Source organism: Rhinopithecus roxellana, chromosome 16 (genome assembly GCF_007565055.1).
Source record: "Rhinopithecus roxellana isolate Shanxi Qingling chromosome 16, ASM756505v1, whole genome shotgun sequence".
Classification (NCBI taxonomy): domain Eukaryota; kingdom Metazoa; phylum Chordata; class Mammalia; order Primates; family Cercopithecidae; genus Rhinopithecus; species Rhinopithecus roxellana.
The window spans coordinates 92,737,537-92,809,625 of record NC_044564.1 but is presented as its reverse complement, the minus strand read 5'-3'; positions in this window follow the sequence as shown (position 1 = coordinate 92,809,625).

The window sequence follows — 72,089 nt, the reverse complement described above, 5'->3', positions numbered from 1 at the left end:
TTTCTGAAGATATTTCCTTTTTCACAGTAGCCCTCAATGTGCTCCCAAATATCACTTTGCAAAATCCACGACAACGGTGTTAGCAAACTGTTCCAAGAAGGGAAGGGTGGAACTCTGGGTGATGAAGTCACACCTCAGAAAGCAATCTCTCCGAAACCTTCTATCTAGTTATCATCTGAGGATATTTCCTTTTTCACAATGGGACCCAATGTTCTCCCAAATATCAGCTTGCAGATTCCACGAAAGAGTGTTGGCCAACTGCTAACTGAGGTCTAAGCTGTAACTCTGTAAGAAGAATTCACAGATCACAAAGGAATCTCTCAAAAGCTTCTTTCACCTTTTGAACTGATGATATTCCCTTTATCAGCGTAGGCCTCCATGCGATCCAAAGTAGCCCTTCTCATGTTCCTCAAAGACAGTGATAATGGTCTTTTCCAGGAAACATAAGTGTAACACTGTGAGAGGAATTCACACATCACCAAGAAGTTTCTAACAAGCTTCTTTCTAGTTTTCATCTGAGGATATTTCCTTTGTCATCGTAAGTTTCACTGCACTAAGAAGTATCCCATTGCAGATTTCAAGAAAACTGTGATAGCAAACTGATCACTGAAGAGAAAGGTGTCACTCTGTGAGATGCATTCATACATCGAAGTGCATTTTCCCAGAAGGCTTCTTTCCAGTTTTTATCTGAACATATTTCCTTTTTCACCTTAGCAATCAATGAGCTCCCAAATATCACTTTGCAGAATGCACGACAAGTGTGTTAGCAATCTGTTCAAGAAGGGACGGGTGGAAATCTGTGAGATGAATTCACACCTCAGAAAGCAATCTCTCAGAAAGCTTCTCTCTAATTATTATCTGAGGATATTTCCTTTTTCACATTGGGCCCCAATGGGCTCCCAAATATATCTTTGCAGATTCCACGAAAATAGTGTTAGCAAACTGCTTCCTGAGGTCTAAGCTGTAACACTGTGAGATGAATTCACAGATCACAAAGATGTTTCTCAGAAAGATTCTTTCACGTTTTGAAATGATGATATTTCCTTTATCAGCGTCGGCCTCCATGAGATGGAAAGTAGCCCTTCACAGGTTCCTCAAAGACAGTGTTAGTGGACTGTTCCAGGAAACATAAGTGTACCTCTGTGAGATGAATTCAAACATCACCAAGAAGTTTCTAAAAAGCTTCCTTCTATTTTTCATCTGAGGATATTTCTTTCGTCACTGTAAGCTTCATTGCGCTAAGACGTATCCCATTGCAGATTTCAAGAAAACTGTGTTAGCAATCTGATCACTGAAGAGAAAGGTATCACTCTGTGAGTTGCATTCATATATCGAAATGCATTTTCCCAGAAGGCTTCTCTCCAGTTTCTATCTGAAGATATTTCCTTTTTCACCGTAGCCCTCAATGAGCTCCCAAATATCTCTTTGCAGACCCACGACAAGTGTGTTAGCAATCTGTTCAGGAAGGGAAGGGTGGAACTCTGTGTGATTAAGTCACACCTCAGAAAGCAATCTCTCAGAAAGCTTCTCTCTAGTTATTATCTGAAGATATTTCCTTTTTCACAATGGGCCGCAATGGGCTCCCAAATATCACTTTGCAGATTTCACGAAGAGAGGGTTAGCAAACTGCTTCCAGAGGTCTAAGCTGTAACTCTGTGAAATGAATTCACAGATCACAAAGAAGTTTCTCACAAAGCTTCTTTCACGTTTTGAACTGATGATATTTTCTTTATCAGCGTAGGCCTCGATGAGATGGAAAGTAGCCCTTCTCAGGTTCCTCAAAGACAGTGTTCGTGGACTGTTCCTGGAAACATAAGTGTAACTCTGTGAGTTGAATTCACACATCAAGAGGACGTTTCTGAAAAAGCTTCCCTCTAGTTTTCCTGTGAGGATATTTCCTTTGTCACCGTAAGCTTCATTGCGCTAAGAAGTATCCCATTGCAGTTTTCAAGAATACTGTGTTAGCAAACTGATTACTGAAGAGAAAGGTGTCACTCTGTGAGTTGCATTCATACATCGAAGTGCATTCTCTCAGAAGGCTTCTTTCCAGGTTTTATCTGAAGATAGTTCCTTTTTCACCATAGCACTCAATGGGCTCCCAAATATGACTTTGCAGAATCCCCGACAACTGTGTTAGCAAACTGTTCCAAGAAGGGAAGGGTGGAACTCTGGGTGATGAAGTCACACCTCAGAAAGCAATCTTTCAGAAAGCTTCTCTCTAGTTATTATCTCAGGATATTTCCATTTTCACAATGGGCCTCAAAAGCTCCCAAATATCATTTTACAGACTCCAAGAAAAGAGTGTTAGCAAACTGCTTCATGAGGACTAAGTTGTAACTCTGTGAGATGAACTCACAGATCACAAAGAAGATTCTCAGAAAGCTTCTCTCACTTTTTGAACTGATGATATTTCCTTTATCGGCTTAGGCTTCAATGCGATTCAAAGTAGCCCTTCTCAGGTTCCTCAAAGACAGTGTTAATGGACCTCTCTGTTAAACATAAGTGTAACTCTGTGAGATGAATTCACACATCACCAAGAAGTTTCTAAGCAAGTTTCTTTCTAGTTTTCATCTGAGGATAATTCCTTTGTCACAGTAAGCTTCATTGCACTAAGAAGTATCCCATTGCAGATTTCAAGAAAACTCTGTTGGCAAACTGATCAGTGAACAGAAACGTTTAACTCTGTGAGTTGCATTCATACATCGAAGTGCATTTTCCAAGAAGGCTTCTTTCCAGTTTTCATCTGAAGGTATTTCCTTTTTCACAGTAAACCTAATGGGCTCCCACAGTAGACCCAATGGGCTCCCAAATATCACTTTGCAGATTCCACAAAAAGAGTGTTAGCAAACTGCTTCATGAAGACTAATTTGTAACTCTGTGAGATGAATTCACAGAATACAAAGAAGTTTCTCAGAAAGTTTCTTTCACGTTTTGAACTGATGATATTTCCTTGATCAGCGTAGGCCTCAATGCGACCCAAAGTAGCCCTTCTCGGGTTCCTCAAAGACAGTGTTAATGGACTCTTCCAGGAAACATAACTGTAACTCTGTGAGATGAATTCACACATCACCAAGAAGTTTCTAGGAAAGCTTTTTTCTAGTTTTCTTCTCAGGATATTTTCTTTGTCTCCATAAGCTTCTCTGCGCTAAGAAGTATCCCATTGCAGATTGCAAGAAAACTGTGTTAGGAAACTGAACACCGAAGAGAAACGTGTAACTCTGTGAGTTGCATTCATACATCGAAGTGCATTTTCCTAGAAGGCTTGTTTCCAGGTTTTATCTGAAGATATTTCCTTTTTCACCATAGACCACAATGAGCTCCCAAATCTCACTTGACCGAATCCACGATAACTGTGTTAGCAAACTGTTCCAAGAAGGGAAGGTTGCAACTCTGAGTGATGAAGTCACATATCAGAAAGCAATCTCTCAGAAACCTTCTCTCTAGTTATTATCTGATGATATTTTCTTTTTCACCATGGGACCAAATGGGGTCTCAAATATCACTTTGCAGATTCCACGAAAAGAGTGTAAGCAAACTGCTTCCTGAGGTCTAAGCTGTAATTCTGTGAGATGAATTCAGAGATCACAAAGAAGATTCTCAGAAAGCTTCTTTCACGTTTTGAACTGATGATATTTCCTTCATATTCCTTCAATATGATCCAAAGTAGCCGTTCTCAGGATCCTCAACGACAGTGGTAATGGATTGTTCCAGGAAATATAAGTGTAAGTCTGTGAGATGAATTCACACTTCACCAAGAAGTTTCTAGGCAAGCTTCTTTCTAGTTTTCATCTGAGGATATTTCCTTTCTTACCATAATCTTTACTGAGCTACGAAGTATCCCATTGTAGATTTCAAGAAGCTGTTAGGAAACGGATCAATGAAGAGAAACATTTAACTCTGTGTGTTGCATTCGTACATGGAAGTGCATTTTCCCAGAAGGCTTCTTTCCAGGTTTTATCTGAAGGTATTTCATTTTTCAACATAGCCCTCAATGAGCTCCCAAATATCACTTGGCAGAATTCACGACGACAGTGTTAGCAAACTGTTCCAAGAAGGTAAAGTTGGAACTCTGTGTGATGAAGTCACACATCAGAAAGCAATCTCTCTGAAAGCTTCTCTCTAGTTATTATCTGAGGATATTTCCTTTTTCACAATGGGCCAAAATGGGATCCCAAATATCACTTTGCAGATTCCACGAAAAGAGTGTTAGCAAACTGCTTCATGAGGATTAAGTTGTAATTCTGTGAGATGAATTCACAGAACACAAAGAAGGCCATTACATAGTGGTAAAGGGATCAATTCAACAGGAAGAGCTAACTATCCTAAATATATATGCACCCAATACAGGAGCACCCAGATTCATAAAGCAAGTCCTTAGAGACTTACAAAGAGACTTAGACTCCCATACAATAATAATGGGAGACTTCAACACTCCACTGTCAACATTAGACAGATCAACGAGACAGAAAGTTAACAAGGATATGGAGGAATTGAACTCATCTCTGTACCAAGCGGACCTAATAGACATCTATAGATCTCTCCACCCCAAATCATCAGAATATACATTCTTCTCAGCACCACATCGCCCTTATTCCAAAATTGACCACATAATTGGAAGTAAAGCACTCCTCAGTAAATGTATAAGAACAGAAATTATCACAAACTGTCTCTCAGACCACAGTGCTATCAAACTAGAACTCAGGACTAAGAAACTCAGTCAAAACCCCTCAACTACATGGAAACTGAACAACCTGCTCCTGAATGACTACTGGGTACAAAACGAAATGAAAGCAGAAATAAAGATGCTCTTTGAAACCAATGAGATCAAAGATACAACGTATCAGAATCTCCGAGACACATTTAAAGCAGTGTGTAGAGGGAAATTTATAGCATTAAATGCCCACAAGAGAAAGCAGGAAAGATCTAAAATTGACACTAATATCACAATTAAAAGAACTAGAGAGGCAAGAGCAAACACATTCAAAAGCTAGCAGAAGGCAAGAAATAACTAAAATCAGAGCAGAACTGAAGGAGATAGAGACACAAGAAACCCTCCAAAAAATCAATGAATCCAGGAGTTGGTTTTTTGAAAAGATCAACAAAATTGACAGACCGCTAGCAAGGCTAATAAAGAAGAAAAGAGAGAGGAATCAAATAGATGCAATAAAAAATGATAAAGAGGATATCACCACTGACCACACAGAAATACAAACAACCATCAGAGAATACTATAAACGCCCCTACGCAAATCAACTAGAAAATCTAGAAGAAATGGATAATTTCCTGGACACTTACACTATCCCAAGACTAAACCAGGAACAAGTTGAATCCCTGAATAGACCAATAGCAGGCTCTGAAATTGAGGCAACAATTAATAGCCTACCCACCAAAAAAAGTCCAGGACCAGATGGATTCACAGCTGAATTCTACCAGAGGTACAAGGAGGAGCTGGTACCATTCCTTCTGAAACTATTCCAATCAATGGAAAAGGAGGGAATCCTCCCTAACTCATTTTATGAGGCCAACATCATCCTGATACCAAAGCCTGGCAGAGACACAACAAAAAAAGAGAATTTTAGACCAATATCCCTGATGAACATCGATGCAAAAATTCTCAATAAAATACTGGCAAACCGGACTCAGCAGCACATCAAAAAGCTTATCCACCATGATCAAGTGGGTTTCATCCCTGGGATGCAAGGCTGGTTCAACATTCGCAAATCAATAAACGTAATCCAGCATATAAACAGAACCAAAGACAAGAACCACATGATTATCTCAAGAGATGCAGAAAAGGCTTTTGACAAAATTCAACAGCCCTTCATGCTAAAAACGCTCAATAAATTCGGTATTGATGGAACGTACCTCAAAATAATAAGCGCTATTTATGACAAACCCACAGCTAATATCATACTTAATGGGCAAAAACTGGAAAAATTCCCTTTGAAAACTGGCACAAGACAGGGATGCCCTCTCTCACCACTCCTATTCAACATAGTCTTGGAAGTTCTGGCTAGGGCAATCAGGCAAGAGAAAGAAATCAAGGGTATCCAGTTAGGAAAAGAAGAAGTCAAATTGTCCCTGTTTGCAGATGACATGATTGTATATTTAGAAAACCCCATTGTCTCAGCCCAAAATCTCCTTAAGCTGATAAGCAACTTCAGCAAAGTCTCAGGATACAAAATTAATGTGCAAAAATCACAAGCATTCTTATACACCAGTAACAGACAAGCAGAGAGCCAAATCAGGAATGAACTTCCATTCACAATTGCTTCAAAGAGAATAAAATACCTAGGAATCCATCTTACAAGGGATGTAAAGGACCTTTTCAAGGAGAAATACAAACCACTGCTCAGTGAAATCAAAGAGGACACAAACAAATGGAAGAACATACCATGCTCATGGTTAGGAAGAATCAATATCGTGAAAATGGCCATACTGCCCAAGGTTATTTATAGATTCAATGCCATCCCCATCAAGCTACCAATGAGTTTCTTCACAGAATTGGAAAAAACTGCTTTAAAGTTCATATGGAACCAAAAAAGAGCCCGCATTGCCAAGACAATCCTAAGTCAAAAGGACAAAGCTGGAGGCGTCATGCAACCTGACTTCAAACTATACTACAAGGCTACAGTAACCAAAACAGCATGGTACTGGTACCAAAACAGAGATATAGACCAATGGAACAGAACAGAGTCCTCAGAAATAATGCCGCACATCTACAGCCATCTGATCTTTGGCAAACCTGAGAGAAACAAAAAATGGGGAAAGGATTTCCTATTTAATAAATGGTGCTGGGAAAATTGGCTAGCCATAAGTAGAAAGCTGAAACTGGATCCTTTTCTTACCCCTTATACGAAGATTAATTCAAGAGGGATTAGAGACTTCAATGTTAGACCTAATACTATAAAAACCCTAGAAGAAAATCTAGGTAGTACCACTCAGGACATAGGCATGGGCAAGGACTTCATGTCTAAAACACCAAAAGCAACGGCAGCAAAAGCCAAAATTGACAAATGGGATATGATTAAACTAAAGAGCTTCTGCACAGCAAAAGAAACTATCATCAGAGAGAACAGGCAACCTACAGAATTGGAGAAAATTTTTTCAACCTACTCATCTGACAAAGGGCTAATATCCAGAATCTACAAAGAACTCAACCAAATATACAAGAAAAAACCAAACAACCCCATCAAAAAGTGGGGAAAGGATATGAACAGACATTTCTCAAAAGAAGACATTCATACAGCCAACAGACACATGAAAAAAGGCTCATCATCACTCGCCATCAGAGAAATGCAAATCAAAATCACAATGAGATACCATCTCACAACACTTAGAATGGCAATCATTCAAAAGTCAGGAAACAACAGGTGTTGGAGAGGATGTGGAGAAATAGGAACAATTTTACACTGTTGGTGGGATTGTAAACTAGTTCAACCATTATGGAAAACAGTATGGCAATTCCTCAAGGATCTAGAACTAGATGTCCCATATGACCCAGCCATCCCACTACTGATTATATACCCAAAAGATTATAAATTATTCTACTAAAAAGACACATGCACACGTATGTTTATTGTGGCACTATTCACAATAGCAAAGACTTGGAATCAACCCAAATGTCCATCTGTGACAGACTGGATTAAGAAAATGTGGCACATATACACCATGGAATATTATGCAGCCATAAAAAACGATGAGTTTGTGTCCTTTGTAGGGACATGGATGCAGCTGGAAACCATCATTCTTAGCATACTATCACAAGAGGAGAAAACCAAACACCGCATGTTCTCACTCATAAGTGGGAACTGAACAATGAGATCACTTGGACTCGGGAAGGGGAACAACACATATTGGGGCCTATCATGGGGAGGGGGGAGGAGGGAGGGCTTGCATTGGGGAGTTATACATGATATAAATGATGAATTGATGGGTGCTGACGAGTTGATGGGTGCAGCACACCAACATGGCATAAGTATACATATGTAACAAACCTGCACGTTATGCACATGTACCCTAGAACTTAAAGTATAATAAAAAAAAAAAAAGAAGCTACTGTTATTGTCCATTTTATAGACAGGGAAACTGGGGTTTAGAGATTAAGCAATTTGCCCAAGGTCACAGTGTTTTTGGCCCAGATTTTAGAAGACTATCACTGGACTCTAAATAAAAGAAATAGAACTTAAAAAAAAAAAAAAGAAGTATCCCATTGCAGATTTCAAGAAAACAGTGTTAGGAAACTGATGACTGAAGAGAAGCTTGTAACTCTGTGAGTTACATTCATGCATCGAAGTGTATTTTCCCAGAAGGCTTCTTTCCAGTTTTTATCTGAAGATATTTCCTTTTTCACCATAGCCCTCAATGAGCTCCCAAATATCACTTTGCAGAATCCACGACAACAGTGTTAGCAAACTGTTCCAAGAAGGGAAGGGTGGAACTCTGTGTGATGAAGTCACACATCAGAAAGCAATCTCTCAGAAAGATTCTCTCTCGTTATTATCTGAGGACATTTCCGTTTTCACAATTGCCCCCATCGGGCTCCCAAATATCACTTTGCAGATTCCACGATAAGAGTGTTAGCAAACTGCTTCCTGAGGACTCAGCTGTAACTCTGTGAGATGAATTCACAGATCACAAAGAAGATTCTCAGAAAGCTTCTTTCATGTTGTTAACTGGTGATATTTCCTTTATCACCGTAGGCATCAATGCGATACAAATTAGCCCTTCTCAGATTCCTCAAAGACTGTGTTAATGGACTGTTCCAGGAAACATAAGTGTAACTCAGTGAGATGAAGTAACACATCACCAAGAAGTTTCTAGGAAAGCTTTTTTCTATTTTTCATCTGAGGATATTTCCCCTGTCACTGTAAGCTTCATTGAGATAAGAAGTATCCCACTGCAGATTTCAAGAAAACTGTGTAAGGAAACTGATCACTGCAGATAAACGTGTAACGCTGTGAGTTGCATTTATGCATCGAAATGCATTTTGCCAGAAGGCTTCTTTCCAGTTTTTTTCTGAAGATATTCCCTTTTTCACCATAGCCCTCAATGAGCTTCCAAACATCACTTGGAAGGATCCACGGCAACAGTGTTATCAAACTGTTCCAAGAAGGGAAGGGTGGAACTCTGTGTGATGAAGTCACACCTCAGAAAGCAATCTCCCAGAAAGCTCCATTCTAGTTATTATGTGAGGATATTTCCTTTTTCACAATGGGCCCCAATGGGTTCCCAAAAAACATTTTGCAGATTCCAAGAAAAGAGTGTTAGCAAACTGCTTCCTGAGGACTCAGCTGTAACACTCTGACATGAATGCACAGTTCACAAAGAGGATTCTCAGAAAGATTCTTTCACGTTTATAGCTGATGATATTTCCTTTATCAGTGTAGACGTCAATTGAAACCAAAGTAGCCCTTCTCAGGATCCTCAAAGACAGTGTTAATGGACTGTTCCAAGAAACATAAGTGTAACTCTGTGAGATGAATTCACACCTCACAAGAAGGTTCTAGGAAAGCTTCTTTCTAGTTTTCATCTGAGGATATTTCCTTTGTCACCGTAACCTTCATTGAGCTAAGAAGTATCCCATTGCAGATTTCAAGAAAACTGTGTTAGGAAACTGATCAATCAAGAGAAACGTGTAACTGCTCTGAGTTGCATTCATACATCGAAGTGCATTTTCCCAGAAGGCTTCTTTCCAGTTTTTATTTGAAGATATTTCCTTTTTCACCATAGCCCTCAATGATCTCCCAAATATCACATGGTGGAATCCACGACAACTGGGTTAGCAAACTGTTCCAAAAAGGAAAGGGTGGAACTCTGTGTGATGAAGTCACACAACAGAAAGCAATCTCTCAGAAAGCTTCTCTCTAGTTATTATCTGAGGATATTTCCTTTTTCACAGTGGGCCCCAATGGGCTCCCAAATATCACTTTGCAGATTCCACGAAAAGAGTGTTAGCAAACTGCTTCCTGAGGACCAGGCTGCAACACTGTGAGATGAATTCACAGATCACAAAGAAGATTCTCAGAAAGCTTCTTTCACGTTCTTATCTGGTGATATTTCCTTTATCATCGTAGGCATCAATGGGATCCAAAGTAGCCTTTCTCAGGTTCCTCAAATACTGTGCTAATGGACTGTTCCCGGAAAAATAAGTCTAACCATTTGAGATGAATTCACACATCACCAAGAATTTTCTGAGAAAGCTTCTTTCTAGTTTTCATCTGAGGATACTTCCTTTGTCACCGTAAGCTTCATTGCGCTAAGAAGTATCCCATTGCAGATTTCAAGGAAACTGTGTTAGCAAACTGATCACTGAAGAGAAAAGTCTATCTCTGTGAGTTGCATTCATACATCAAAGTGCATTTTCCCAGAAGCCTTCTTTCCAATTTTTATCTGAAGATATTCCCTTTTTCACCAAAGCCCTCAATGAGCTCCCAAATATCATTTGGCGGAATCCACTACAACAGTGTGAGCAAACTGTTCCAAAAAGGGAAGGGTGGTACTCAGTGAGATGAATTCACACATTACTAAGAAGTTTCTGTGAAAGGTTTTTTTAGTTTTCATCTGAGGATATATCGTTTGTCACCATAAGCTTCATTGTGCTAAGAAGTATCCAATTGCAGATTTCAAGAAAACTGTGTTAGCAAACTGATCACTGAAGAGAAGCATGTGAACTCTGTGAGTTGCATTCATACATCCAAGTGCATTTTCCCAGAAGGCTTCTTTCCAGTTTTCATCTGAAGATATTTCCTTTTTCACCATAGCCCTCAATGAGCCCCCAAATATCACTTTGCAGTATCCTCGACAACAGTGTTATCAAACATTTCCAAGAAGGGAAGGGTGGAAATCTGTGTGATGAAGTCACACCTCAGAAAGCAATCTCTCAGAAAGCTTCTCTCTAGTTATTATCTGAGGATATTTCCTTTTTCACAATGGGCCCCAATGGGTTCCCAAATATCACTTTGCAGATTCCACGAAAAGAGTGTTAGCAAACTGCTTCCTGAGATCTAAGCTGTAACTCTGTGAGAAGAATTCACAGATCACTAAGGAGTTTCTCAGAAAGCTTCCTTCACGTTTTGAACTGATGATATTTCCTTTATCAGCAAAAGCCTCAATGCGATCCAAAGTGGCCGTGCTCAGGTTCCTCAAAGATAGTGTTGATGGACTGTTGCAGGAAACATAAGTGTAACTCTGTGAGATGAATTCACACATCACCAAGAAGTTTCTGGGACAGCTTCTTTCTAGTTTTCATCTGAGGATATTTCCTTTCTCACTGTAAGCTTCATTGCACTAAGAAGCATCCCGTTGCAGATTTCAAGAAAACTGTGTTATGAAACTGATTACTGAAGAGAAACGTGTAACTCTGTGAGTTGCGTTCATACATAGAAGTGCATTTTCCCAGAACACTTCTTTCCAGTTTTTATCTGAAGATATTTCCTTTTTCACCATAGCCCTCAATGAGCTACCAAATATCACTTTGCAGAATCCACGACAACTGTGCTAGCAAAGTGTTCCAAGAAGGGAAGTGTGGAACTCTGTGTGATGAAGTCACACATCAGAAAGCAATCTCTCAGAAAGCTTCTCTCTAGTTATTATCTGAGGATACTTCCTTTTTCACTATGGGCCCCAATGCGCTCCCAAGTATCACCTTGCGGATTCCACGAAAAGAGTGTTAGCAAACTGCTGCCTGATGTCTAAGCTGTAACTGTGTGAGATGAATTCATAGATCACAAAGGAGTCTCTCAGACAGCTTCTTTCACGTTTTGAACTGATGATATTTCCTTTATCAGCGTAAGCCTCAATGCTATCCAAAGTAGACCTTCTCAGTTTCCTCAAAGACAGTGTTAATAGACTGTTCCAGGAAACATAAGTGTAACTCTGTAAGATGAATTCACACATCACCAAGAAGTGTCTAAGAAAGCTTCCTTCTACTTTTCATGTGAGGATATATCCTTTGTTACCATAAGCTTCTTTGCGCTAAGAGGTATCCCATTGTAGATTTCAAGAGAACTGTGTTAGCAAACTGATCAATGGAGTGAAAGGTGTAACTCTGTGAGTTGCATTCATACATCAAAGTGCATTTTCCCAGAAGACTTCTTTCCACTTTTTATCTGATGATATTTCCTTTTTCACCATAGCCCTGAATGAGCTCCCAAATATCACTAGGCAGAATCCTCGAAAACCGTGTTAGGAAACTGTACCAAGAAGGGAAGGGTGGAACTCTGTGTGATGAAGTCACACATCAGAAAGCAATCTCTCAGAACGCTACTCTCTAGTTATTATATGAGGATATTTCCTTTTTCACAATGGGCCCCAATGGTCTCGCAAATATCACTTCGTAGATTCCACGAAAAGTGTGTCAGCAAACTGCTTCCTGAGGTCTAAGTTGTAACACTGTGAGATGAATTCACAGATAACAAAGAAGTTTCTCAGAAAGCTTCTTTCACATTTTGAACTGATGATATTTCCTTTATCAGCATAGGCCTGTATGCGATCCACAGTAGTCCCTCTCAGTTTAATCAAAGACAGTGTTAATGGACTGTTCCAGGAAACATAAGTGTAACTCTGTGGGATGTATTCACACATCACCAAGAAATTTCTAGGAAAGCTTCTTTCTAGTATTCATCTGAGGATATTTCCTTTGTCACTGTAAGCTTCATTGCGCTAAGAATTATCCCATTGCAGATTCCAAAAACCTGTGTTAGTATACTGATCACTGAAGAGAAACATTTAACTGCGTTTGATGCTTTTACATATCAAAGTGCATGTTCCCAGAAGGCTTCCTTCCAGTTTTTATCTGAAGATATTTCCTTTTTTACCATACCCCTCAATGAGCTCCCAAATATCACTTTGCAGAATCCACGAAAACAGTATTAGCAAACTCTTCCAAGAAGGGAAGGGTGGAACTCTGTGTGATGAAGTCACACATCAGAAAGCAATCTCTCTGAAAGCTTCTCTCTAGTTATTATCTGAGGATATATCCTTTTTCACAATGGGCCCCAAAGGGCTCCCAAATATCACTTTGCAGATTCCACGAAAAGAGTGTTAGCAAACTGTTTCCTGAAGTCTAATCTGTAACTCTGTGAGATGAATTCAGAGATCACAAATAAGTTTCTCAGAAAGCTGCTTTCAGGTTGTGAACTGATGATATTTCCTTTATCAGCGTTGGTCTCAATGCGATCCAAAGTAGCTCTTCTCAGGTTCCTCAAAGACAGTGTAATGGACTGTTCCAGGAAACATAAGTGTAACTGTGTGAGATGAATTCACCCATCAAAAAGTAGTTTCTGGGAAAACTTCTTTCTAGTTTTCATCTGAGGATATTTCCTTTGTTACTGGAAGCTTCATTGCGCCAGGAATTATCCCATTGCAGATTTCAAGAAGACTGTGTTAGCAAACTGATCACTGAAGAGAAACGTGTAATTCTGTGAGTTGCATTCATGCATCCAAATGCATTTTCCCAGAAGTCTTCTTTCCAGTTTTTATCTGAAGATATTTTTTTTTCACCATAGCCCTCAATGAGCTCCCAAATATCACTTTGCAGAATCCACGACAACAGTGTTAGCAAACCGTTCCAAGAAGGGAAGTGTAGAACTCTGTGTGATGAAGTCACACATCAGAAAGCAATCTCCGAAAGCTTCTCTCTAGTTATTGTCTGAGGATATTTCCTTTTTCACAATGGGCCCCAATGGGCTCCCAAATATCACTTTGCAGATTCCACGAAAAGAGTGTTAGCAAACTGTTTCCTGAAGTCTAATGTGTAACTCTGTGAGATGAATTCAGAGATCACAAATAAGTTTCTCAGAAAGCTTCTTTCAGGTTGTGAACTGATGATATTTCCTTTATCAGCGTTGGTCTCAATGCGATCCAAAGTAGCTCTTCTCAGGTTCCTCAAAGACAGTGTAATGGACTGTTCCAGGAAACATAAGTGTAACTGTGTGAGATGAATTCACCCATCAAAAAGTAGTTTCTGGGAAAACTTCTTTCTAGTTTTCATCTGAGGATATTTCCTTTGTTACTGGAAGCTTCATTGCGCCAGGAACTATCCCATTGCAGATTTCAAGAAGACTGTGTTAGCAAACTGATCACTGAAGAGAAACGTGTAATTCTGTGAGTTGCATTCATGCATCCAAATGCATTTTCCCAGAAGTCTTCTTTCCAGTTTTTATCTGAAGATATTTTTTTTCACCATAGCCCTCAATGAGCTCCCAAATATCACTTTGCAGAATCCACGACAACAGTGTTAGCAAACCGTTCCAAGAAGGGAAGTGTAGAACTCTGTGTGATGAAGTCACACATCAGAAAGCAATCTCCGAAAGCTTCTCTCTAGTTATTGTCTGAGGATATTTCCTTTTTCACAATGGGCCCCAATGGGCTCCCAAATATCACTTTGCAGATTCCACGAAAAGAGTGTTAGCAAACTACTTCTTGAGGTGTAAGCTGTAACCCTGTGAGATGAATTCACAGATCACAAAGAATTTTCTCAGAAAGCTGCTTCCACGTTTTGAACTGATGATATTTCCTTTATCAGCGTAAGCCTCAATGCGTTCTAAAGTAGACCTTCTCAGTTTCCTGAAAGACAGTGTTAATGGACTGTGCCCGGAAGCATAAGTGTAACTCTGTGAGATGAATTCACACATCACCAAGAAGTCTCTAAAAAAGCTTCCTTCTAGTTTTCATCTGAGGATATTTCCTTTGTCAAATAAGCTTCATTGAGCTAACAAGTATCTCATTGCAGATTTCAAGAAAACTGTATTAGGAAACTGATCACTGAAGAGAAAGGTGTAACTCTGTGAGTTGCATTCATACATCGAAGTGCATTTTCCCAGAAGGCTTCTTCCCAGTTTTTATCTGAAGATATTTCCTTTTTCACCATAGCCCTCAATGAGCTCCCAAATATCACTTTGCAGAATCCACGACAACTGTGTTAGCAAACTGATCCAAGAAGGGAAGGATAGAACTCTGTGTGATGAAATCACACATCAGAGAGCAATCTCTCAGAAAGTTTCTATCTAGTTATTATCTGAGGATATTTCCTTTTTCACAGTGGGCCCCAATGGGCTCCCAAATATCACTTTGCAGATTCCACGAAATGAGTGTTAGCAAACTGCTTCCTGAGGTCTAAGCTGTAACTCTGTGAGATGAATTCACAGATCACAAGGAAGTTTCTCAGAAAGCTTCTTTCACGTTTTGAACTCATTATATTTCCTTCATCAGCGTAGGCCTCAATTCGATCCAAAGTAGCTCTTCTCAGGTTCCTCAAAGACAGTGTTAATGGACGGCTCCAGGAAACATAAGTGTACCTCTGTGAGATGAATTCACTTATTACCAAGATATTTCAAAGAAAGCTTCTTTCTAGTTTTCATCTGAGGATATTTCCTTTGTCACCATAAGCATCATTGCGCTAAGAAGTATCCCATTGCAGATTTCAAGATAACTGTGTTAGCAAACTGATCACTGAAGAGAAAAGTGTAACGCTGTGAGTTACATTCCTACATCGAAGTGCATTTTCACAGAATTCTTCTATCCAGTTTTTATCTGAGGATATTTCCTTTTTCACCATAGCCCTCAATGAGCTCCCAAATATCACTTTTCAGAAACCACGACAACAGTGTTACTAGACTGTTCCAAGAAGGGTAAGGTGGACCTCTGCGTGATGAAGTCACACATCAGAAAGCAGTCTCTCAGAAAGCTTCTCTCTAGTTATTACCTGAGGATATTTCCTTTTTCACTATGGGCCACAATGGGCTCCCAAATATGACTTTGCAGATTCCACGAAAAGAGTGTTAGCAAACTGATTCCTGAGGACTGAGCTGTAACCCTCTGAGATGAATTCAAAGATCACAAAGAAGTTTCTCAGAAAGCTTCTTTCACGTTTTGAACTGATGATATATCCTTTATCAGCATAGCCTGAAATGTGATCCAAAATAGCCCTTCTCAGGTTCCTCAAAGAGATTGTTAATGGACTGTTCCAGGAAACAAAAGTGTAACTCTGTGAGATGAATTCACACATCTCCAAGAAGTTTTTAGGTAAGCTTCATTTTAGTCTTCATCTAAGGATATTTCCTTTGTCACCCTCAGCTTCATTGCGCTAAGGAGTATTCCATTGCAGATTTCAAGAACACTGGGGTAGGCAACTGATCACTGAAAAGAAACGTGTAACTCTGTGAGTTGCATTCATATATCGAAGTGCATTTTCCCAGAAGGCTTCCGTCCAGTTTTTATCTGAAGTTATTTGCTTTTTCACCATAGCCCTCAATGAGCTCCCAAATATCACTTTGCAGAATCCATGACAACTGTGTTAGCAAAGTGTTCAAAGGAGGGAAGGGTGGAACTCTGTTTGATGAAGTCACACATCAGAAAGCCATCTCTCAGAAAGCTTCTTTGTAGTTATTATCTGAGGATATTTCCTTTTTCACCATGGGTCCCAGTGATCTCCCGTATATCACTTTGCATATTCCACGAAAAGAGTGTTAGCAAACTGCTTCATGAGGACTAAGTTGTAATTCTCTGAGATGGATTCACAGATCACAAACAAGTTTCCAGAAAGCTTCTTTCACGTCTTGAACTGGTAATATTTCCTTTCTCAGTGTAGGCCTCAATGGATCCAAAGTAGCTCTTCTCAGGTTCCTCAAAGACACTGTTAATGGACTGTTCCAGGAAACGTAAGTGTAACTCTCCGAGATGAATTCACACATCACGAAAAAGTTTCTAAGAAAGCTTCTTTCTGCTTTTCATCTGAGGATATTTCCGTTGTCACCGTAAGCTTCATTGCACTAAGAAGTATCCCTTTGCATATTTGAAGAAAACTGTGTTAGGCAACTGATCAATGTAGAGAAACGCGTAACTCTGTGAGTTGCATACATACATCGACGTGCATTTTCCCAGAAGGCTTCCTTCCAGTTTTTATCTGAAGATTTTTTCTTTTTCACCATAGCCCTCAATGAGCTCCCAAATATCACTTTACAAAATCCACGACAACAGTGTTTGCAAATGTTCCAAGAAGGGAAGGGTGGAGCTCTGTGTGATGAAGTCACACCTCAGAAAGCAATGTCTCCGAAAGCTTCTCTCTACTTATTATCTGAGGATACTACCTTTTTCACTATTGGCCCAAATGGGCTCCCAAATATCACTTTGCAGTTTGCACGAAAAGAGTGTTAGCAAACTGTTTCCTGAGGTCTAAGCTGTAACTGTGGGAGATGAATTCACAGATCGCAAAGCAGTTTCTCAGAAAGCTTCTTTTACGTTTTGAACTGATGATATTTCCTTTATCACCGTAGGGCTGAATGTGATCCAAAGACGCCCTTCTCAGGTACCTCAAAGTCAGTGTTAATGGACTGTTCCAGGTAACATAAGTGTAACTCTGTGAGATGAATTCACACATCACCAGGAAGTTTCTAGGAAAGCTTCTTTCTAGTTTTCATCTGAGGATATTTCCTTTGTCACCGTAAGCTTCATTGCGCTAAAAATATCTCATTGCAGATTTCAAGAACACTGTGCTAGCAAACTGATCACTGAAGAGAAACGTGTAACTCTGTGAGTTGCATTCATACATCGAAGTGCATTTTCCCAGTAGGCTTCGTTCCAGTTTTTATCTGAAGATATTTCCTTTTTCGCCATAGCCCTCAATGAGCTCTCAAATATCACTTTACAGATTCCACGACAACAGTGTTAGCAAACTGTTCCAAGAAGGGAAGGGTGGAACTCTGTGTTAGGAACTCACACATCAGAAAACAATCTGTCCCACATGTTGTCTCTAGTTATTATCTGGGAATATTTCCTTTTTCACAATGGGCCCCATTGGGCTTCGAAATATCACTTTGCAGATTCCACGAAAAGAGTGTTACCAAACTGCTTCCTGAGGTCCAAGCTGTAACTCTGTGAGATGAATTCACAGATCACAAAGAAGTTTCTCAGAAACATTCTTTCACTTTTTGAACTCATGATATTTCCTTTATCAGCGTAGGCCTCAATTTGATCCAAAGTAGCCCTTCTCAGGTTCCTCAAAGACAGTGTTAAAGGACTGTTCCAGGAAACATAAGTGTAACTCTGAGAAATGAATTCACACATCACCAAGAAGTTTCTAAGAAAGCTTCTTCCTAGTTTTCAACTGAGGATATTTCTTTTGTCTACGTAAGCTTCATTGTGCTAAGAAGTATCCCACTGCAGATTTCAAAAAAATTGTGTTGGCAAACTGATCACTGAAGAAAAAGGTGTAACTCTGTGAGTTGCATTCATACATCGAATTGCATTTTCCCAGAAGGCTTGTTTCCAGTTTTCATCTGAAGATACTTCCTTTTTCACAATAACCCTCAATGAGCTCCCAAATATCACTTTGCAGAATCCACGACAACTGTGTTACAAAACTGTTCCAAGAAAGGAAGTGTGGAACTCTGTGTGATGAAGTCACACATCAGAAAGCATTCTCTCAGAAAGCTTCTCTCTAGTATTATCTGAGGATATTCCTTTTTGACAAAGGGCCGCAACGGGCTCCCTAATATCTCTTTGCAGATTCCACGAATGTAGTGTTAGCAAACTGCTTCACGAGGACTAAGTTGTAACTCTGTGAGATGAATTCACAGATGACAAAGAAGTTTCTCAGAAAGCTTCTTTCACGTTTTGAAGTGATGATATTTCCTTTAACAGTGCAGGCCTCAATGGGATCCAAAGTAGCCCTTCTCAGGTTACTCAAAGATGGTGTTAATGGACTGTTCCAGGAAACATAAGTGTAACTCTGAGAGGTGAATTCACACATCACCAAGAAGTTTCTAAGAAAAGTTCTTTCTACTTTTCATCGAGGATACTTCCTTTGTCACTGTAAGCTTCATTGCGCTAAGAAGTATCCCAATGCAGATTTCAAAAAAAATGTGTTAGCAAACTGATCACTGAAGAGAAACGTGTAACTCTGTGCGTTGCATTCATACATCGAAATGCATTTTCCCAGAAGGCTTCGTTCCAGTTTTTATCTGAAGATATTTCCTTTTTACCGTAGGCTTCAATGAGCTCCCAACTATCACTTTGCAGAATCCACCACAACAGTGTTAGCAAACTGTTCTAAGAAAGGTAGGGTGGAACTCTGTGTGATGAAGTCACACATCAGAAAGCAATCTCTCCGAAAGCTTCTCTCTAGTTATTATCTGAGCATATTACCTTTTTCACAATGGGCCCCATTGGGCTAACAAATATCACTTTGCAGATTCCATGGAAAGAGTGTTAGCAAACTGCTTCATGAGGACTAAGTTGTAACTCTGTGAGATGAATTCACAGAACACAAAGAGGTTTCTCAGAAAGCTTCTTTCACGTTTTGAACTGATGATATTTCCTTTATCAGTGTAGGCCTCAATGGATCCAAAGTAGCTCTTCTCAGGTTCCTCAAAGACACTGTTAATGGACTGTTCCAGGAAACGTAAGTGTAACTCTGTGAGATGAATTCACACATCACGAAGAAGTTTCTACGAAAGCTTCTTTCTAGTTTTCATCTGAGGATATTTCCTTTGTCACCATAAGCTTCATTGGACTAAGAAGTATCCCTTTGCAGATTTCAAGAAAACTGTTTAGCCAACTGATCACTGTAGAGAAAGGTGTAACTATGTGAGTTGCACACATACATCGAAGTGCATTTTCCCAGAAGACTTCTTTCCAGTTTTTATCTGAATATATTTCCTTTTCCACCATAGCCCAAACGAGCTCCCAAATATCACTTTCCAGAATCCACGACAACTGTGTTAGGAAACTGTTTCAAGAAGGTAAGGGTGGAATATTGTGTGATGAAGTCACACATCAGAAAGCAGTCTCGCAGAAAGCTTCTCTCTAGTTATTATCTGAGGATATTTCCTTTTTCACAATGGGCCCCAATGGGCTGCCAAATATCACCTTGTAGTTTCCACGAAAAGAGTGTTAGCATACTGATTCCAGAGGTCTAAGCTGTAACTCTCGTGATGAATTCACAGATCACAAAGAAGTTTCTCAGAAAGCCTCTTTCGCTGTTGGAACTGATGATGTTTCCTTTATCAGCGTAGACCTCAATGTGATCCAAAGTAGCCCTTCTCAAGTTCTTCCAAGACAGTGTTAATGGACTGTTCCAGGAAATATAAGTGTAACTCGGTGAGATGAATTCACACATCGTCAAGAAGTTTCTAAGAAAGCTTCTTTCTAGCTTTCATCTGAGGATATTTCCGTTGTCACTGTAAGCTTCATCGCATTAAGAAGTATCCCATTGCAGATTTCAAGAAAACTGTGTTAGCAAACTGATCACTGAAGAGAAACGTGTAACTCCGTGAGTTGCATTCATTCATCGCAGTGCATTTTCCCAGAAGGCTTCTTTCCAGTTATTATCTGAAGATATTTCCTTTTTCACCATAGACCACAAAGAGCTCCCAAATATCACTTTGCAGAACCCAGGAAAACTGTGTTATCAAACTGTTCCACGAAGGGAAGGGTGGAACTCTGTGTGATGAAGTCATACATCAGAAAGCAATCTCTCAGAGAGCTTTTCTCTAGTTATTATATGAGGATATTTCCTTTTTCACAATGGGCCCCAAAGCGCTCCAATATATCACAATGTAGATTCCACGAAAAGAGTGTCAGCAAACTGCTTCATGAGGACTACGTTGTAACTCTGTGAGATGAACTCGCAGATCACAAAGAAGTTTCTCAGAAAGCTTCTTTCACGTTTTGCACTGATGATATCTCCCTTAACAGCGAAGGCCTCAATGCGATCCAAATTAGCCCTTCTCAGGGTCCTCAAAGACAGTGTTAATGGACTGTTCCAGGAAACATAAGTGTAACTCTGTGAGATGAATTCACAGATCACAAAGAAGTTTCTCAGAAAGCTTCTTTCACGTTTTGAACTGATGATATTTCCTTTATCAGCGTAGGCCTCAATGCGAAGGAAAGTAGCCCTTCTCAGGTTCCTCTAGGGAGTGGTAATGGACTGTTCCAGGAAACATAAGTGTAACTCTGTGAGATGAATTCACATCACCAAGAAGTTTCCAAGATAGCTTCTTTCTAGTTTTCATCTGAGGATATTTCGTTTGTCACTGTAAGCTTCATTGCGCTAAGAAGTATCCCCTTGCACATTTAACGACAACTGTATTAGCAAACTGATCGCAGAAGAAAACGTGCAACTTTGTGAGTTGCATTCATACATCAAAATGCATTTTCCCAGAAGACTTCTTTACAGTTTTTATCTGAAGATATTTCGTTTTTCAACATAGCCCTCAATGAGCCTCCAAATATCAATTTGCAGAATACACAACAACAGAGTTAGCAAACTGTTCCAAGAAGGGAAGGGTGGAACTCTGTGTGATGAAGTCACACATCAGAAAGCAATCTCTCAGAAAGCTTCTCTCTAGCTGTTTTCTGAGGCTATTTCCTTTTCACAATGAGCCCCAATGGGCTCCCAAATATCACTTTGCAGATTCCACGAAAAGAGTGTTAGCAAACTGCTTCCTGAGGTCTAAGCTGTAACTCTTTGAGATGAATTAACAGATCACAAAGAAGTCTCTCAGAAAGCTTCTTTCACGTTTGTACTGATTATATTTCCTTTATCAGCGTAGGCCTCAATGCGATCCAAAGTAGCCCTTCTCAGGTTCCTCAAAGACAGTGTTAATGGACTGTTCCAGGAAACATAAGTGTAACTCAGTGAGATGAATTCACACATCACCAAGAAGTTTCTAAGAAAGCTTCTCTCTAGTTTTCTTCGGAGGATATTTCCTTTATCACCGTAAGCTTCACTGTGCTAAGATGTATCCCATCGCAGATTTCAAGTAAACTGTGTTAAGAAACTGATCACTGAAGAGAACCGTGTAATTCTGTGAGTTGCATTCATATATCGAAGTGCATTTTCCCGGAAGGCTTCTTTCAAGTTTTTATCTGAAGATATTTCCTTTATCACCATAGCCCTCAATGAGCTCCCAAATATCACTTTGCAGAATTCACGACAACAGTGTCAGCAAACTGTTCCAAGAAGGGAAGGGTGGAACTCTGTGTGATGAATTCATATCTCAGAAAGCAATCTCCCAGAAAGCTTCTCTCTAGTTATTATCTGAGGATATTTCCTTTTTCACAATGGGCCCCAAAGGGCTCCCAAATATCACTTTGCAGATTCCACGAAAAGAGTGTTAGCAAACTGCTTCATGACGACTACGTTGTAACTCTGTGAGATGAATTCACAGATCACAAAGAAGTTTCTCAGAAAGCTATTCTCACGTTATGAACTGAGGATATTTGCTTTATCAGCGTAGGCCTCAATGTGATCCAAATTAGCCCTGCTCAGTTTCCTCAAAGACAGTGTTAATGGACTGCTGCAGGAAACATAAGTGTACCTCTGTGAGAGGAATTCACACATCACAAGAAGTTTCTGGGAAAGCTTCTTTCTAGCTTTCACCTGAGGATATTTCCTTTATCACCGTAAGCAGCATTGTGCTAAAAAGCATCCCATTGCAGATTTCAAGAAAACTGTGTTTGCAAACTGTTCACTGAAGAGAAACGTGTAACTCTGTCAGTTGCCTTCATACATAGAAGTGCCTATTACCAGAAGGCTTCTTTCCAGTTTTTATCTGAAGATATTTCCTTTCTCACCATAGCCCTCAATGAGCTTCCAAATATCTCTTTGCAGAATCCACGACAACAGTGTTAGCACACTGTTCCATGAAGGAAAGGGTGGAACTCTGGGTGATGATGTCATACACCAGAAAGCAATCTCTCAGAAAGCTTTTCTCTAGTTATTATCTGAGGATATTTCCTTTTTCACAATGGGCCCCAAAGGGCTCCCAAATATCACTCTGCATATTCCACGAAAAGAGGGTAAGCAAACTGCTTCATGAGGACTGGGTTGTAACTCTGTGAGATAAATTCACAGATCACAAGGAAGTTTCTCAGCATGCTTCTTTCACTTTTTGAACTGATGATATTTCCTTTATCAGAGTAGGCCTCAATGCGATCCAAAGTAGCCCTTCTCAGGTTCCTCAAAGACAGGGTTAATGGACTCTTCCGGGAAATATAAGTGGAACCCTGTGAGATGAATTCACACATCACCAAGAAGTTTCGATGAAACCTACCTTCTAGTATTCACCTGAGGATATTTCCTTTGTCACCATAAGCTTCATTGCACTAAGAAGTATCGCAATGCATATTTCAAGAAAACTGTGTTAGCAAACTCATCTCTGAAGAGAAAGGTGTAACTCTGTGAGTTGAATTCATACATCGAAGTGCATTTTCCGAGAAGGCGTCTTTCCAGTTTTTATCTGAAGAAAATTCTTTTTTCACTATAGCCCTCAATGCGCTCCCAAATATCTCTTTGCAGAATTCACGACAACAGTGTTAGCAAACTGTTCAAAGAAGGGAAGGGTGGAAATCTGTGTGATGAAGTCAGACCTCAGAAACCAATCTCCCAGAAAGCTTCTCTCTAGTCATTATCTCAGGATATTTACCTTTTCACAATGGTCCCCAATGGGCTCCCAAATATCACTTGCAGTTTCCACGAAAAGAGTGTTAGCAAATTGCTTCATGAAAACTAAGTTGTACCTCTGTGAGATGAATTCACAGATCACAAAGAAGTTTCTCAGAAAGCTTCTTTCACGTTTTGAAGTGATGATATTTCCTTTATCACCGTAGGTTCAATGCGATCCAAAATAGCCCTTCTCAGGATCCTCAAAAACAGTGTTAATGGACTGTTCCAGGAAACATAAGTGTAACTCTGTGAAATGAATTCACACTTCACCAAGAGTTTCTAAGAAAGCTACCTTCTAATTTACATCTGAGGATATTTCCTTTGTCACCGTAAGCTTCATCGCATTAAGAAGTATCCCACTGCAGTTTTCAAGAAAACTGTTAGGAAACTGATCACTGAAGAGAAAGTGTAACTCTGTGAGATGTATTCATACATGGAAGTGCATTTTCCCAGAAGGCTTCTTTCCAGTTTTTATCTGAAGATATTCCCTTTTTCACCATAGCCCTCAATGAGCTCCCAAATATCACTCTGCAGAATCCACGACAATAGTGTTAGCAAACTGTTCCAAGAAGGGAAGTGTGGAACTCTGTGTGATGAAGTCACACATCTGAAAGCAATCTCCCAGAAAGCTTCTCTCTACTTATTACCTGAGGATATTTCCTTTTTCACCATGGGCCACAATGGGCTCCCAAATATCACTTTGCAGATTCCACGAAAAGAGTGTTAGCAAACTGCTTCCTGAGGTCTAAGCTGTAACTCTGTTAGATGAATTCACAGATCACAAAGAAGATTCTCAGAAAGCTTCTTTCATATTTTGAACAGATGATATTTCCTTTATCAGCGTTGGTCTCAATGCGATCCAAAGTAGCCCCTCTCAGTTTCCTCACAGACAGTGTTAATGGACTGTTCCAGAAAACATAAATGAAACTCTGTGAGCTGAATTCACACATCACCAAGAAGTTTCCAGGAAAGCTTCTTTCTACTTTTCATCTGAGGATATTTCCTTTGTCACCGTTAGCTTCATTGCGCTAAGAAGTATCCTATTGCAGATTTCAAGAAAGCTGTGTTAGCAAACTGGTCAATGAAGAGCAAGGTACCACTCTGTCAGTTGCATTCATACATCGAAGTGCATTTTTCCAGAAGGCTTCTTTCCACTTTTTATCTGAAGATGTTTCCTTTTTCACCATAGCCCTCAATGTGCTCCCAAATATCACTTGGCAGAATCCACGACAACGGTGTTAGCAAACTGTTCCAAGAAGGGAAGGGTGGAACTCTGTGTGCTGAAGTCACATATCAAAAACAATCTCTCAGAAAGCTTCTCTCTACTTATTATCTGAGGATATTTCCTTTTTCACAATGGGCGCCAATGGGCTCCCAAATATCAGTTTGCAGCTTCCACGAAAAGAGTGTTAGAAAACTGCTTCCTGAGGTCTAAGCCGTAACTCTGTGAGATGAATTCACATATCACAAAGAAGTTTCTCAGAAAGATTCTTTCACGTTTTGAAATGACGATATTTCTTTATCAGCGTAGCCCTCAATGCGATCCAAAGTAACCCTTCACAGGTTCCTCAAAAATGGTGTTAATGGACTGTTCCAGGAAACATAAGTGTAACTCTGTGAGATGAATTCAAACATCTCCAAGAAGTTTCGAAGAAAGCTTCGTTCTACTTTTCATCTGGACATATTTCCTTTCTCCGTGTTAGCTTCATTGCGCTAAGACGTATCCCTTTGAAGATTTCAAGAAAACTCTGTTAGGAAACTGATCACTGAACAAAAATGTGTAACTCTGTGAGATGCATTCATACATCAAGTGCATTTTCCCAGAAGGCTTCTTTCCAGTTTTTTTCTGATGATATTTCCTCTTTCACTATAGCCCTCAAGGAGCTCCCAAATATCATCTTTCAGAAACCACGACAACTCTGTTAGCAAACTGTTCCAAGAAGGGAAGGGTGGACCTCTCTGTGCTGAAGTCACACAACAGAAAGCAATCTCTCAGAAAGCTTCTCTCTAGTTATTTTCTGAGGATACTTCCTTTTTCACGATATGCCCAAAGGGGCTCCCAAATATCACTTTGCAGATTCCACGAAAAGAGTGTTAGCAAACTGCTTCCTGATGTCTAAGCTGTAACTCTGTGAGACGAATTCACCGATCACAAAGAAGTTTCTCAGAAAGCTTCTTTCTCATGTTGAACTGATGGTAATTCCTTTATCAGCGTAGGCCTCAATGCGATCCAAAGTACCCTTTCTCAGGTTCCTCAAAGCTAGTGTTAACGGACTGTTCCAGGAAACATAAGTGTAACTCTGTGAGATGAATTCACACATCACCAAGAAGTTTCTAAGAAAGCTTGTTTCTAGTTTTCATCTGAGGGTATTTCGTTTGTCACCGTAAGCTTCATTGAGCTAAGAAGTATCCCATTGCAGAATTCAAGAAAACTGTGTTAGGAAACTGATCACTCAAGAGAAACGTGTAACTACTCTGAGTTGCATTCATACATCGAAGTGCATTTTCCCAGAGGACTTCTTTCCAGTTTTTATCTGAAGGTATTTCCTTTTTCACCATAGCCCTCAATGAGCTCCCAAATATCACTTGGCAGAATCCACGACAACAGTGTTAGCAAACTGTTCCAAGAAGGGAAGGGTGGAACTCTGTGTGATTAAGTCACACATCAAAAACAATCTCTCAGAAAGCTTCTCTCTAGTTATTATCGGAGGATATTTCCTTTTTCACAATGGGTGCCCAAAGGTCTCCCAAATATCACGTTGCATTCCACGAAAAGTGTGTTAACAAACTGCTTCCTGAGGTGTAAGCTGTAAATCTGTGAGATGAATTCACAGATCACAAAAAGTTTCTCAATGCTTCTTTCACGTTTTGAACTGATGACATTTCCTTTAACAGCTTAGGCCTCAATGCGATGCAAAGTATCCATTCTCAGTTCCTCAAAGACAGTGTTAATGGACTGTTCCAAGAAACATAAATGTAATTCCGTGAGATGAATTCACACATCACCAAGAAGTTTCTAGGAAAGCTTCTTTCTAGTTTGCATTTGAGGATATTTCCTTTGTCTTCTTAAGCTGCATTGTGCTAAGAATATCCCATTGCAGATTTCAAGAAAACTGTGTTAGGAAACTGATCACTGAACAGAAAGTGGTAACTCTGTGAGTTGCATTCATGCATCGAAGTGCATTTTCCCAGAAGGCTTCCTTCCAGTTTTTATCTGAAGATATTTCCTTTTTCACCATAGCCCTCAATGAGCTCCCAAATATCACGTTGCAGAATCCATGACAACAGTGTTACCAAACTGTTCCAAGAAGGCAAGGGTGGAACTCTGTTTGATGAAGTCACACATCAGAAAGCAATCTCTCAGAAAGCTTCTCTCTAGTTATTATCTGAGGATATTTCCTTTTTCACAATGGGCCCCAAAGGGCCCCCAAATATCACTTTGCAGATTCCACGAAAAGAGTGTGAGTAAACTGCTTCCTGAGGTCTAATATGTAACTCTGTGAGATGAATTCACAGACCAAAAAGAAGTTTCTCAGAAAGCTTCTTTCACATTTTGAACTGATGATAATTCCTTTATCAGCGTAGGCCTCAATGCGATCCAAAGTAGCCTTTCTCAGGTTCCTCAAAGACAGTGTTAATGGACTGTTCCAGGAAACATAAGTGTAACTCTGTGAGATGAATTCACACATCACCAAGAAGTTTCTAGGAAAGCTTCTTTCTAGTTTTCATCTGAGGATATTTCCTTTGTCACCATAAGCTTCATTGCGCTAAGAAGTATCCCATTGCAGATTTCAGGAAAACTGTGTTAGGAAAGTGATCACTGAAGAGAAAATTGTAAGTCTGTGAGTTGAATTCATACATCGAAGTGCATTTTCCCAGAAGGTTTCTTTCCAGTTTTTATCTGAAGATATTTCCTTTTTCACCATAGCCCTCAATGAGCTCCCAAATATCACTTTGCAGAATCCAGGACAACTGCGTTAGAAAAATGTTCAAGAAGGGAAGGGTGGAACTCTGTATGATGAAGTCACACATCAGAAAGCAATCTCTCAGATAACTTCTCGCTACTAATTATTTGAGGATATTTCCTTTTTCACAGTGGGCCTCAATGGGCTCCCAAATATCACTTTGCAGATTCACGAAAAGTGTGTTAGCAAACTGCTTCATGAGGACAAAGTTGTAACTCTGTGAAATGAATTCACAGATCACAAAGAAGTTTCTCAGAAAGCTTCTCTTACCTTTTGAATTGATTATATTTCCTTTATCAGCATAGGCTTCAATGAGACACAAAGTAGCCCTTCTCAGGTTCCTCAAAGACAGTGTTAATGGACTGTTCCAGGAAACATAAGTCTAACTCTGTGAGATGAATTCACACATCACCAAGACGTTTCTAAGAAAGCTTTTTTCTAGTTTTCATCTGAGGATATTTGCTTTGTCACCGTAAGCTTCATTGAGCTAAGAAATATCCCACTGCAGATTTCAAGAAAACTGTGTTAGCAAACTGATCACTGAAGAGAAAGGTGTAACTCTTTGAGTTGCATTCCTACATCGAAGTGTACTTTCTCAGAAGGCTTCTTTCCAGTTTTTATCTGAAGATATTTCCTTTTTCACCTTAGCCCTCAAAGAACTCCCAAATGTTACTTTGCAGAATCCACGACAACTGTGTTAGCAAACTGTTCCAAGAAGGTAAGGGTGGAACTCTGTGCGATGAAGTCACACCTCAGAAAGCAATCTCTCAAAAAGTTTCTCTCTAGGCATTATCTGAGAATATTTCCTTTTTCTCAGTCGGCCCCAATGGGCTCCCAAATATCAATTTGCAGATTCTGTGAAAAGAGTGTTAGCAAACTGCTTCCTGAGGTCTAACCTGTAACTCTGTTAGATGAATTCACAGATCACAAACAAGTTTCTCAAAAAGCTTCTCTCACTTTTTGAACTGATGATATTTCCTTTCTCAGCGCAGGCCTCAATGCGATCCAAGTAGCCCTTCTCAGTTTCCTCAAAGACAGTGTTAATGGACTGTTCCAGGAAACATAAGTATAACTCTGTGAGATGAAGTCACACATCACCAAGGAGTTTCTAGGAAAGCTTCTTTCTAGTTTTCATCTGAGGATACTTCCATTGTCACTGTAAGCTTCATTGAGCTAAGAAGTATCCCATTGCAGGTTTCAAGAAAACTGTGTTAGGAAAGTGATCACTGAAGAGAAAGGTGTAACTCTGTGAGGTGCATTCACACATCGAAGTGCATTTTCCCAGAAGGCTTCTTTCCAGTTTTTATCTGAAGATATTCACTTTCTCACCATAGCTCTCAATGAGCTCACAAACATCACTTTGCAGAATCCACAACAAGTGTTAGCAAAGTGTTCCAAGGAGGGGAGGGTGGAACTCTGTGTGATGCAGTCACACATCAGAAAGCAATCTCTCAGAAAGCTTCTCTGCATTTATTATCTGAGGATATTTCCTTTTTCACAATGGGCGCCATTGGGCTCCGAAATATCACTTTACAGATTCCACGAAAAGAATGTTAGCAAACTGCTTCCTGAGGACGCAGCTTTAACTCTGTGAGATGAATTCACAAATCACAAAGAAGATACTCAGAAAGCATCTTTCACGTTTTGAACTGCTGATATTTCCTTTACCAGCGTAGGCCTCAATGCAGTCCAAAGTAGCCCTTCTCAGGTTCCTCAAAGACAGTGTTAATGGACTGTTCCAGGAAACAAAAATGTAACTCGGTGAGATGAAGTCACACATCACCAAGAAGTTTCTATGAAGGCTTCCTTCTAGTTTTCATCTGAGGATATTTCCTTTGTCACCGTAAGCTTCATCGAGCTAAGAAGTATCCCATGGCAGTTTTCAAGAAAACTCTGTTAGGAAACTCATCACTGAAGAGAAACGTGTAACGCTGCGAGGTGCATTTATGCATCGAAATGCATTTTGCCAGACGGCTTCTTTCCAGTTTTTATCTGAAGATATTCCCTTTTTCACCATAGCCCTCAATGAGCTCCCAAATATGACTTGGAAGTATCCACGACAACAGTGTTATCAAACTGTTCCTAGAAGGGAAGGATGGAACTCTGTGTGATGAAGTCACACATCAGAAAGCAATCTCTCGGAAAGCTTCTCTCTAGTTATTATCTGAGGATATTTCCTTTTTCACAGTGGAACCCAATGGGCTCCCAAATATCACTTTACAGATTCCACGAAAAGAGTGTTAGCAAACTGCTTCCAGAGGACGCAGCTGTAACTCTGTGAGATGAGTTCACAGATCACAAAGAAGATTCTCAGAGAGCTTCTTTCACGTTTTTATCTGGTGATATTTCCTTTATCATCGTAGGCATCAATGCGATCCAAATTAGCCCTTCTCACGTTCCTCAAAGACAGTGTTAATGGATTGTTCCAGGAAACATAAGTGTAACTCGGTGAGATGAAGTCTCACATCACCAAGAAGTTTCTAGCAAAGCTTCTTTGTAGTTTTCATCTGAAGGTATTTCCTTTGTCACCATAAGCTTCACTGAGATAAGAAGTATCCCATTGCAGGGAGCAAGATGGCCGAATAGGAACAGCTCCAGTCTCCAACTCCCAGCGCGAGCGACACAGAAGACCGGTGATTTCTGCATTTTCAACTGAGGTACTGGGGTCATCTCACTAGGGAGTGCCGGACAATCGGTGCTGGTCAGCTGCTGCAGCCTGACCAGCGAGAGCTGAAGCAGGGCGAGGCATCGCCTCACCTGGAAGCGCAAGGGGGAAGGGGATCCGTTTTCCTAGCCAGGGGAACTGAGACACACAACACCTGGAAAAGCGGGTAACTCCCACCCCAATACTGCGCTGTAAGCATACAGGCACACCAGAAGAATATATCCCAATCCTGGCCGGGAGGGTCCCATGCCCACGAAGCCTCCCTCACTGCTAACACAGCAGTCTGCCGCGATATATCGGCAAGGCAGCAGCGAGGCTGGGGGAGGGGCGCCCGCCATTGCTGAGGCTTAAGTAGGTAAACAAAGCCGCTGGGAAGCTCGAACTGGGTGGAGCTCACAGCAGCTCAAGGAAGCCTGCCTGTCTCTGTAGTCTCCACCTCTGGGGACAGCGCACAGCTGAAGACCAACAGGGGAAGTAGCGGGAGCCGGTGCAGACGCGAACGACTCTGTCTGACAGCTTTGGGGAAAGCCGTGGATCTCCCAATGCGGAGGTTGAGATCTGAGAACGGACAGACTGCCTGCTCAGGTGTATCTCTGACCCCTGAGTAGCCTAGCTGGGAGAAATCCCCCACTAGGGGCAGTCTGACACCCCACACCTCACAGGGTGGAGTACACCCCTGAGAGGAAACTTCCAAAGGAAGAATCAGACAGGTACACTCGCTGTTCAGCAATATTCTATCTTCGGCAACCTCTGCTGCTGATACCCAGGCAAACAGGGTCTGAAGTGGACCTCAAGCAATCTCCAACAGACCAACAGACAGTCCTTCTGACTGTCAGAAGGAAAACTATCAAACAGGAAGGACACCTATACCAAAACCCCATCAGTACGTCACCACCATCAAAGACCAGAGACAGATAAAACCACAAAGATGGGGAAGAAGCAGGGCAGAAAAGCTGGAAATTCAAAAAATAAGAGCGCATCTCCCCCTGCTAAGGAGCGCAGCCCATCGCCAGCAACGGATCAAAGCTGGTCAGAGAATGACTTGGACGAGAGGAGAGAAGAAGGCTTCAGTCCATCAAACTTATCAGAGCTAAAGGAGGAATTACGTACCCAGCGCAAAGAAACTAAAAATCTTGAAAAAAGAGTGGAAGAATTGACAGCTAGACTAATTAATGCAGAGAAGATCATAAACGAAATGACAGAGATGAAAACCATGACACGAGAAATATGTGACAAATGCACAAGCTTCAGTAACTGACTCGATCAACTGGAAGAAAGAGTATCAGCGATTGAAGATCAAATGAATGAAATGAAGCGAGAAGAGAAACCAAAAGAAAAAAGAAGAAAAAGAAATGAGCAAAGCCTACAAGAAGTATGGGATTACGTAAAAAGACAAAATCTACGTCTGATTGGGGTGCCTGAAAGTGAGGGGGAAAATGGAACCAAGTTGGAAAACACTCTTCAGGATATCATCCAGGAGAACTTCCCCAACCTAGTAGGGCAGGACAACATTCAAATTCAGGAAATACAGAGAACGCCACAAAGATACTCCTCCAGAAGAGCAACTCCAAGACACATAATTGCCAGATTCACCAAAGTTGAAATGAAGGAAAAAATCTTAAGGGCAGCCAGAGAGAAAGGTCGGGTAACCCACAAAGGGAAGCCCATCAGACTAACAGCAGATCTCTCGGCAGAAACTCTACAAGCCAGAAGAGAGTGGTGGCCAATATTCAACGTTCTTAAAGAAAAGAAATTTAAACCCAGAATTTCATATCCAGCCAAACTAAGTTTCATAAGTGAAGGAGAAATAAAATCCTTTACAGATAAGCAAATGCTTAGAGATTTTGTCACCACCAGGCCTGCCTTACAAGAGACCGTGAAGGAAGCCCTAAACATGGAAAGGAACAACCGGTACCAGCCATCACAAAAACATGCCAAAATGTAAAGACCATCGAGGCTAGGAAGAAACTGCATCAACTAACGAGCAAAATAACCAGTTAATATCATAATGGCAGGATCAAGTTCACACATAACAATATTAACCTTAAATGTTAATGGACTAAATGCTCCAATAAAAAGACACAGACTGGCAAACTGGATAAAGAGTCAAGACCCATCAGTCTGCTGTATTCAGGAGACCCATCTCACATGCAGAGACATACATAGGCTCAAAATAAAGGGATGGAGGAAGATCTACCAAGCAAATGGAGAACAAAAAAAAAGCAGGGGTTGCAATCCTTGTCTCTGATAAAACAGACTTTAAACCATCAAAGATCAAAAGAGACAAAGAAGGCCATTACATAATGGTAAAGAGATCAATTCAACAGGAAGAGCTAACTCTCCTAAATATATATGCACCCAATACAGGAGCACCCAGATTCATAAAGCAAGTCCTTAGAGACTTTCAAAGAGACTTAGACTCCCATACAATAATAATGGGAGACTTCAACACTCCGCTGTCAACATTAGACAGATCAACGAGACAGAAAGTTAACAAGGATATCCAGGAATTGAACTCATCTCTGCACCAAGCGGACCTAATAGACATCTATAGAACTCTCCACCCCAAATCAACAGAATATACATTCTTCTCAGCACCACATCGCACTTATTCCAAAATTGACCACATAATTGGAAGTAAAGCACTCCTCAGCAAATGTAAAAGAACAGAAATTATCACAAACTGTCTCTCAGACCACAGTGCAATCAAACTAGAACTCAGGACTAAGAAACTCAATCAAAACCGCTCAACTATATGGAAACTGAACAACCTGCTCCTGAATGACTACTGGGTACATAACGAAATGAAAGCGGAAATAAAGATGTTCTTTGAAACCAATGAGAACAAAGATACAACATACCAGAATCTCTGGGACACATTTAAAGCAGTGTGTAGAGGGAAATTTATAGCACTAAACGCCAACAAGAGAAAGCAGGAAAGATCTAAAATTGACACTCTAACATCACAATTAAAAGAACTAGAGAGGCAAGAGCAAACACATTCAAAAGCTAGCAGAAGGCAAGAAATAACTAAGATCAGAGCCGAACTGAAGGAGATAGAGACACAAAAAACCCTCCAAAAAATCAATGAATCCAGGAGTTGGTTTTTTGAAAAGATCAACAAAATTGACAGACCGCTAGCAAGGCTAATAAAGAAGAAAAGAGAGAGGAATCAAATAGATGCAATAAAAAATGATAAAGGGGATATCACCACTGACCCCACAGAAATACAAACTACCATCAGAGAATACTATAAACGCCTCTACGCAAATCAACTAGAAAATCTAGAAGAAATGGATAAATTCCTGGACACTTACACTCTCCCAAGGCTAAACCAGGAAGAAGTTGAATCTCTGAATAGACCAATAGTAGGCTCTGAAATTGAGGTAACAATTAATAGCCTACCCACCAAAAAAAGTCCAGGACCAGATGGATTCACAGCTGAATTCTACCAGAGGTACAAGGAGGAGCTGGTACCATTCCTTCTGAAACTATTCCAATCAATAGAAAAAGAGGGAATCCTCCCTAACTCATTTTATGAGGCCAACATCATCCTGATACCAAAGCCTGGCAGAGACACATCAAAAAAAGAGAATTTTAGACCAATATCCCTGATGAACATTGATGCAAAAATTCTCAATAAAATACTGGCAAACCGGATTCAGCAGCACATCAAAAAGCTTATCCACTATGTTGAATAGGAGTGGTGAGAGAGGGCATCCCTGTCTTGTGCCAGTTTTCAAAGGGAATTTTTCCAGTTTTTGCCCATTCAGTATGATATTAGCTGTGGGTTTGTCATAAATAGCTCTTATGTTGGAAGTTCTGGCTAGGGCAATCAGGCAAGAGAAAGAAATCAAGGGTATCCAGTTAGGAAAAGAAGAAGTCAAATTGTCCCTGTTTGCAGATGACATGATTGTATATTTAGAAAACCCCATCGTCTCAGCCCAAAATCTCCTTAAGCTGATAAGCAACTTCAGCAAAGTCTCAGGATACAAAATTAATGTGCAAAAATCACAAGCATTCTTATACACCAGCAACAGACAAGCAGAGAGCCAAATCAGGAATGAACTTCCATTCACAATTGCTTCAAAGAGAATAAAATACCTAGGAATCCAGCTTACAAGGGATGTAAAGGACCTCTTCAAGGAGAACTACAAACCACTGCTCAGTGAAATCAAAGAGGACACAAACAAATGGAAGAACATACCATGCTCATGGATAGGAAGAATCAATATCGTGAAAATGGCCATACTCCCCAAGGTTATTTATAGATTCAATGCCATCCCCATCAAGCTACCAATGAGTTTCTTCACAGAATTGGAAAAAACTGCTTTAAAGTTCATATGGAACCAAAAAAGAGCCCGCATTGCCAAGACAATCCTAAGTCAAAAGGACAAAGCTGGAGGCGTCACGCTACCTGACTTCAAACTATACTACAAGGCTACAGTAACCAAAACAGCATGGTACTGGTACCAAAACAGAGATATAGACCAATGGAACAGAACAGAGTCCTCAGAAATAATACCGCACATCTACAGCCATCTGATCTTTGACAAACCTGAGAGAAACAAGAAATGGGGAAAGGATTCCCTATTTAATAAATGGTGCTGGGAAAATTGGCTAGCCATAAGTAGAAAGCTGAAACTGGATCCTTTCCTTACCCCTTATACGAAGATTAATTCAAGATGGATTAGAGACTTAAATGTTAGACCTAATACCATAAAAACCCTAGAAGAAAATCTAGGTAGTACCATTCAGGACATAGGCATGGGCAAGGACTTCATGTCTAAAACACCAAAAGCAATGGCAGCAAAAGCCAAAATTGACAAATGGGATCTAATTAAACTAAAGAGCTTTTGCACAGCAAAAGAAACTACCATCAGAGTGAACAGGCAACCTACAGAATGGGAGAAAATTTTTGCAACCTACTCATCTGACAAAGGGCTAATATCCAGAATCTACAAAGAACTCAAACAAATATACGAGAAAAAAACAAACAACCCCATCAAAAAGTGGGGAAAGGATATGAACAGACATTTCTCAAAAGAAGATATTCATACAGCCAACAGACACATGAAAAAATGCTCATCATCACTGGCCATCAGAGAAATGCAAATCAAAACCACAATGAGATACCATCTCACACCAGTTAGAATGGCAATCATTAAGAAGTCAGGAAACAACAGGTGTTGGAGAGGATGTGGAGAAATAGGAACACTTTTACACTGTTGGTGGGATTGTAAACTAGTTCAACCATTATGGAAAACAGTATGGCAATTCCTCAAGGATCTAGAACTAGATGTACCATATGACCCAGCCATCCCACTACTGGGTATATACCCAAAGGATTATAAATTAGTCTACTACAAAGACACATGCACACGTATGTTTATTGCGGCACTATTCACAATAGCAAAGACTTGGAATCAACCCAAATGTCCATCTGTGACAGACTGGATTAAGAAAATGTGGCACATATACACCATGGAATACTATGCAGCCATAAAAAAGGATGAGTTTGCGTCCTTTGTAGGGACATGGATGCAGCTGGAAACCATCATTCTTAGCAAACTATCACAAGAAGAGAAAACCAAACACCGCATGTTCTCACTCATAGGTGGGAACTGAACAATGAGATCACTTGGACTCGGGAAGGGGAACATCACACACTGGGGTCTATCATGGGGAGGGGGGAGGGGGGAGGAGGGAGGGATTGCATTGGGGAGTTATACATGATATAAATGATGAATTGATGGGTGCTGACGAGTTGATGGGTGCAGCACACCAACATGGCATAAGTATACATATGTAACAAACCTGCACGTTATGCACATGTACCCTAGAACTTAAAGTATAATAAAAAAAAAAATAAAAAAAAATAAAATAAAATAAGTCATTTAGCTTAATGGCCCCTGGCTGCCACTCAGGCCCAGGCTGCAGTGAAATTCATTCTGATTAAAACACAGCTGGAGTTGACTTCTCTGCAGCTCTAAATCTGATCATGCCATGGAAGGCCACAGACAGCGTCCTGCTCCCTCCTCTGCCTCGGGGACTGGACGCTCACAGCAGAGAGGGGCATTTTTCTCCTTAAAAAAATGGCAGCAGTCCTGGTCCTCACATCTAAGGGACATTTTCACAAATTTTACATGGGAGAAATAGCATTCCCATTTTATAGGCCAGGAAATTGAGGCCAAGTTTTGTCAAGGTCATGCTGGTAGCAGGTGGAATATCCAGTGACTCAAATATGGGTCTCTTATAAATGAGGCTCCTGCCCATCCTGCTCTATTATTTGTTGGGTTAAACATATTAATTTGCTATTTTTATAGTACAAAAATGGTTGCATAATGGCAGCATCATGTGGTTCAACTTAATAATAAAGTAGCTTTGCTGGATAAAAAAAAAAAAAAAAAAAAAAAAAGCTTATCCACCATGATCAAGTGGGCTTCATCCCTGGGATGCAAGGCTGGTTCAACATTCGCAAATCAATAAACGTAATCCAGCATATAAACAGAACCAAAGACAAGAACCACAGGATTGTCTCAATAGATGCAGAAAAGGCTTTTGACAAAATTCAATAGCCCTTCATGCTAAAAACGCTCAATAAATTCGGTATTGATGGAACGTACCTCAAAATAATAAGAGCTATTTATGACAAACCCACAGCTAATATCATACTGAATGGGCAAAAACTGGAAAAATTCCCTTTGAAAACTGGCACAAGACAGGGATGCCCTCTCTCACCACTCCTATTCAACATAGTCTTGGAAGTTCTCGCTAGGGCAATCAGGCAAGAGAAAGAAATCAAGGGTATCCAGTTAGGAAAAGAAGAAGTCATATTGTCCCTGTTTGCAGATGACATGATTGTATATTTAGAGAACCCCATCGTCTCAGCCCAAAATCTTCTTAAGCTGATAAGCAACTTCAGCAAAGTCTCAGGATACAAAATTAATGTGCAAAAATCACAAGCATTCTTATACACCAGTAACAGACAAGCAGAGAGCCAAATCAGGAATGAACTTCCATTCACAATTGCTTCAAAGAGAATAAAATACCTAGGAATCCATCTTACAAGGGATGTAAAGGACCTCTTCAAGGAGAACTACAAACCACTGCTCAGTGAAATCAAAGAGGACACAAACAAATGGAAGAACATACCATGCTCATGGATAGGAAGAATCAATATCGTGAAAATGGCCATACTCCCCAAGGTTATTTATAGATTCAATGCCATCCCCATCAAGCTACCAATGAGTTTCTTCACAGAATTGGAAAAAACTGCTTTAAAGTTCATATGGAACCAAAAAAGAGCCCGCATTGCCAAGACAATCCTAAGTCAAAAGGACAAAGCTGGAGGCGTCACGCTACCTGACTTCAAACTATACTACAAGGCTACAGTAACCAAAACAGCATGGTACTGTTACCAAAACAGAGATATAGGTCAATGGAACAGAACAGAGTCCTCAGAAATAATACCACACATCTACAGCCATCTGATCTTTGACAAACCTGAGAGAAACAAGAAATGGGGAAAGGATTTCCTATTTAATAAATGGTGCTGGGAAAATTGGCTAGCCATGAGTAGAAAGCTGAAACTGGATCCTTTCATAACCCCTTATACGAAGATTAATTCAAGATGGATTAGAGACTTAAATGTTAGACCTAATACCATAAAAACCCTAGAAGAAAATCTAGGTAGTACCATTCAGGACATAGGCATGGGCAAGGACTTCATGTCTAAAACACCAAAAGCAACGGCAGCAAAAGCAAAAATTGACAAATGGGATCTAATTAAACTAAAGAGCTTTTGCACAGCAAAAGAAACTACCATCAGAGTGAACAGGCAACCTACAGAATGGGAGAAAATTTTTGCAACCTACTCATCTGACAAATGGCTAATATCCAGAATCTACAAAGAACTCAAACAAATATACGAGAAAAAAACAAACAACCCCATCAAAAAGTGGGGAAAGGATATGAACAGACATTTCTCAAAAGAAGATATTCATACAGCCAACAGACACATGAAAAAATGCTCATCATTACTCGCCATCAGAGAAATGCAAATCAAAACCACAATGAGATACCATCTCACACCAGTTAGAATGGCAATCATTCAGAAGTCAGGAAACAACAGGTGTTGGAGAGGATGTGGAGAAATAGGAACACTTTTACACTGTTGGTGGGATTGTAAACTAGTTCAACCATTATGGAAAACAGTATGGCAATTCCTCAAGGATCTAGAACTAGATGTCCCATATGACCCAGCCATCCCACTACTGGGTATATACCCAAAGGATTACAAATTATTCTACTACAAAGACCCATGTACACGTATGTTTATTGCAGCACTATTCACAATAGCAAAGACTTGGAATCAACCCAAATGTCCATCTGTGACAGTCTGGATTGAGAAAATGTGGCACATATACACCATGGAATACTATGCAGCCATAAAAAAGGATGAGTTTGCGTCCTTTGTAGGGACATGGATGCAGCTGGAAACCATCATTCTTAGCAAACTATCACAAGAACAGAAAACCAAACACCGCATGTTCTCACTCATAGGTGGGAACTGAACAATGAGATCACTTGGACTCGGGAAGGGGAACATCACGCACTGGGGCCTATCATGTGGAGGGGGGAGGGGGGAGGAGGGAGGGCTTGCATTGGGGAGTTATACATGATATAAATGATGAATTGATGGGTGCTGAGGAGTTGATGGGTGCAGCACACCAACATGGCATAAGTATACATATGTAACAAACCTGCACGTTATGCACATGTACCCTAGAACTTAAAGTATAATAAAAAAAAAAAAAAGAAGCTACTGTTATTGTCCATTTTATAGACAGGGAAACTGGGGTTTAGAGATTAAGCAATTTGCCCAAGGTCACAGTGTTTTTGGCCCAGATTTTAGAAGACTATCACTGGACTCTAAATAAAAGAAATAGAACTTAAAAAAAAAAAAAGAAGTATCCCATTGCAGATTTCAAGAAAACAGTGTTAGGAAACTGATGACTGAAGAGAAGCTTGTAACTCTGTGAGTTACATTCATGCATCGAAGTGTATTTTCCCAGAAGGCTTCTTTCCAGTTTTTATCTGAAGATATTTCCTTTTTCACCATAGCCCTCAATGAGCTCCCAAATATCACTTTGCAGAATCCACGACAACAGTGTTAGCAAACTGTTCCAAGAAGGGAAGGGTGGAACTCTGTGTGATGAAGTCACACATCAGAAAGCAATCTCTCAGAAAGATTCTCTCTCGTTATTATCTGAGGACATTTCCGTTTTCACAATTGCCCCCATCGGGCTCCCAAATATCACTTTGCAGATTCCACGATAAGAGTGTTAGCAAACTGCTTCCTGAGGACTCAGCTGTAACTCTGTGAGATGAATTCACAGATCACAAAGAAGATTCTCAGAAAGCTTCTTTCATGTTGTTAACTGGTGATATTTCCTTTATCACCGTAGGCATCAATGCGATACAAATTAGCCCTTCTCAGATTCCTCAAAGACTGTGTTAATGGACTGTTCCAGGAAACATAAGTGTAACTCAGTGAGATGAAGTAACACATCACCAAGAAGTTTCTAGGAAAGCTTTTTTCTATTTTTCATCTGAGGATATTTCCCCTGTCACTGTAAGCTTCATTGAGATAAGAAGTATCCCACTGCAGATTTCAAGAAAACTGTGTAAGGAAACTGATCACTGCAGATAAACGTGTAACGCTGTGAGTTGCATTTATGCATCGAAATGCATTTTGCCAGAAGGCTTCTTTCCAGTTTTTTTCTGAAGATATTCCCTTTTTCACCATAGCCCTCAATGAGCTTCCAAACATCACTTGGAAGGATCCACGGCAACAGTGTTATCAAACTGTTCCAAGAAGGGAAGGGTGGAACTCTGTGTGATGAAGTCACACCTCAGAAAGCAATCTCCCAGAAAGCTCCATTCTAGTTATTACGTGAGGATATTTCCTTTTTCACAATGGGCCCCAATGGGTTCCCAAAAAACATTTTGCAGATTCCAAGAAAAGAGTGTTAGCAAACTGCTTCCTGAGGACTCAGCTGTAACACTCTGACATGAATGCACAGTTCACAAAGAGGATTCTCAGAAAGATTCTTTCACGTTTATAGCTGATGATATTTCCTTTATCAGTGTAGACGTCAATTGAAACCAAAGTAGCCCTTCTCAGGATCCTCAAAGACAGTGTTAATGGACTGTTCCAAGAAACATAAGTGTAACTCTGTGAGATGAATTCACAACTCACAAGAAGGTTCTAGGAAAGCTTCTTTCTAGTTTTCATCTGAGGATATTTCCTTTGTCACCGTAACCTTCATTGAGCTAAGAAGTATCCCATTGCAGATTTCAAGAAAACTGTGTTAGGAAACTGATCAATCAAGAGAAACGTGTAACTGCTCTGAGTTGCATTCATACATCGAAGTGCATTTTCCCAGAAGGCTTCTTTCCAGTTTTTATTTGAAGATATTTCCTTTTTCACCATAGCCCTCAATGATCTCCCAAATATCACATGGTGGAATCCACGACAACTGGGTTAGCAAACTGTTCCAAAAAGGAAAGGGTGGAACTCTGTGTGATGAAGTCACACAACAGAAAGCAATCTCTCAGAAAGCTTCTCTCTAGTTATTATCTGAGGATATTTCCTTTTTCACAGTGGGCCCCAATGGGCTCCCAAATATCACTTTGCAGATTCCACGAAAAGAGTGTTAGCAAACTGCTTCCTGAGGACCAGGCTGCAACACTGTGAGATGAATTCACAGATCACAAAGAAGATTCTCAGAAAGCTTCTTTCACGTTCTTATCTGGTGATATTTCCTTTATCATCGTAGGCATCAATGGGATCCAAAGTAGCCTTTCTCAGGTTCCTCAAATACTGTGCTAATGGACTGTTCCCGGAAAAATAAGTCTAACCATTTGAGATGAATTCACACATCACCAAGAATTTTCTGAGAAAGCTTCTTTCTAGTTTTCATCTGAGGATACTTCCTTTGTCACCGTAAGCTTCATTGCGCTAAGAAGTATCCCATTGCAGATTTCAAGGAAACTGTGTTAGCAAACTGATCACTGAAGAGAAAAGTCTATCTCTGTGAGTTGCATTCATACATCAAAGTGCATTTTCCCAGAAGCCTTCTTTCCAATTTTTATCTGAAGATATTCCCTTTTTCACCAAAGCCCTCAATGAGCTCCCAAATATCATTTGGCGGAATCCACTACAACAGTGTGAGCAAACTGTTCCAAAAAGGGAAGGGTGGTACTCAGTGAGATGAATTCACACATTACTAAGAAGTTTCTGTGAAAGGTTTTTTTAGTTTTCATCTGAGGATATATCGTTTGTCACCATAAGCTTCATTGTGCTAAGAAGTATCCAATTGCAGATTTCAAGAAAACTGTGTTAGCAAACTGATCACTGAAGAGAAGCATGTGAACTCTGTGAGTTGCATTCATACATCCAAGTGCATTTTCCCAGAAGGCTTCTTTCCAGTTTTCATCTGAAGATATTTCCTTTTTCACCATAGCCCTCAATGAGCCCCCAAATATCACTTTGCAGTATCCTCGACAACAGTGTTATCAAACATTTCCAAGAAGGGAAGGGTGGAAATCTGTGTGATGAAGTCACACCTCAGAAAGCAATCTCTCAGAAAGCTTCTCTCTAGTTATTATCTGAGGATATTTCCTTTTTCACAATGGGCCCCAATGGGTTCCCAAATATCACTTTGCAGATTCCACGAAAAGAGTGTTAGCAAACTGCTTCCTGAGATCTAAGCTGTAACTCTGTGAGAAGAATTCACAGATCACTAAGGAGTTTCTCAGAAAGCTTCCTTCACGTTTTGAACTGATGATATTTCCTTTATCAGCAAAAGCCTCAATGCGATCCAAAGTGGCCGTGCTCAGGTTCCTCAAAGATAGTGTTGATGGACTGTTGCAGGAAACATAAGTGTAACTCTGTGAGATGAATTCACACATCACCAAGAAGTTTCTGGGACAGCTTCTTTCTAGTTTTCATCTGAGGATATTTCCTTTCTCACTGTAAGCTTCATTGCACTAAGAAGCATCCCGTTGCAGATTTCAAGAAAACTGTGTTATGAAACTGATTACTGAAGAGAAACGTGTAACTCTGTGAGTTGCGTTCATACATAGAAGTGCATTTTCCCAGAACACTTCTTTCCAGTTTTTATCTGAAGATATTTCCTTTTTCACCATAGCCCTCAATGAGCTACCAAATATCACTTTGCAGAATCCACGACAACTGTGCTAGCAAAGTGTTCCAAGAAGGGAAGTGTGGAACTCTGTGTGATGAAGTCACACATCAGAAAGCAATCTCTCAGAAAGCTTCTCTCTAGTTATTATCTGAGGATACTTCCTTTTTCACTATGGGCCCCAATGCGCTCCCAAGTATCACCTTGCGGATTCCACGAAAAGAGTGTTAGCAAACTGCTGCCTGATGTCTAAGCTGTAACTGTGTGAGATGAATTCATAGATCACAAAGGAGTCTCTCAGACAGCTTCTTTCACGTTTTGAACTGATGATATTTCCTTTATCAGCGTAAGCCTCAATGCTATCCAAAGTAGACCTTCTCAGTTTCCTCAAAGACAGTGTTAATAGACTGTTCCAGGAAACATAAGTGTAACTCTGTAAGATGAATTCACACATCACCAAGAAGTGTCTAAGAAAGCTTCCTTCTACTTTTCATGTGAGGATATATCCTTTGTTACCATAAGCTTCTTTGCGCTAAGAGGTATCCCATTGTAGATTTCAAGAGAACTGTGTTAGCAAACTGATCAATGGAGTGAAAGGTGTAACTCTGTGAGTTGCATTCATACATCAAAGTGCATTTTCCCAGAAGACTTCTTTCCACTTTTTATCTGATGATATTTCCTTTTTCACCATAGCCCTGAATGAGCTCCCAAATATCACTAGGCAGAATCCTCGAAAACCGTGTTAGGAAACTGTACCAAGAAGGGAAGGGTGGAACTCTGTGTGATGAAGTCACACATCAGAAAGCAATCTCTCAGAACGCTACTCTCTAGTTATTATATGAGGATATTTCCTTTTTCACAATGGGCCCCAATGGTCTCGCAAATATCACTTCGTAGATTCCACGAAAAGTGTGTCAGCAAACTGCTTCCTGAGGTCTAAGTTGTAACACTGTGAGATGAATTCACAGATAACAAAGAAGTTTCTCAGAAAGCTTCTTTCACATTTTGAACTGATGATATTTCCTTTATCAGCATAGGCCTGTATGCGATCCACAGTAGTCCCTCTCAGTTTAATCAAAGACAGTGTTAATGGACTGTTCCAGGAAACATAAGTGTAACTCTGTGGGATGTATTCACACATCACCAAGAAATTTCTAGGAAAGCTTCTTTCTAGTATTCATCTGAGGATATTTCCTTTGTCACTGTAAGCTTCATTGCGCTAAGAATTATCCCATTGCAGATTCCAAAAACCTGTGTTAGTATACTGATCACTGAAGAGAAACATTTAACTGCGTTTGATGCTTTTACATATCAAAGTGCATGTTCCCAGAAGGCTTCCTTCCAGTTTTTATCTGAAGATATTTCCTTTTTTACCATACCCCTCAATGAGCTCCCAAATATCACTTTGCAGAATCCACGAAAACAGTATTAGCAAACTCTTCCAAGAAGGGAAGGGTGGAACTCTGTGTGATGAAGTCACACATCAGAAAGCAATCTCTCTGAAAGCTTCTCTCTAGTTATTATCTGAGGATATATCCTTTTTCACAATGGGCCCCAAAGGGCTCCCAAATATCACTTTGCAGATTCCACGAAAAGAGTGTTAGCAAACTGTTTCCTGAAGTCTAATCTGTAACTCTGTGAGATGAATTCAGAGATCACAAATAAGTTTCTCAGAAAGCTGCTTTCAGGTTGTGAACTGATGATATTTCCTTTATCAGCGTTGGTCTCAATGCGATCCAAAGTAGCTCTTCTCAGGTTCCTCAAAGACAGTGTAATGGACTGTTCCAGGAAACATAAGTGTAACTGTGTGAGATGAATTCACCCATCAAAAAGTAGTTTCTGGGAAAACTTCTTTCTAGTTTTCATCTGAGGATATTTCCTTTGTTACTGGAAGCTTCATTGCGCCAGGAATTATCCCATTGCAGATTTCAAGAAGACTGTGTTAGCAAACTGATCACTGAAGAGAAACGTGTAATTCTGTGAGTTGCATTCATGCATCCAAATGCATTTTCCCAGAAGTCTTCTTTCCAGTTTTTATCTGAAGATATTTTTTTTTCACCATAGCCCTCAATGAGCTCCCAAATATCACTTTGCAGAATCCACGACAACAGTGTTAGCAAACCGTTCCAAGAAGGGAAGTGTAGAACTCTGTGTGATGAAGTCACACATCAGAAAGCAATCTCCGAAAGCTTCTCTCTAGTTATTGTCTGAGGATATTTCCTTTTTCACAATGGGCCCCAATGGGCTCCCAAATATCACTTTGCAGATTCCACGAAAAGAGTGTTAGCAAACTGTTTCCTGAAGTCTAATGTGTAACTCTGTGAGATGAATTCAGAGATCACAAATAAGTTTCTCAGAAAGCTTCTTTCAGGTTGTGAACTGATGATATTTCCTTTATCAGCGTTGGTCTCAATGCGATCCAAAGTAGCTCTTCTCAGGTTCCTCAAAGACAGTGTAATGGACTGTTCCAGGAAACATAAGTGTAACTGTGTGAGATGAATTCACCCATCAAAAAGTAGTTTCTGGGAAAACTTCTTTCTAGTTTTCATCTGAGGATATTTCCTTTGTTACTGGAAGCTTCATTGCGCCAGGAACTATCCCATTGCAGATTTCAAGAAGACTGTGTTAGCAAACTGATCACTGAAGAGAAACGTGTAATTCTGTGAGTTGCATTCATGCATCCAAATGCATTTTCCCAGAAGTCTTCTTTCCAGTTTTTATCTGAAGATATTTTTTTTCACCATAGCCCTCAATGAGCTCCCAAATATCACTTTGCAGAATCCACGACAACAGTGTTAGCAAACCGTTCCAAGAAGGGAAGTGTAGAACTCTGTGTGATGAAGTCACACATCAGAAAGCAATCTCCGAAAGCTTCTCTCTAGTTATTGTCTGAGGATATTTCCTTTTTCACAATGGGCCCCAATGGGCTCCCAAATATCACTTTGCAGATTCCACGAAAAGAGTGTTAGCAAACTACTTCTTGAGGTGTAAGCTGTAACCCTGTGAGATGAATTCACAGATCACAAAGAATTTTCTCAGAAAGCTGCTTCCACGTTTTGAACTGATGATATTTCCTTTATCAGCGTAAGCCTCAATGCGTTCTAAAGTAGACCTTCTCAGTTTCCTGAAAGACAGTGTTAATGGACTGTGCCCGGAAGCATAAGTGTAACTCTGTGAGATGAATTCACACATCACCAAGAAGTCTCTAAAAAAGCTTCCTTCTAGTTTTCATCTGAGGATATTTCCTTTGTCAAATAAGCTTCATTGAGCTAACAAGTATCTCATTGCAGATTTCAAGAAAACTGTATTAGGAAACTGATCACTGAAGAGAAAGGTGTAACTCTGTGAGTTGCATTCATACATCGAAGTGCATTTTCCCAGAAGGCTTCTTCCCAGTTTTTATCTGAAGATATTTCCTTTTTCACCATAGCCCTCAATGAGCTCCCAAATATCACTTTGCAGAATCCACGACAACTGTGTTAGCAAACTGATCCAAGAAGGGAAGGATAGAACTCTGTGTGATGAAATCACACATCAGAGAGCAATCTCTCAGAAAGTTTCTATCTAGTTATTATCTGAGGATATTTCCTTTTTCACAGTGGGCCCCAATGGGCTCCCAAATATCACTTTGCAGATTCCACGAAATGAGTGTTAGCAAACTGCTTCCTGAGGTCTAAGCTGTAACTCTGTGAGATGAATTCACAGATCACAAGGAAGTTTCTCAGAAAGCTTCTTTCACGTTTTGAACTCATTATATTTCCTTCATCAGCGTAGGCCTCAATTCGATCCAAAGTAGCTCTTCTCAGGTTCCTCAAAGACAGTGTTAATGGACGGCTCCAGGAAACATAAGTGTACCTCTGTGAGATGAATTCACTTATTACCAAGATATTTCAAAGAAAGCTTCTTTCTAGTTTTCATCTGAGGATATTTCCTTTGTCACCATAAGCATCATTGCGCTAAGAAGTATCCCATTGCAGATTTCAAGATAACTGTGTTAGCAAACTGATCACTGAAGAGAAAAGTGTAACGCTGTGAGTTACATTCCTACATCGAAGTGCATTTTCACAGAATTCTTCTATCCAGTTTTTATCTGAGGATATTTCCTTTTTCACCATAGCCCTCAATGAGCTCCCAAATATCACTTTGCAGAAACCACGACAACAGTGTTACTAGACTGTTCCAAGAAGCGTAAGGTGGACCTCTGCGTGATGAAGTCACACATCAGAAAGCAGTCTCTCAGAAAGCTTCTCTCTAGTTATTACCTGAGGATATTTCCTTTTTCACTATGGGCCACAATGGGCTCCCAAATATGACTTTGCAGATTCCACGAAAAGAGTGTTAGCAAACTGATTCCTGAGGACTGAGCTGTAACCCTCTGAGATGAATTCAAAGATCACAAAGAAGTTTCTCAGAAAGCTTCTTTCACGTTTTGAACTGATGATATATCCTTTATCAGCATAGCCTGAAATGTGATCCAAAATAGCCCTTCTCAGGTTCCTCAAAGAGATTGTTAATGGACTGTTCCAGGAAACAAAAGTGTAACTCTGTGAGATGAATTCACACATCTCCAAGAAGTTTTTAGGTAAGCTTCATTTTAGTCTTCATCTAAGGATATTTCCTTTGTCACCCTCAGCTTCATTGCGCTAAGGAGTATTCCATTGCAGATTTCAAGAACACTGGGGTAGGCAACTGATCACTGAAAAGAAACGTGTAACTCTGTGAGTTGCATTCATATATCGAAGTGCATTTTCCCAGAAGGCTTCCGTCCAGTTTTTATCTGAAGTTATTTGCTTTTTCACCATAGCCCTCAATGAGCTCCCAAATATCACTTTGCAGAATCCATGACAACTGTGTTAGCAAAGTGTTCAAAGGAGGGAAGGGTGGAACTCTGTTTGATGAAGTCACACATCAGAAAGCCATCTCTCAGAAAGCTTCTTTGTAGTTATTATCTGAGGATATTTCCTTTTTCACCATGGGTCCCAGTGATCTCCCGTATATCACTTTGCATATTCCACGAAAAGAGTGTTAGCAAACTGCTTCATGAGGACTAAGTTGTAATTCTCTGAGATGGATTCACAGATCACAAACAAGTTTCCAGAAAGCTTCTTTCACGTCTTGAACTGGTAATATTTCCTTTCTCAGTGTAGGCCTCAATGGATCCAAAGTAGCTCTTCTCAGGTTCCTCAAAGACACTGTTAATGGACTGTTCCAGGAAACGTAAGTGTAACTCTCCGAGATGAATTCACACATCACGAAAAAGTTTCTAAGAAAGCTTCTTTCTGCTTTTCATCTGAGGATATTTCCGTTGTCACCGTAAGCTTCATTGCACTAAGAAGTATCCCTTTGCATATTTGAAGAAAACTGTGTTAGGCAACTGATCAATGTAGAGAAACGCGTAACTCTGTGAGTTGCATACATACATCGACGTGCATTTTCCCAGAAGGCTTCCTTCCAGTTTTTATCTGAAGATTTTTTCTTTTTCACCATAGCCCTCAATGAGCTCCCAAATATCACTTTACAAAATCCACGACAACAGTGTTTGCAAATGTTCCAAGAAGGGAAGGGTGGAGCTCTGTGTGATGAAGTCACACCTCAGAAAGCAATGTCTCCGAAAGCTTCTCTCTACTTATTATCTGAGGATACTACCTTTTTCACTATTGGCCCAAATGGGCTCCCAAATATCACTTTGCAGTTTGCACGAAAAGAGTGTTAGCAAACTGTTTCCTGAGGTCTAAGCTGTAACTGTGGGAGATGAATTCACAGATCGCAAAGCAGTTTCTCAGAAAGCTTCTTTTACGTTTTGAACTGATGATATTTCCTTTATCACCGTAGGGCTGAATGTGATCCAAAGACGCCCTTCTCAGGTACCTCAAAGTCAGTGTTAATGGACTGTTCCAGGTAACATAAGTGTAACTCTGTGAGATGAATTCACACATCACCAGGAAGTTTCTAGGAAAGCTTCTTTCTAGTTTTCATCTGAGGATATTTCCTTTGTCACCGTAAGCTTCATTGCGCTAAAAATATCTCATTGCAGATTTCAAGAACACTGTGCTAGCAAACTGATCACTGAAGAGAAACGTGTAACTCTGTGAGTTGCATTCATACATCGAAGTGCATTTTCCCAGTAGGCTTCGTTCCAGTTTTTATCTGAAGATATTTCCTTTTTCGCCATAGCCCTCAATGAGCTCTCAAATATCACTTTACAGATTCCACGACAACAGTGTTAGCAAACTGTTCCAAGAAGGGAAGGGTGGAACTCTGTGTTAGGAACTCACACATCAGAAAACAATCTGTCCCACATGTTGTCTCTAGTTATTATCTGGGAATATTTCCTTTTTCACAATGGGCCCCATTGGGCTTCGAAATATCACTTTGCAGATTCCACGAAAAGAGTGTTACCAAACTGCTTCCTGAGGTCCAAGCTGTAACTCTGTGAGATGAATTCACAGATCACAAAGAAGTTTCTCAGAAACATTCTTTCACTTTTTGAACTCATGATATTTCCTTTATCAGCGTAGGCCTCAATTTGATCCAAAGTAGCCCTTCTCAGGTTCCTCAAAGACAGTGTTAAAGGACTGTTCCAGGAAACATAAGTGTAACTCTGAGAAATGAATTCACACATCACCAAGAAGTTTCTAAGAAAGCTTCTTCCTAGTTTTCAACTGAGGATATTTCTTTTGTCTACGTAAGCTTCATTGTGCTAAGAAGTATCCCACTGCAGATTTCAAAAAAATTGTGTTGGCAAACTGATCACTGAAGAAAAAGGTGTAACTCTGTGAGTTGCATTCATACATCGAATTGCATTTTCCCAGAAGGCTTGTTTCCAGTTTTCATCTGAAGATACTTCCTTTTTCACAATAACCCTCAATGAGCTCCCAAATATCACTTTGCAGAATCCACGACAACTGTGTTACAAAACTGTTCCAAGAAAGGAAGTGTGGAACTCTGTGTGATGAAGTCACACATCAGAAAGCATTCTCTCAGAAAGCTTCTCTCTAGTATTATCTGAGGATATTCCTTTTTGACAAAGGGCCGCAACGGGCTCCCTAATATCTCTTTGCAGATTCCACGAATGTAGTGTTAGCAAACTGCTTCACGAGGACTAAGTTGTAACTCTGTGAGATGAATTCACAGATGACAAAGAAGTTTCTCAGAAAGCTTCTTTCACGTTTTGAAGTGATGATATTTCCTTTAACAGTGCAGGCCTCAATGGGATCCAAAGTAGCCCTTCTCAGGTTACTCAAAGATGGTGTTAATGGACTGTTCCAGGAAACATAAGTGTAACTCTGAGAGGTGAATTCACACATCACCAAGAAGTTTCTAAGAAAAGTTCTTTCTACTTTTCATCGAGGATACTTCCTTTGTCACTGTAAGCTTCATTGCGCTAAGAAGTATCCCAATGCAGATTTCAAAAAAAATGTGTTAGCAAACTGATCACTGAAGAGAAACGTGTAACTCTGTGCGTTGCATTCATACATCGAAATGCATTTTCCCAGAAGGCTTCGTTCCAGTTTTTATCTGAAGATATTTCCTTTTTACCGTAGGCTTCAATGAGCTCCCAACTATCACTTTGCAGAATCCACCACAACAGTGTTAGCAAACTGTTCTAAGAAAGGTAGGGTGGAACTCTGTGTGATGAAGTCACACATCAGAAAGCAATCTCTCCGAAAGCTTCTCTCTAGTTATTATCTGAGCATATTACCTTTTTCACAATGGGCCCCATTGGGCTAACAAATATCACTTTGCAGATTCCATGGAAAGAGTGTTAGCAAACTGCTTCATGAGGACTAAGTTGTAACTCTGTGAGATGAATTCACAGAACACAAAGAGGTTTCTCAGAAAGCTTCTTTCACGTTTTGAACTGATGATATTTCCTTTATCAGTGTAGGCCTCAATGGATCCAAAGTAGCTCTTCTCAGGTTCCTCAAAGACACTGTTAATGGACTGTTCCAGGAAACGTAAGTGTAACTCTGTGAGATGAATTCACACATCACGAAGAAGTTTCTACGAAAGCTTCTTTCTAGTTTTCATCTGAGGATATTTCCTTTGTCACCATAAGCTTCATTGGACTAAGAAGTATCCCTTTGCAGATTTCAAGAAAACTGTTTAGCCAACTGATCACTGTAGAGAAAGGTGTAACTATGTGAGTTGCACACATACATCGAAGTGCATTTTCCCAGAAGACTTCTTTCCAGTTTTTATCTGAATATATTTCCTTTTCCACCATAGCCCAAACGAGCTCCCAAATATCACTTTCCAGAATCCACGACAACTGTGTTAGGAAACTGTTTCAAGAAGGTAAGGGTGGAATATTGTGTGATGAAGTCACACATCAGAAAGCAGTCTCGCAGAAAGCTTCTCTCTAGTTATTATCTGAGGATATTTCCTTTTTCACAATGGGCCCCAATGGGCTGCCAAATATCACCTTGTAGTTTCCACGAAAAGAGTGTTAGCATACTGATTCCAGAGGTCTAAGCTGTAACTCTCGTGATGAATTCACAGATCACAAAGAAGTTTCTCAGAAAGCCTCTTTCGCTGTTGGAACTGATGATGTTTCCTTTATCAGCGTAGACCTCAATGTGATCCAAAGTAGCCCTTCTCAAGTTCTTCCAAGACAGTGTTAATGGACTGTTCCAGGAAATATAAGTGTAACTCGGTGAGATGAATTCACACATCGTCAAGAAGTTTCTAAGAAAGCTTCTTTCTAGCTTTCATCTGAGGATATTTCCGTTGTCACTGTAAGCTTCATCGCATTAAGAAGTATCCCATTGCAGATTTCAAGAAAACTGTGTTAGCAAACTGATCACTGAAGAGAAACGTGTAACTCCGTGAGTTGCATTCATTCATCGCAGTGCATTTTCCCAGAAGGCTTCTTTCCAGTTATTATCTGAAGATATTTCCTTTTTCACCATAGACCACAAAGAGCTCCCAAATATCACTTTGCAGAACCCAGGAAAACTGTGTTATCAAACTGTTCCACGAAGGGAAGGGTGGAACTCTGTGTGATGAAGTCATACATCAGAAAGCAATCTCTCAGAGAGCTTTTCTCTAGTTATTATATGAGGATATTTCCTTTTTCACAATGGGCCCCAAAGCGCTCCAATATATCACAATGTAGATTCCACGAAAAGAGTGTCAGCAAACTGCTTCATGAGGACTACGTTGTAACTCTGTGAGATGAACTCGCAGATCACAAAGAAGTTTCTCAGAAAGCTTCTTTCACGTTTTGCACTGATGATATCTCCCTTAACAGCGAAGGCCTCAATGCGATCCAAATTAGCCCTTCTCAGGGTCCTCAAAGACAGTGTTAATGGACTGTTCCAGGAAACATAAGTGTAACTCTGTGAGATGAATTCACAGATCACAAAGAAGTTTCTCAGAAAGCTTCTTTCACGTTTTGAACTGATGATATTTCCTTTATCAGCGTAGGCCTCAATGCGAAGGAAAGTAGCCCTTCTCAGGTTCCTCTAGGGAGTGGTAATGGACTGTTCCAGGAAACATAAGTGTAACTCTGTGAGATGAATTCACATCACCAAGAAGTTTCCAAGATAGCTTCTTTCTAGTTTTCATCTGAGGATATTTCGTTTGTCACTGTAAGCTTCATTGCGCTAAGAAGTATCCCCTTGCACATTTAACGACAACTGTATTAGCAAACTGATCGCAGAAGAAAACGTGCAACTTTGTGAGTTGCATTCATACATCAAAATGCATTTTCCCAGAAGACTTCTTTACAGTTTTTATCTGAAGATATTTCGTTTTTCAACATAGCCCTCAATGAGCCTCCAAATATCAATTTGCAGAATACACAACAACAGAGTTAGCAAACTGTTCCAAGAAGGGAAGGGTGGAACTCTGTGTGATGAAGTCACACATCAGAAAGCAATCTCTCAGAAAGCTTCTCTCTAGCTGTTTTCTGAGGCTATTTCCTTTTCACAATGAGCCCCAATGGGCTCCCAAATATCACTTTGCAGATTCCACGAAAAGAGTGTTAGCAAACTGCTTCCTGAGGTCTAAGCTGTAACTCTTTGAGATGAATTAACAGATCACAAAGAAGTCTCTCAGAAAGCTTCTTTCACGTTTGTACTGATTATATTTCCTTTATCAGCGTAGGCCTCAATGCGATCCAAAGTAGCCCTTCTCAGGTTCCTCAAAGACAGTGTTAATGGACTGTTCCAGGAAACATAAGTGTAACTCAGTGAGATGAATTCACACATCACCAAGAAGTTTCTAAGAAAGCTTCTCTCTAGTTTTCTTCGGAGGATATTTCCTTTATCACCGTAAGCTTCACTGTGCTAAGATGTATCCCATCGCAGATTTCAAGTAAACTGTGTTAAGAAACTGATCACTGAAGAGAACCGTGTAATTCTGTGAGTTGCATTCACATATCGAAGTGCATTTTCCCGGAAGGCTTCTTTCAAGTTTTTATCTGAAGATATTTCCTTTATCACCATAGCCCTCAATGAGCTCCCAAATATCACTTTGCAGAATTCACGACAACAGTGTCAGCAAACTGTTCCAAGAAGGGAAGGGTGGAACTCTGTGTGATGAAGTCACACATCAGAAAGCAATCTCTCAGAAAGCTTCTCTCTAGCTGTTTTCTGAGGCTATTTCCTTTTCACAATGAGCCCCAATGGGCTCCCAAATATCACTTTGCAGATTCCACGAAAAGAGTGTTAGCAAACTGCTTCCTGAGGTCTAAGCTGTAACTCTTTGAGATGAATTAACAGATCACAAAGAAGTCTCTCAGAAAGTTTCTTTCACGTTTGTACTGATTATATTTCCTTTATCAGCGTAGGCCTCAATGCGATCCAAAGTAGCCCTTCTCAGGTTCCTCAAAGACAGTGTTAATGGACTGTTCCAGGAAACATAAGTGTAACTCAGTGAGATGAATTCACACATCACCAAGAAGTTTCTAAGAAAGCTTCTCTCTAGTTTTCTTCGGAGGATATTTCCTTTATCACCGTAAGCTTCACTGTGCTAAGATGTATCCCATTGCAGATTTCAAGTAAACTGTGTTAAGAAACTGATCACTGAAGAGAACCGTGTAATTCTGTGAGTTGCATTCATATATCGAAGTGCATTTTCCCGGAAGGCTTCTTTCAAGTTTTTATCTGAAGACATTTCCTTTATCACCATAGCCCTCAATGAGCTCCCAAATATCACTTTGCAGAATTCACGACAACAGTGTCAGCAAACTGTTCCAAGAAGGGAAGGGTGGAACTCTGTGTGATGAAGTCACACATCAGAAAGCAATCTCTCAGAAAGCTTCCCTCTAGTTATTATCCGAGGATATTTCCTTTTTCACAATGGGCCCCAATGGGCTCCCAAATATCACTTTGCAGATTGCACGAGGAGTGTTGACAAACTGCTTCATGAGGTCTATGTTGCAACTCTGTGAGATGAATTCACAGATCACAAAGAAGTTTCTCAGAAAGCTTCTCTCACTTTTTGAACTGATGATATTTCCTTCATCAGCGTAGGCCTCAGTGCGATCCAACGCAGCCCTTCTCAGGTTCCTCAAAGACAGTGTTAATAGACTCTTCCGGGAAACAGAAGTGTAACTCTGTGAGATGAATTCACACATTATCAAGAAGTTTCTAAGAAAGCTTCTTTCTAGTTTTCATGTGAGCATATTTCCTTTCTCACCATAAACTTCATTGCGCTAAGACGTATCCCATTACAGATTTCAAGAAAACTGTTAGGAAAGTTATCACTGCAGAGAAAGGTGTCAATCTGGGAGTTGCTTTCATACGTCAAAGTGCATTTTCCCAGAAGGCTTCTTTCCAGTTTTTATCTGCAGATATTTCCTTTTTCATCATAGCCCTCAATGAGCTCGGAAATATCACTTTGCAGAATCCACGACAATAGTGGTAGCCAACTGTTCCAAGAAGGGAATGGTTTAACTCTGTTTGATGAAGTCACACATCAGAAAGAAATCTCTCAGAAAGCTGCTCTATAGCTATTATCTGAGGATATTTCCTTTTTCACAATGGGCCCCAAAGGGCTCCCAAATATCACTTTGCAGATTCCACGAAAGGAGTGTTAGCAAACTGCTTCATGACGACTAAGTTGTAATTCTGTGAAATGAATTCACAGATCACAAAAAAGTATCTCAGAAAGCTTCTTTCACGTTTTGAACTGATGATATTTCCTTATCTGCGTAGGCCTCAATGTGATCCAAAGTAGCCCTTCTCAGGTTCTTCACAGACAGTGTTAATGGACAGTTCCAGGAAACATAAGTGTAACTCTGTGAGATTCATTCACACAACACCAAGAAATTTCTAAGAAAACTTCTTTATACTTTTCATCTGAGGATATTTCCTTTGTCACCTTAAGCTTCATTGCACTAAGAAGTATCCCATTGCAGATTTCAAGAAAACTGTGTTAGCAATCTGATCACTGAAGAGCAACGTGTAACTCTGTGAGTTGCCTTCATACATCAAAGTGCATTTTCCCAGAAGGCTTCTTTCCTGTTTTTTCTGAAGATATTTCCTTTTTCACCAGAGCCCTCAATGAGCTCCTAAATATCACTTGGCAGAATCCACGACAATAGTGTTAGCAAACTGTCCCAAAAGGCCAGGGTGTAACTTTGTGTGATGAAGTCACACATCAGAAAGCAATCTCTCAGAAAGCTTCTCTCTAGTTATTACCTGAGGATATTTCCTTTTTCACAATGGGCCCCAATGGGCTCCCAAATATTTCTTTGCAGAGTCCACGACAACAGTTTTAGCAAACTGTTCATAGAAGGGAAGGATGGAACTCTGTGTGATGAAGTCACACATCAGAAAGCAACCTCTCAGAAAGCTTCTCTCCATTTATTATCTGAGGGTATTCCCTTTTTCACAATGGGCCTAATGGGCTCCCAAATATCACTTTGCAGTTTCCACGAAAAGAGTGATAGCAAACTGCTTCCGGAGGTCTAAGCTGTAACGCTTTGATAGGAATTCACAGATCACAAAGAAGTTTCTCAGAAAGCTTCTTTCACATTTTGAACTGATGATATTTCCTTTATCAGCATAGGCCTCAATGCGATCCAAAGTAGCCCTTCTCAGGTTCTTTAAAGACAGGGTTAATGGACTGTTCCAGGAAACATAAGTGTACCTCTGTGAGATGAGTTCACACATTACCAAGAAGGTTCTAAGAAAGCTTCTTTCTGGTTTTCCTCTGAAGATATTTCCTTTGTCACCATAAGCTTCATTGCCCTAAATAGTATCCCCTGGCAAATATCAAGAAAACCGTTAGCCAACTTATCACTCTAGAGAGAGGTTTAACTCTGTGAGTTGCATTTATACATCGAAGTGCATTTTCCCAGAAGGCTTCTTTCCAGTTTTGCTCTGAAGTTATTTCCTTTTTCACCATAGCCCTCAATGAGCTCCAAAATATCACTTTGCAGAATCCACGACAACTGTGTTAGCAAACTGTTCCAAGAAGGGGAGGGTGGAACTCTGTGTGGTGAAGTCACATATCAAGAACAATCTCTCAGAAAGCTTCTCTCTAGTTATTGTCTGAGGATATTTCCTTTTTCACAATGGGCCCCAAAGGTCTCCCAAATATCACTTTGCAGATTCCAGGAAAAGAGTGTTAGCAGAGGGGGCGGAGCAAGATGGCCGAATTGGAAGATCTCCTGTCTCCAACTCCCAATGCGAGCGACACAGAAGACCGGTGATTTCTGCATTTTCAACTGAGGTACTGGGGTCATCTCACTAGGGAGTGCCGGACAATCGGTGCTGGTCAGCTGCTGCACCCTGACCAGCGAGAGCTGAAGCCGGGCGAGGCATCACCTCACCTGGAAGTGCAAGGGGGAAGGGAATCCGTTTTCCTAGCCAGGGGAACTGAGACACACAACACCTGGAAAATCAGGCAACTCCCACCCCAATACTGCACTTTAAGGAAACAGGCACACCAGGAGAATATATCCCACACCTGGCCGGGAGGGTCCCATGCCCAGGGAGCCTCTCTCACTGCTAACACAGCAGTCTGTGGCCATCTATCCGCAAGGCAGCAGTGAGGCTGGGGGAGGGACGTGCGCCATTGCTGAGGCTTAAGTAGGTAAACAAAGCTGCTGGGAAGCTCGAACTGGGTGGAGCTCACAGCAACTCAAGGAAGACTGCCTGTCTCTATAGTCTCCACCTCTGGGGACAGCGCACAGCTGAAGACCAACAGGGGAAGCAGTCTGGCCCGATGCAGACGCGAACGACTCGGTCTGACAGCTTTGGGGAGAGCCGTGGATCTCCCAACGCGGAGGTTGAGATCTGAGAACGGACAGACTGCCTGCTCAGGTGGGTCCCTGACCCCTGAGTAGCCTAGCTGGGAGACATCCCCCACTAGGGGCAGTCTGACACCCCACACCTCACAGGGTGGAGTACACCCCTGAGAGGAAACTTCCAAAGGAAGAATCAGACAGGTACACTCGCTGTTCAGCAATATTCTATCTTCGGAAACCTCTGCTGCTGATACCCAGGCAAACAGGGTCTGGAGTGGACCTCAACCAATCTCCAACAGACCAACAGACAGTCCTTCTGACTGTCAGAAGGAAAACTATCAAACAGGAAGGACACCTATACCAAAACCCCATCAGTACGTCACCATCATCAAAGACCAGAGGCAGATAAAACAACAAAGACGGGGAAGAAGCAGGGCAGAAAAGCTGGAAATTCGAAAAATAAGAGCGCATCTCTCCCTGCAAAGGAGCGCAGCCCATTGCCAGCAACGGATCGAAGCTGGTCAGAGAAAGACTTGGACAAGAAGAGAGAAGAAGGCTTCAGTCCATCAAACTTCTCAGAGCTAAAGGTGGAATTACGTACCCAGCGCAAAGAAACTAAAAATCTTGAATAAAGAGTGGAAGAATTGACAGCTAGACTAATTAATGCAGAGAAGATCATCAACGAAATGACAGAGACGAAAACCATGACACGAGAAATACGTGACAATTGCAGAAGCTTCAATAACCAACTCGATCAACTGGAAGAAAGAGTATCAGCGATTGAGGATCAAATGAATGAAATGAAGCGAGAAGAGAAACCAAAAGAAAAAAGAAGAAAAAGAAATGAACAAAGCATGCAAGAAGTATGGGATTACGTAAAAAGACCTAATGTACGTATGATTGGGGTGCCTTAAAGTGAGGGGAAATATGGAACCAAGTTAGAAAACACTCTTCAGGATATCATCCAGGAGAACTTCCCCAGCCTAGTAGGGCAGGCCAACATTCAAATTCAGGAAATACAGAGAACGCCACAAAGATACTCCTCCAGAAGAGCAACTCCAAGACACATAATTGTCAGATTCACCAAAGTTGAAATGAAGGAAAAAATCTTAAGGGCACCCAGAGAGAAAGGTCGGGTTACCCACAAAGGGAAGCCCATCAGACTAACAGCAGATCTCTCGGCAGAAACTCCACAAGCCAGAAGAGAGTGGGGGCCAATATTCAACGTTCTTAAAGAAAAGAATTTTCAACCCAGAATTTCATATCCAGCCAAACTAAGTTTCATAAGTGAAGGAGAAATAAAATCCTTTACAGATAAGCAAATGCTTAGAGATTTTGTCACCACCACGCCTGCCTTACAAGAGACCCTGAAGGAAGCCCTAAACATGGAAAGGAAAAAACTGTACCAGCCATTGCAAAAACATGCCAAAATGTAAAGACCATCGAGGCTAGGAAGAAACTGCATCAACTAACGAGCAAAATAAACAGTTAATATCATAATGGCAGGATCAAGTTCACACATAACAATATTAACCTTCAATGTAAATGGACTAAATGCTCCAATTAAAAGACACAGACTGGCAAACTGGATAAAGAGCCAAGACCCATCAGTCTACTGTATTCAGGAGACCCATCTCACATGCAGAGACATACATAGGCTCAAAATAAAGGGATGGAGGAAGATCTACCAAGCAAATGGAGAACAAAAAGAAGCAGGGGTTGCAATACTAGTCTCTGATAAAAGAGACTTTAAACCATCAAAGATCAAAAGAGACAGAGAAGGCCATTACATAATGGTAAAGGGATCAATTCAACAGGAAGAGCTAACTCTCCTAAATATATATGCACCCAATACAGGAGCACCCAGATTCATAAAGCAAGTTCTTAGAGACTTCCAAAGAGACTTAGACTCCCATACAATAATAATGGGAGACTTCAACACTCCACTGTCAACATTAGAGAGATCAACGAGACAGAAAGTTAACAAGGATATCCAGGAATTGAACTCATCTCTGCACCAAGCGGACCTAATAGACATCTATAGAACTCTCCACCCCAAATCAACAGAAAATACATTCTTCTCAGCACCACATCGTACTTATTCCAAAATTGACCACATAATTGGAAATAAAGCACTCCTCAGCAAATGTAAAAGAACAGAAATTATCACAAACTGTCTCTCAGACCACAGTGCAATCAAACTAGAACTCAGGACTAAGAAACACAATCAAAACCGCTCAACTACATGGAAACTGAACAACCTGCTCCTGAATGACTACTGGGTACATAACGAAATGAAAGCGGAAATAAAGATGTTCTTTGAAACCAATGAGAACAAAGATACAACATACCAGAATCTCTGGGACACATTTAAAGCAGTGTGTAGAGGGAAATTTATAGCACTAAATGCCCACAAGAGAAAGCAGGAAAGATCTAAAATTGACACTCTAACATCACAATTAAAAGAACTGGAGAGGCAGGAGCAAACACATTCAAAAGCGACCAGAAGGCAAGAAATAACTAAGATCAGAGCAGAACTGATGGGGATAGAGACACAAAAAACCCTCCAAAAAATCAATGAATCCAGGAGTTGGTTTTTTGAAAAGATCAACAAAATTGACAGACCGCAAACAAGGCTAATAAAGAAAAAAAGAGAGAGGAATCAAATAGACGTAATAAAAAATGATAAAGGGGATATCACCACAGACCCCACAGAAATGCAAACAACCATCAGAGAATACTATAAACGCCTCTACGCAAATCAACTAGAAAATCTGGAAGAAATCGATAATTTCCTGGACACTTACACTCTCCCAAGTCTAAACCAGGAAGAAGTTGAATCCCTGAATAGACCAATAACAGGCTCTGAAATTGAGGCAACAATTAATAGCCTACCCACCAAAAAAAGTCCAGGACCAGATGGATTCACAGCTGAATTCTACCAGAGGTACAAGGAGGAGCTGGTACCATCCCTTCTGAAACTATTCCAATCAATAGAAAAAGAGGGAATCCTCCCTAACTCATTTTATGAGGCCAACATCATCCTGATACCAAAGCCTGGCAGAGACACAACAAAAAAAAGAGAATTTTAGACCAATATCCCTGATGAACATCGATGCAAAAATTCTCAATAAAATACTGGCAAACCGGATTCAGCAGCACATCAAAAAGCTTATCCAACATGGTCAAGTGGGCTTCATCCCTGGGATGCAAGGCTGGTTCAACATTCGCAAATCAATAAACGTAATCCAGCATATAAACAGAACCAAAGACAAGAACCACATGATTATCTCAATAGATGCAGAAAAGGCTTTTGACAAATTTCAACAGCCCTTCATGCTAAAAACGCTCAATAAATTCGGTATTGATGGAACGAACCGCAAAATAATAAGAGCTATTTATGACAAACCTACCCCTAATATTATACTGAATGGGCAAAACCTGGAAAAATTCACTTTGAAAACTGGCACAAGACAGGGTTGCCCTCTCTCACCACTCCTATTCAACATAGTCTTGGAAGTTCTGGCTAGGGCAATCAGGCAAGAGAAAGAAATCAAGGGTATCCAGTTAGGAAAAGAAGAAGTCAAATTGTCCCTGTTTGCAGATGACATGATTGTATATTTAGAAAACCCCATCGTCTCAGCCCAAAATCTCCTTAAGCTGATAAGCAACTTCAGCAAAGTCTCAGGATACAAAATTAATGTGCAAAAATCACAAGCATTCTTATACACCGGTAACAGACAAGCAGAGAGCCAAATCAGGAATGAACTTCCATTCACAATTGCTTCAAAGAGAATAAAATACATAGGAAACCAGCTTACAAGGGATGTAAAGGACCTCTTCAAGGAGAACTACAAACCACTGCTCAGTGAAATCAAAGAGGACACAAACAAATGGAAGAACATACCATGCTCATGGATAGCAAGAATCAATATCATGTAAATGGCCATACTGCCCAAGGTTATTTATAGATTCAATGCCATCCCCATCAAGCTACCAATGAGTTTCTTCACAGAATTGGAAAAAACTGCTTTAAAGTTCATATGGAACCAAAAAAGAGCCCGCATTGCAAAGACAATCCTAAGTCAAAAGGACAAAGCTGGAGACGTCATGCTACCTGACTTCAAACTATACTACAAGGCTACAGTAACCAAAACAGCATGGTACTGGTAGCAAAACAGAGATATAGACCAATGGAACAGAACAGAGTCCTCAGAAATAATACCAAGACATTTCTAAGAAAGATTCTTTCTAGTTTTCATCTGAGGATATTTCCTCTGTCACCGTAAGCTTCACTGCGCTAAGAAGTATCTCATTGCAGATTTCAAGAAAACTGTGTTAGCAAACTGATCACTGCAGGTAAACTTGTAACTCTGTGAGTTGCATTCATACATCGAAGTGCTTTTTCCCAAAAGGCTTCTTTCCAGTTTTTATCTGAAGATATTTCCTTTTTCACTATAGCCCTCAAGGAGCTCCCAAATATCACTTTGCAGAATCCACAACGACAGTGTTAGCAAACTGTTCCAAGAAGGGAAGGGTGGAACTCTGGGTGATGAAGTCACACATCAGAAAGCATTCTCTCAGAAAGCTTCTCTCTAGTTATTATCTGTGGATATTTCCTTTTTCACACTGGGCCCCAATGGGCTCCCAAATATCACTGTGTAGTTTCCACGAAAAGAGTGTTAGCAAACTGCTTCCTGAGGTCTAAGCTGTAACACTGTGAGATGAATTCACAGATCACAAAGAAGTTTCTCAGAAAGCTTCTTTCACGTTTTAACTTAAGACATTTCCTTTATCACCGTAGCCCTCAATGCGATCCAAAGTAGCCCTTCTCATTTTCCTCAAAAACAGTGTTAATGGACTGTTCCAGGAAACATAAGCGTAACTCTGTGAGATGAACTCACACCTCACCACGAAGTTTCTTAGAAACCTTCCTTCTAATTTTCATCTGAGGATATTTCCTTTGTCACCGTAAGCTTCATTGTGCTAACAAGTATCCCATTGCAGTTTTCAAGAAGACTGTGTTAGCAAATTGATCCCTGAAGAGAAACGTGTAATTCTGTGAGTTGCATTCATCCATCGAAGTGCATTTTCCCAGAAGGCTTCTTTCTAGTTTTTATCTGAAGATATTTCCTTTTTCACCATAGGCCTCAATGAGCTTCCAAATATTACTTTGCAGAATCCACAACAACTGTGTTGGCAAACTGTTCCAAGAAGGGAAGGGTGGAACCCTGTGTGATGAAGTCACACCTCAGAAAGCAATTTCTCAGAAAGGTTCTCTCTAGTTATTATCTGAGGATATTTCCTTTTTCACAGTGGGCCCCAATCGGCTCCGAGATATCACTTTGCAGATTCCACGAAAAGTGTGTTAGCAAACAGCGTCGTGAGTTCTAAGCTGTAAATCTGTGAGATGAATTCACAGATCACAAAGAACTTTCTCAGAAAGCTTCTTTGACATTTTGAACTAATGATATTTCCTTTATCAGCGTAGGCCTCAATGTGATCCAAAGTAGCCATTCTCAGGTTCCTCAAAGACATTGTTAATGGACTGTCCCAGAAAACATAAATGTAACTCTGTGAAGTGAATTCCAACATCACAAAGAAGTTTTTTAAGAAAGCTTCCTTCTAGTTTTCATCTGAGAATATTTCCTTTGTCATCGTAATCTTCATTGTGCTATGGAGCATCCCATTGCAGATTTCAAGATAACTGTGTTAGGAAACTGATCACTGAACAGAAAGGTGTAACTCTGTGAGTTGCATTCATACATCGAAGTGCGTTTTCCCAGAAGGCTTCTTTCCAGTTTTTATCTGAAGATATTTCCTTTTTCACCATAGCCCTCAATGAGCTTCCAAATATCACTTTGCAGAATCCACAACAACTGTGTCAGCAAAATGTTCCAAGAAAGAAAGGGTGGAACTCTGTGTGATGAAGTCACAGATTAGAAAGCAATCTCTCACAAAGCTTCCCTCCAGTTATTATCTGAGGACATTTCCTTTTTCACCATGGGCCCCAATGGGCTCCGAAATATCACTTTGCAGATCCCATGAAAGGAGTGTTAGCAAACTGCTTCATGTGGAATACGTTTACACACTATGAGATGAATTCACAGATCGCAAAGAAGTTTCTCGGAAAGCTTCTTTCACGTTTTACACTGATGATATTTCCTTTATCACCGTAGGCCTCAATGAGATCCCAATTAGCCCTTCTCGGGATCCTCAAAGACAGTGTTAATGGACTCTTCCAGAAAACATAAGTGTAACTCTGTGAGATTAATTCACACATCACCAAGAAGTTTCTAAGAAAGCTTCCTTCTAGTTTTCATCTGAGGATGTTTCCTTTGTCACCATAAGCTTCATTGCCCTAAGAAGGATCCCATTACAGATTTCAAGAAAAGTGTGTTAGCAAATTCATCACTGAAGAGAAAGGTTTAAATCTGTGAGTTGCATTCATACATCGAAATGCACTTTCCCAGAAGGCTTCTTTCCCGTTTTTATCTGAAGATATTTCGTATTTCACCACAGCCCTCAAAGAGCTCCCTAATATCATTTTGCAGAATCCACGACAACTGTGTTAGCAAACTGTTCCAAGAAGGGAGGGGTGGAACTCTGTGTGATGCAGTCACATATCAGAAAGCAATCTCTCAGAAAGCTTCTCTCTAGTTATTATCTGAGGATATTTCCTTTTTCACAACGGGCCCCAATGGGCTCCCTAATATCACTTTGCAGATTCCACGAAAAGCGTGTTAGCAAACTGCTTCCTGAGGTCTAAGCTGTAACACTGTGAGATGAATTCACAGATCACAAAGAAGTTTCTCAGAAAGCTTCTTTCACGTTTTAACTTAAGACATTTCCTTTATCACCGTAGCCCTCAATGCGATCCAAAGTAGCCCTTCTCAGTTTCCTCAAAAACAGTGTTAATGGACTGTTCCAGGAAACATAAGTGTAACTCTGTGAGATGAACTCACACATCACCACGAAGTTTCTTAGAAACCTTCCTTCTAATTTTCATCTGAGGATATTTCCTTTGTCACCGTAAGCTTCATTGCGCTAAGAAGTATCCCATTGCAGATTTCAAGAAAACTGTGTTAGGAAACTGATCACTGAAGAGAAATGTGTAAATCTGTGAGCTGCATTTATACTTCAAAGTGCATGTTCCAAAAGGCTTCTTTCCAGTTTTTATCTGAAGTTATTTCCTTTTTCACCATAGCCCTCAATGAGCTCCGAAATATCCCTTTGCAGAATCCATGACCACAGTGTTAGCAAACTGTTCCAAGAAGGGAAGGGTGGAAGTCTGAGTGATGAAGTCTCACATCAGAAAGCAATCTCTCAGAAAGCTTCTCTCTAGTTATTATCTGAGGATATTTCCTTTTTCACAATGGACCCCAAGGGGCTCCCAAATATCACTTTGCAGGTTCCACGAAGAGTGTTAGCAATCTGCTTTCTGAAGTCAAAGCTGTAACTCTCTGAGATGAATTCACAGATCGCAAAGTAGATTCTCAGAAAGCTTCTTTCACGTTTGGAACTGATGATATTTCCTTTATCAGCGTAGGCCTCAATGCCAGCCAAAGTAGCCACTCACAGGTTCCTCAAAGACAGTGTTAATGGACTGTTCCAGGAAACATAAGTGTAACTTTGTGAGATGAACTCACACATCACCAAGACATTTCTAGGAAAGCTTCTTTCTAGTTTTCATCTGAGGATATTTCCTTTGACAACATAAGCTTCATTGCGCTAAGAAGTATCCCATTGCACATTTCAAGAAAAATGTGTTGGGAAACTGATCACTGAAGAGAAACGTGTAGCTCTGTGAGTAGCATTCATACATTGAAGTGCGTTTTCCCAGAAGGCTTCTTTCCAGTTTTTACCTGAAGATATTTCCTTTTTCACCATAGCCCTCAATGAGGTCCCAAATATCACTGGGCAGATTCCACGAAAAGAGTGTTAGCAGACTGCTTCCTGAGATCTAAGCTGTAACTCTGTGAGATGAATTCACAGATCACAAAGAAGTTTCTCAGGAAGCTTGTTCACGTTTTGAACTGATGATATTTCCTTTATCAGCGTAGGCCTCAATGAGATCACATGTAGCCCTTCTCAGGTTCCTCAAAGACAGTGTTAATGGACTGTTCCAGGAAACATAAGTGTAACACTGTGAGATGAATTCACACATCACCCAGAAGCTTCTAGGAAAGCTTCTTTCTATTTTTCATCTGACGATACTTCCTTTGTCACCGTAAGGCTCATTGCTCTCAGAAGTATCCCATTGCAGATTTCAAGAAAACTGTGTTAGGAAAGTGATCACTGAAGAGAACCGTGTAAATATGTGAGTTGCATTCATCCATCGAAGTGCATTTTCCCAGAAGGCTTCTTTCTAGTTTTTATCTGAAGATATTTCCTTTTTCACAAAAGCCCTCAATGAGCTCCCAAATATCACTTTGCAGAATCCACGACAACAGTGTTAGCAACCTGTTCCAAGAAGGGAAGGGTGGAACTCTGTGTAATGAAGTCACACATCAGAAAGCAATCTCTCTGAAAGCTTTTCTCTAGTTATTATCTGAGGATACTTCCTTTTTCACAATGGGCCCCAATGGGCTCCCAAATATCACTTTGCAGATTCCACGAAAACAGTGTTAGCAAACTACTTCCTGAGGTCTAAGCTGTAACACTGTGAGATGAATTCACAGATCACAGAGAAGTTTCTCAGAAACCTTCTTTCACATTTTGAACTGATGATATTTCCTTCTTCAGCGTAGGCCTCAATGCGATCCAAAGTAGCCTTTTTCACTTTCCTCAAAGACAGTGTTTATGGACTGTTCCCGGAAACATAAGTGTAACTCTGTGAGATAAATGCACACATCACCAAGAAGTTTCTAGGAAAGCTTCTTTCTAGTTTTCATGCGAGGATATTTCCTTTGTCACCGTACGCTTCTTTGAGCTAAGAGGTATCCAATTGCAGATTTCTAGAAATCTGTGTTAGGAAACTGATCATTGAAGAAAAACCTGTATACTCTGTGAGTTACATTCATACATGGTAGTGCATTTTCCCAGAAGGCTTCTTTCCAGTTTTAATCTGAATATATTTCCTTTTTCACAATCGCCCTCTATGAGCTCCCAAATATCACTTGGCAGAATACACGACAACAGCGTTAGCAAACTGTTCTAAGAAGGGAAGGGTGGAACTCTGGTGATGAAGTCACACATCAGGAAGCAATGTCTGAGAAAGCTTCTCTCTAGTTATTATCTGAGGATATTTCCTTTTTCACAATGGGCCCCAATGGGCTCCCAAATATCTCTTTGCAGATTCCACGAAAAGAGTGTTAGCAAACTGCTTCCTGAGTTCTAAGCTGTAACTCTGTTCGATGGTTTCACAGATTACAAAGAAGATTCTCAGAAAGCTTCTTTCACGTTTTGAAGTGATCATATTTCCTTTATCAGCATAGGCCTCAATGTGATTCAAAGTAGCCCTTCTCAGGTTCCTCAAGGACAGTGTTAATGGACTGTTCCAGGAAACATAAGTGTAACTGTGTGAGATGAATTCACACAGCACCAAGAAGATTCTAAGCAAGCTTCTTTCTAATTTTCATCTGAGGATATTTCCTTTCTCACTGTAAGCTTCATTGCGCTAAGAAGTATCCAATTGCAGATTTCAAGAAAACTGTATTAGCAAACTGATCACTGAAAAGAAAGGTTTAACTCTGTTAGTTACATTCATACATCGAAGTGCATTTTCCAGAAGGCTTCTTTACTCTTTTTATCTGAAGATATTTCCTTTTCCACCATAGCCCTCAATGAGCTCCCAAATATCACTTCGTAGAATCCAGGACAACTGTGTTAGCAAACGGTTCTGCGAAGGGAATGTTGGAAATCTGTGTGATGAAGTCACACCTCAGAAAGTAATCTCTCAGAAAGTTTCTCTCTAGGTATCATCTGAGGATATTTCCTTTTACACCATGGGCCCCAATGGGTTCCCAAATATCACCTTGCAGATTCCAAGAAAAGAGTGTAGGCAAACTGCTTCATGAGGACTGCGCTGTATCTCTGTGAGATGAATTCACAGATCACAAAGAAGTTTCTCAGACACCTTTTTGCACTTTTTGAACTGATGATATTTCCTCTATCAGCGTAGGCCTCAATGCGATCCAAAGTAACACTTCTCAGTTTCCTCAAAGACAGTGTTAATGGACTGTCCCAGGAAACATAAGTGTAACTGTGTGAGATGAATTCACACATCACCAAGAAGTTTCTAAGAAAGTTTCTTTCTCGTTTTCATCTGAGGATATTTTCTTTGTCACCATAAGCTTCATTGGGCTAAGAAGTATCGCATTGCAGATTTCAAGAAAACTGTGTTAGCAAACTGATCAATGAAAAGAAAGGTGTAACTCTGTGAGTTGCATTCATACATCGACGTGAATTTTCCCAGAAGGCTTTTTTCCTATTTTTATCTGAAGATATTTCCTTTTTCACCATAGCCCTCAATGAGCTCCCAAATTATCACTTTTCAGAATCCAGGACAACAGTGTTAGCAAACAGTTCCAAGAAGAGAAGGGTGGAACTCTGTGTGATGAAGTCACGACTCAGAAAGCAATCTCTCAGAGAGCTTCTCTCTAGTGATTATCTGTGGATATTTCCTTTTTCACTATGGGTCCCAAAGGGCTCCGAAATATCACTTTGCAGATTCCACGAAAAGAGTGTTAGTAAACTGCTTTATGAGGGCTAAGTTGTAACTCTGTGAGATGAATTCACAGACCACAAAGAAGTTTCTCATAAAGCTTCTTTGACGTTTTTAACTAATGATATTTCCTTTATCAGCGTAGACCTCAATGCGATGCAAAGCAACCCTTCTCAGGTTCTTCAAAGACAGTCTTAATGGCCTGTTCCTGGAAACATAAGTGTAACTCTGTGAGATGAATTCACACATCACGAAGAAATTTCTAAGGAAGCTTCTTCCTAGTTTTCATCTGAGGGTATTTCTTATGTCACCATAAGCTTCACTGCGCTAAGAAGTATCCCATGGCAGATTTCAAGAAACCTGTGTTATGAAACTGATCACTGAAGAGAAACATGTAACTCTGTTACTTGCATTCATACATCGAAGTGCATTTTCCCAAAAGGCTTCTTTCCAGTTTTATCTGAAGAAATTTCCTTTTTCACCATAGCCCTCAATGAGCTCCCAAATATCACTTTGCAGAATGCACGACAACAGTGTTAGCAAACTGTTCCAAGAAGCTAAGGGTGGAACTCTGTGTGATGACGTGACACATCAGAAAGCAACCTCTCAGAAAGCTTCACTCTTGTTATTATCTGAGGGTATTTCCTTTTTCACAATGGGCTCCAATGGGCTCCCTAATATCACTTTGCAGATTCCATGAAAAGAGTGTTAGCAAACTGCTTCATGAGGACTAAGTTGTAACTCTGTGAGATGAATTCACAGATCACAAAGAAGTTTCTCAGAAAGCTTCTTTCACGTTTTGAACTGATGATATTTCCTTTATCAGCGTAGGCCTCAATGCGATCCAATGCAGCGCTTCTCAGGTTCCTCAAAGACAGTGTTAATGGACAGTTCCCGGAAAAATAAGTGTAACTGTGTGTGATGAATTCACACAGCACCAAGAAGTTTCTAAGCAAGCTTCTTTCTAGTTTTCATCTGAGGATATTTCCTTTCTCACCGTAAGCTGCATTGCGCTAAGAAGTATCCCATTGCAGATTTCAAGAAAACTGTGTTAGCAAACTGATCACTGAAGAGAAAGATGTAACTCTGTTAGTTGCATTCATCCATCGAAGTGCATTTTCCCCGAAGCCTTCTTTACAGTTTTTATCTGAAGATATTTCCTTTTTCACCATAGCCCTCAATGAGCTCCCAAGTATCACTTTGTAGAATCCACGACAACTGTGTTAGCAAATGGTTCCACGAAGGGAATGCTGGAACTCTGTGTGATGAAGTCACACCTCACAAAGTAATCTCTCAGAAAGTTTCTCTCTAGGTATTATCTGAGGAAAGTTCCTTTTTCACCATGGGCCCCAGTGGGCTCCCAAATATCACCTTGCAGATTCAGAGAAAAGAGTGTGGGCAAACTGCTTCATGAGGACCACGCTGTAACTCTGTGAGATGAATTCACAGATCACAAAGAAGTTACTCAGACACCTTCTCGTATTTTTAAACTGATGATATTTCCTTTATCAGTGTAGGCCTCAATGCAATCCAAAGTAGCACTTCTCAGATTACTCAAAGACAGTGTTAATGGACTCTTCCAGGAAACATAAGTGTAACTCTGTGAGATGAACTCACACATTACCAAGTAGTTTCTAAGAAAGCTTCTTTCTCGTTTTCATCTGAGGATATTTCCTTTGTTAATGTAAGTTTATTGCGCTAATATCCCATTGCAGATTTCAAGAAAACTGTGTTAGCAAGCTGATCACTGAAGAGAAAGGTGTAACTGTGTGAATTGCACTCATACATCGAAGTGCATTTTCTCAGAAAGCTTCTTTCCAGTTATTATCTGAAGATATTTCCTTTTTCACCAAGTCCCTCAATAAGCTCTGAAATATCAATTTGCTGAATCCACGACAACTGTGTTAGCAAACTGTTCCAAAAAGGGAAGGGTGGAACTCTGTGTGATGAAATTACACCTCCGAAAGCAGTATCTCAGAAAGCTTCTCTCTAATTATTATCTGAGGATATTTCCTTTTTCACAATGGGCCCCAATGGGCTCCCAAATATCACTTTGCAGATTCCACGAAAAGAGCAGTTGCAAACTGCTTCATGAGGACTAAGTTGTAACTGGGTGAGACGAATGCACAGATCACAAAGAAGGTCCTCAGAAAGCTTCTCTCACTTTCTGAACTGATTATATTTCCTGTATCAGCGTAGAACTCAATGCGATTCAAAATAGCCCTTTTCAGGTTCCTCAAAGTCAGTGGTAATGGACTGTTCCAGGAAACATAAGTGTAACTCTGGGAGATGAATTCACACATCACCAAACCTTTCCTAAGAAAGCTTCTTTCTAGTTTTCATCTGAGGATATTTCCTTTCTCACCGTAAGCTTCATTGCGCTAAGATATATCCGATTGAAGATTTCAAGAAAACTGTGTTAGCGAACTGATCACTGAAGAGAAAGGTGTAACTCTTTGAGATGCATTCACAGTTCACAAAGAAGTTTCTTAGAAATTTTCTTTTACGTTTTGAACTGATGATATTTCCTTCATCACCAGAGGCCTCAATGCGATCCAAAGCAGCCCTTCCCAAGTTCGTAAAAGATAGTGTTAATGGACTCTTCCAGGAAGCATAAGTGTAACTCTGTGAGATGAATTAACACATCACCAAGAAGGTTCTAAGAAAGCTTCTTTCAAGTTTTAATCTGAAGATATTTGATTTGTCACCGTAAGCTTCATTGCACTAAGAAATATCCCATTTGCAGATTTCAAGAAAAGTGTGTTAGGAAACTGATCACTGAAGAGAAACGTGTAACTCTGTGAGTTGCATTCATACATCGAAGTGCAGTTTCCCAGAAGGATTCTTTCCAGTTTTTATCTGAAGATATTTCCTTTTTCGCCATAGACTTCAATGAGCTCCCAAATATCACTTTGCAGAATCCACGACAACAGTGTTAGCCAACTGTTCCAAGAAGGGAAGGGTGGAACTCTGTGTGATGAAGTCACACCTCAGAAAGCAATCTCTCAGAAAGCTTCTCTCTAGTTATTATCTGAGTATATTTCCTTTTTCACAATGGGCCCCAATGGGTTCCTAAATATCACTTTGTAGATTCCACGAAAAGAGTGTTAGCAAACTGCTTCATGAGGACAAAGGTGTAACCCTGCGAGATGAATTCACAGATCACAAAGAAGTTTCTCAGAAAGGTAATCTCACGTTTTGAACTGATGATATTTGCTTTATCAGCATAGGCCTCAATGCGATGCAAAGTAGCCCTGCTGAGGATCCTCAAAGACAGTGTTAATAGACTGTTCCAGGAAACGTAAGTGTAACACTGTGAGATGAATTCACACATCACCAAGAAGTTTCTAAGAAAGCTTCTTTCTAGTTTTCATCTCAGGATATTTCTTTTGTCACCGTAAGCTTCATTGGGCTAAGAAGTATTCCCCTGCAGATTTCAAGAAAACTGTGTTAGCAAAATGATCACTGAAGAGAAAACTGTCAGTCTTTGAGTTGAATTCATTCATCGAAGCGCATTTTTCCAGAAGGCTTCTTTCCAGTTTTTATCTGAAGGTATTTCCTTTTTCACCATACCCCTCAATGAGCTCCCAAATATCACTTTAATGAATCCATGACAATAGTGTTAGCAAACTGTTCCAAGAAGGGAAAGGTGGAACTCTGTGTGATGAAGTAACACATCAGAATGTAATCTCTCAGAAAGCTTCTCTCTAGTATTATCTGAGTATATTTCCTTTTTCACAATGACCCCACTGGGCTCACAAATATCACTTTGCAGATTCCACGAATAGAGTGTTAGCAAACTGCTTCCTGAGGTCTAAACTGTAACTCTGTGATATGAATTCACAGATCACAAAGAAGTTTCTCAGAAAGCAGCTTTTACGTTTTGAACTGATGATATTTCCTTTATCAGCATAGGCCTCAATGCAATCCTAAGTAGCCCTTCTCAGGTTCCTCAAAGACAGTGTTAATGGACAGTTCCAGGAAACATAAGTGTAACTCTGTGAGATGAATTCAAACATCCCCAAGAAATTTCTACGTAAGCTTCTTTCTAGTTTTCATTTGAGGATATTTACTTTGTCACCCTAAGCTTCATTGCGCTAGAAAGTATCCCATTGCAGATTTCAAGAAAATTATGTTAGCAAATTTATCACTGATGAGAAGGGTGTAACTCTGTGAGTTCCATTCATACATAGAAGTGCATTTTTCCAGAAGGCTTTCTTCCAGTTTTTATCTGAAGATATTTCCTTTTTCACCATAGCCTCACTGAGCTCCCAAATTTCACTTTGCAAAATCCACGACAACTGTGTTAGCAAACTGTTCCAAGTAGGGAAGCGTGGAACTCTGTGTGATGAAGTCACACATGAGAAATCAATCTCTCAGAAAGCTTCTCTTTAGTTATCATCTGAGGATATTTCCTTTTTAACAATGGGCCCCAATGGGCTCCCAAATATCACTTTGCAATTTCCAAAAGAAGTGTGTTAGCAAACTGTTTCCTGAGGTCTAAGCTGTAACTCTGTGACATGAATTCACAGATCACAGGAAGTTCCTCAGAAAGCTTCTTTGACGTTTTCAACTGATGATACTTCCTTTATCAGTGTAGGCCGCAATGCGATCCAAAATACGCCTTCTCAGTTTCCTCAAAAAGAGTGTTACTGGACGGTTCCAGGAAACATAAGTGTAACTCTGTGAGATGAATTCACACGTTACCAAGAATTTTCTAAGAAAGCTTCCTTCTAGTTTTAATCTGAGGATATTTCCTTTGTCATCGTAAGCTTCATTGCGCTAAGAAGGATCCCATTGCAGACTCCAAGAAAACTGTCTTAGCAAACTGATCACTGAAGGGAAAGGTGCCACTCTGTGAGTTACATTCCTACATCCAAGTGCATTTTCCCAGAAGGCTTCTTTCCAGTTTTTATCTGAAGATATTTC